The sequence below is a fragment of the Phoenix dactylifera genome, chromosome 1, assembly GCF_051530095.1.
Source record: "Phoenix dactylifera cultivar Ajwa chromosome 1, Ajwa_hap1_PhDact_Kaust_v1.1, whole genome shotgun sequence".
Taxonomy (NCBI): Eukaryota; Viridiplantae; Streptophyta; class Magnoliopsida; order Arecales; family Arecaceae; genus Phoenix; species Phoenix dactylifera.
In genome coordinates this window covers 6,780,137-6,832,166 of record NC_143190.1, presented here as the reverse complement: position 1 = coordinate 6,832,166, position 52,030 = coordinate 6,780,137, and the positions used below count along the sequence as shown (strand labels likewise).

General features: G+C 41.2%; 4 protein-coding genes across 6 annotated transcripts; all 4 read left to right on the top strand.

Annotated features, from left to right (window-relative positions):
- The first annotated feature begins 4,789 nt into the window (after positions 1-4,789).
- Positions 4,790-6,158, top strand: LOC113462856 (uncharacterized). The gene has a single exon (XM_026805429.3). The coding sequence runs from the start codon at positions 5,049-5,051 to the stop codon at positions 5,781-5,783; it is 735 nt and encodes a 244-aa protein (XP_026661230.1). The 5' UTR covers positions 4,790-5,048; the 3' UTR covers positions 5,784-6,158.
- Positions 6,159-8,995: 2,837 nt separating this feature from the next.
- LOC103709190 (uncharacterized) lies at positions 8,996-32,329 on the top strand. Its single transcript, XM_039114348.2, has 6 exons — positions 8,996-10,269; positions 10,827-10,941; positions 29,678-30,139; positions 30,580-31,075; positions 31,781-31,821; positions 31,913-32,329. The coding sequence occupies exons 1-6, from the start codon at positions 8,996-8,998 to the stop codon at positions 31,952-31,954; spliced, it is 2,430 nt and encodes an 809-aa protein (XP_038970276.2). The 3' UTR covers positions 31,955-32,329.
- Positions 32,330-35,566: 3,237 nt separating this feature from the next.
- Positions 35,567-40,140, top strand: LOC103709189 (thylakoidal processing peptidase 1, chloroplastic-like). Of its 3 annotated transcripts, XM_039114349.2 has the most exons (8): positions 35,567-35,671; positions 36,563-37,710; positions 38,172-38,240; positions 38,348-38,416; positions 38,531-38,617; positions 38,897-38,964; positions 39,276-39,432; positions 39,680-40,140. In XM_039114349.2, the coding sequence occupies exons 2-7, from the start codon at positions 36,898-36,900 to the stop codon at positions 39,394-39,396; spliced, it is 1,227 nt and encodes a 408-aa protein (XP_038970277.1). In that variant the 5' UTR covers positions 35,567-35,671; positions 36,563-36,897; the 3' UTR covers positions 39,397-39,432; positions 39,680-40,140. The 3 variants fall into 3 exon arrangements, 2 of the variants coding, with proteins under 2 accessions (XP_038970277.1, XP_038970278.1); XR_015976853.1 differs by lacking the exon at positions 35,567-35,671 and having other exon boundaries at positions 36,581-37,710; positions 38,848-38,964; XM_039114350.2 differs by lacking the exon at positions 35,567-35,671 and having other exon boundaries at positions 36,581-37,710; positions 39,276-39,437.
- A 3,606-nt stretch (positions 40,141-43,746) lies between these two features.
- LOC103709158 (protein LATERAL BRANCHING OXIDOREDUCTASE 1-like) lies at positions 43,747-46,042 on the top strand. The gene is made up of 3 exons (XM_008794384.5): positions 43,747-44,333; positions 45,147-45,474; positions 45,669-46,042. The coding sequence occupies exons 1-3, from the start codon at positions 43,837-43,839 to the stop codon at positions 45,936-45,938; spliced, it is 1,095 nt and encodes a 364-aa protein (XP_008792606.2). The 5' UTR covers positions 43,747-43,836; the 3' UTR covers positions 45,939-46,042.
- Positions 46,043-52,030: the final 5,988 nt, after the last annotated feature.

Here is a 52,030-nt window from a genome sequence, read left to right as displayed (position 1 = left end):
CTACTGAGGTCAATATAAAAATCCAAAACTAATAAAAGCATAAAGTACCTGACTTCGACTGTTGTCATTATTGTCTCTTTTTCTTGCTTGAGTTTAGGTCGTCATCCCAAGCTTCAACCTTCTTATAGCTCTTTTCGCTCAGCTTCTACTAAGGTCAATGGGCATACTAAGAGCCCAGGTCAATGTTTATACTAAAAGATAATAAAAAGTAAAGAATTTTCTAAAGTACCTGACTCCAGCCTTTACTTGTGTTGTTTATCTATTGGTTTGAGTTTGGGTCGTTGCGCCGAACTCTTCCCCTTATGTTTAATTTTGTCCAAGAAGAAGTAGCATGGAGTTTGGGTCGTTGCGTCGAGTGAGCTTAGCTGAAGGAGGTCCCGGGATGGCCCAAGACGTCTACTTAGTTGTTGATCTTCTCTGAAGTCCTACTATAATGAAATTCTGAATGAGCTCGGTTGAAGGAGGTCCTGGGTTGGCCCGGGGTGTCTCCTTAGTTGTTGATCTTCTTTAGAGTCTTGCTCGAGAGAAATTCTGAGTGAGCTTGACTGAAGGAGGTCTTGGGTTGGCCCGAGGCCTCTCCTTAGTTGTTGATCTTCACTGGAGTCCTGTTTTAGAGAAATTTTGAGTGAGTTCGATTGAAAGAGGTTTCGGGTTAGCCCGGGGCATCTTCTTAGTTGTTGATTATCTTTGGAATCCTGCTCTAAAGGAATTCTGAGCTCGACTGAAGGAGGTCTCTGGTTGGCCTGAGGCATCTCCTTAGTTGTTGATCTTCTTCGGAGTCCTGCTCCAGAGAAATTCTAAGTGAGCTCAGCTGAAAGAGGTCTCAAGTTGGCATGAGGCATCTTCTTAGTTGTTAATCTTCTTCGGAGAGAAGTTCTGAGTGAGCTTGACTAAAGGAGGCCCCATGCATCCTAAGGTGGCCCAAGTCGAATATATTCATCATAGTCATCCGATCTGAAAAAAAAAACACAATCAAGAGAATTCTTATTGAAAATAAGATCGGACTATAATATGCCTTATTGATAATTGATGCGGAGGTTAGCGGAGTTCCAAGTTTGTAGGATCGGAGCATCGTGGAGATGCTCTAGTCTATATATGCCTAGTCGCATTGTTTTAGTTATCCAGTATGGGCCTTCCCAATTCGAACTCAAGCTCTCCTAGTCGTGACACTTCGATATTTCTCAAGATGAGGTTACCAGGTTGGAAGAGCTTGCCTTTGACCCTAGAGTTATAGTATCGGGCCGCTTTCCTCTAGTATGTCGCTAGGCATACTTAAGATTGTGCCCTAATTTCTTCCAACATATCGAGGTTAGCTCGGAGCCAATCTGAGTTCATTGGTTGTTGAAGCTTTCTACATGGTATGATGGAAGTCCAATCTCCGGTGGGATCACCGCCTCTGCTCCTAGGTGAGGTTAAACGGCAACTCTCTGGTGGGAATCCGATGTGTTGTGCAGTATGCCTATAGGACATTGTATAGCTCTTCAGCCCATAACCTTTTTACTTGGTCAAGCCTTGCTTTCAACCTCTGTAGGATAGTCTGATTGGTCACCTTAGCCTCCTCATTGGTTTGTGGGTGTGCCACCAAGATGAATTGGTGGGCGTTCCCGATTTCGGAGCAAAACTCCTTGAATTAGGTATTGTCGAATTGACGTCTATTATTTGTAACGATCACTCGAGGGAGTCTGAACTAGCAAATTATGGCCTTCCAAACTAAGTCTCGAGCCTTTCCCTCGGTAATCCGGACCAGTAGCTCGGCTTCTGCCTACTTGGTGAAGTAGTTCACTATCACAAAGAGAAACTTGTACTGCCCTATTGCCAACGGAAAGGGTCTGAGGATGTCGATTTTCCACTGTGTAAATATTCAGGGGATGCTGATCGACCTCAACAGTACGGCCCGCCATCATTCGATGCTCGCATGTCATTGACATCAGTTGCACTTTTTAATGAGGTGGTTGCATCCTTTTGCAAGGTTAGCCAGTGGTATCCCTGGTGCAGGACCCTGCAGGTCAGAGATCTGCCCCCAGATGATTGCCACAAATGTCCTCATGCACCTCCCGAAGTGCATAATTTACTTTGGTTGTGTTGGCACAAGTATGGCGCATCCCAAGCAAGAAAATACAAGAAACTGCAGTGAAAACAACAGAGGGGTCGACTCATGCTGATCTGGGGTCAACCCCTGAAGAGTTGGGATCGACTCATCCAGAGCTGAAGTCAACCCCAGAATTGGGCAGCTAGGAGTTGTGGCCTTTTCTCTAGTACCAATCTATTGTCGTAGAAATCAGACCGAGGTTGGAGCGTAGCTCGAAGAACCCTGGGATCGGCTAGAGACAAGCTAAGCATGTTAGTTGAGGTGTCGAGCGCTAGTCTCCTTTGGAAACAATCTGTAATAAGTCTGCTTGTCGAAGACTTTTCGACGGGCAACCCTCTGATGCCTAAGTTAGAACAAATAGGCAACAATATGGAAGAGAGAGAATTTTAGTGAAGAGTAATTTTGATATTGCGTAGTGCGTATTATTGTGTACTTGAGGTCCCCTAGACTACTCCTTTATATAGAGGAGCCAATTTTGTTGTTACCTGGGTCGACACACACCAGTGGTCAAGTGGTGGTCAATAGTATGGCCTCAATGTGGGCAGCATACAATACTGTCCGCGCGCCGGATGCAGGACTGTTGTAATGGTTAGTTGCTATCACGACGGCCGATTGCCAGGACTATCAGTTCTTGTTGGCACGTGTCAATTGGTTCCTCAGTCAGAGACAAAATTGTTCACCTCAGTCGATCAGCTCCTCGGCTAGGCTGAAGTTTTTTTGCTTAGGTTTATATCGAGGTTGTCGATGTCAGTCTGGACTGAGGTCGAGGTGTCTAATATTTTCTCCATCAGTAGAAAATAAAATTATGGAAGCAAAGATTAGTATAGAATATTTCTTTCTTCTAGTTGGCCTTCATCTCGGCCTTCTCGACTTAGCCTTTGCAGGTCGGCCTTCTCACCTCAACCTTCTTAGGTTGGCCTTCTCAAGTTGGTATTCTCACCGTGGCCTTTTCAGATCAGCCTTTTCACATCAGCCTTCTCTGGTGGGCCTTTTTAGGTCGGCCTACTAGTTAGCTTTAGGAGCTCAACCTTTGAAAGCTCAGCCTTTAGGAGTGGGCCTTCTCACCTTGGCCTTCTCGGGTTAGGCTTCTAATCTCGACCTTCTTAGGTCGGTCTTCTCACCTCAACCTTATCAAGTTGGCCTTCTCACCTCGGCCTTGGACTTTATCTTGGCCTTGGACTTCACCTCAGCCTTGGATTTTACCTCGACCTTGGCTCACCTTGGTCTCGGAGTTCACCTCGGTCTTAGAATTCACCTCGATCTCCACCTCAGACTTCATCTCGATCTTAACCTTCACCTCAGCCTTAGCAGCTTATTGACATGCTAACCTGCTAAAAGAAGAAGAGCAGAATGATGGATAAGGGCTTGAGAACCTTTTACCATGAGAGCTTTGAGCTATGAGAGCTTCTAGCTATGGGAGCTTCTGGCTATGAGAGCTCCTCTTTTGGGGTCCCTTGACCCTCTTTTTATAGGCATGGGAGTCATGATCCATTACAATTTGAGGCGGATGGCAATTTAGGGATGAGCCATAACTTCTTTCTTATGAGTCTTAACCATTTTTCTATTTCTCCATTGTCTTAAGTGCAAAGCTATAACCGCCCAAAATTCAAATATTTTCAAAATTGTTTGTCACGTGTCCATCCATAGTAGGAGAGTCTGTTTTATGCCCTACTAGAGAGTATCCAAAATTTAATCAAAATATAAACAACATAGAACTAGCCTGCCTTAAACCTGGCTCAACCCAACTAATACCATTCTAAATGATAATTTCATCAACTCGTGATTGTTTCTCTTAATTAAGTGATCAGAGAAATATTGGACACTTCGACCTCAAGCCAGACCATCCTCCTTAACCTCGGACCTAAACTGAGGTGAACGACTTCAGTCCCAGTTGAGGAGCCATAACCAAGGAGCTAATTAGTCGAGGAGAACAATCAGAAGTGTCAATGACTGACGACCCTAACAACCTAAGCCCTGGCAGCCTGCAGCCTTGGCAGCACTACAGTCTACACCCGACCAACGTTGCACGCTGCCCACGTGGACTTACCTCACACCGTAGTCATACTACCGGCCGTTATCTGGCCATCAGTGCACGCTACATCAGCCTAGATAACGATAAAACATGTTCTTCTATATAAAAAGACAGTCCGGGGGGTCTTAGGTATGTTATTCATTTCTAACAGAAAACTACATTGTTGAAATATCTTCCGTCCATATTGTTAGCTCTTTGTTCTGACTTAGGCATCGAAAGGGCCTCTGCCGGAAACTTTTCGGCAAGTAGACTTCTTGCAGGCTATCTCTAAAAGAGGCCAGTGCCCGACCCCTTAATCATCTTGCTGAGCTCATCTCCAACCGATCTTAAGATCATCTGAGTGCACTTCGACCTCGGTCCAAATTTGATGGCAATATAAACAATGTAGAACTGGCATGTCTTGAACTTGGCTCAACCCAACTAATGCCATTCTAAATGATAACTTCATCAACTCATGATCGTTTCTCTTAACTAAAAAGAGTTCGCCAAGCCCGACCCACTTCTTTTAGGAAAATGAGCAACTGAATGCGGCAGATCACTCTCAGCTCTCGTGATAGGTCCTACTCATTCTGAAGTACAAAAAAAATTAAAAAAGAGAGAATAAGAATGGAAGCCCGTTGATAAGGGCCAAAAGTTTGAAGCCAAACGAAACGCTTCACCACCTGATCACCCTGGAAGAATTCCCTGCAAAGCTCCTCTCCTCATCACCTCAGCCTTTTCCGACCCTCCGTACAACCCACGACAACGACGTCGAATCTCTCCCCCCCCCTTCTCTCTGTCCATTCACCGTTCCTATCTCCTTCATCCCAAGCTGAGACCACTCCCTATATAAATCCAAACCACCCAAAACCTCTTAAACCCTAAACCCAAACCTCTCCTCCTCATACCACTTCCAGAGAACAACTTAAAAGGAAGCAAACAAAGAAAATGCCGTCAGAAACTGGAGAAGGACGTCGGCGGCCGGCGGAGGGGCTGGCGGAGGAGGAGGCGGCGGTGGAGCGGGGGAGGGAGCGGTGCCCCCGGTGCAACTCCCGGGACACCAAGTTCTGCTACTACAACAACTACAACACCTCCCAGCCCCGCCACTTCTGCCGCTCCTGCCGCCGCTACTGGACCCTCGGCGGTTCACTTCGCAACGTCCCCATCGGCGGCTCCTCCCGCAAGCGTCTCCGACCCTCCCCTGCCGCCGCCGTCGCCGTCGCCGTCACCTCAGCCGCCGCCGCCGCCGCAGTCCGTTCCCTCCGCCCTCTCTCGTCTCTCGCCTCGCCAGCGCCTTCCTTGGACCTCCCTGCCACCACCTCGGCCCCCTCTGCCTTCGGCTCGTTCCTTCCCGGCCCGGTCTCGGCCGGGTTCTTGGCGCTCGGTGAGCCGTTCCTGGGGCGCCGGACCGGGTTCGAGCTCGGGCTCGGGCTGGGGCTCCGATCTGGACCTGCGGCGTCGCCGTCCATCGAGGAGCTGGGCTTCGGGCTGGGGACCACGCTGCTGTGGCCCACCGCGCTGCTGGACGAGGAGGGGGTCATCGGCGGCGGGGACGCGTGGAGGGTGGGGAGTGGTGGAACGGACTGCTTCGCTGCTCCGGCACCGGCTGCCGTTTGGCCGGATCTCGCCATTGCCGCGGCGCCCGCCGAGGGGAGCGGCAGAGCTGGAGGCGACTTGCGTTAGAGTGGCATCGTCGTGAATATTTCGGATTTGGGGGGCCTTTCCGGTTTTTGTGCCCCCTTGGGGTGGCCCACGTTTGCTTCTGATTGGTGCCTCAGGTGTACCGAAACGTTAGAAGCCCAGTTCCTCTGTTATTTTTGTAATCAAACGTTAGAAGCCTTTTCTTCGAAAAAAAGAAAAAAAAATGTTTTTGCCGTAGAAAGTGAATGATTTGGTTCATGGCAATAGAGAACAGCTAGAAAATCCTGACATGTGAAGCCAGAACGAGGGACTAAATCTATAATAGGGCGTTCGGAAATATTTCTTTTCGACCTTTTTCTTTATTAGAATATGCACATGAGCTGCACGTGGTGAGGAAAATAATATGTAGAACCTCAATAATGCAACATCTAGAGTTTGAAGCATATGTTTTTCTATCATGCATGGCGAATCCTATTTAGGTGGAGTTTTCTCCCATTTTCGTTATATCATGCTTGATATATCCAGGACGGCCCAATATATTTGGAGGCCTAAGGCGGATTCAGCGAATGAGGTCAAGGTAATGGAAAGAATTTGTCCAGGAAGAGGCTTCTCTATAAGAGAAAGTAGGGGTATTATGGAAATTTCACTCCATCTAATTAATAAAAGTCCCATCCCACCATCTTTCCTTCAAGGGAGTACCCAAGCAGCAACTGCAACATCAGCGGCCATTCAATCCCCAACCTCCCTCCTTTTCTCTCTCTACCAACCAAGAGGGGAGAGGGGAGAGGGGACCGAGAGGAGAAAATTAAAAGAATCTCCACCCTCCAAGATGTCCATCTCTAATCCCCCTATCTTTCTTCCTGATGGCCCAGCTGGATTAGGAGTAATGTGAGGGAAGGAAAACTAAGACCAAAACCAAAAAAGAGAAGGGATGAAAGATACGAGCAGCTTCAGACGTGTATCAAGCCAACCAATTCCCTCCTCTCTCTTTCTCTCTACCTAAAACAAAACTACTATCCCCAACTTCCCAAATTGCCCCTCTGCAGCCAGGAAACTCTCTCCACGTCCCTTCCATCAAGGGGGAAGACTCGCAGCCAGCTCCTGTTCCCGTTTTATATGGAGCCTTTGCTTCCTTGGTCATTAGCCCGAGGCCTTAAGCGACCGCCTCGGTCGAGCGGTCGCTTAACGCTCTGGCCGGTCTTGGATATATCTTGATCATAGCCGACATGGCAAATCCACCAATGAGAGCTCGCTATGAGATCTTCGACCAACTAGTCAAAGTCCGTCATATGGTTGACTCCAAAAATGTGTGGAGAGTCCTTCGAATTTCAAACTCTTTTTTTAATTGGCGATGACTCGGTCAGGATCGTGAATGATTTGCATAACTGCGTGGGAGGAATGCCTATTTTATAGTCTTCGAGATGCAGCATCGGGGTACGAAAAACGACCCATCCTATGCCTGATTTTCTCGGCGACGGGTACCGATCCTCACTTACACAAACAATTTCCGAGAATCCACCAGCTAAATGCTCTTGTGCTTTTTTTTATTTTCTTACGCCGCCACTCTGCTGCTCTTATAATATCTTCACTGTTTCTTGAAAGTCTGTCTGACTTAGACAACGGAGGGTTATCCATCGAACACTCTCTAGCAAGAGGATTTTTTTTATTCTTATTGTTTTAGGTTGGATCTCATGTCGGAGTGAAGGTCCAAGCATGATCTCTATCATTTAACATCACCTCTAAAGTGATCGACGTCGAAACCATCACCATCCGAGCGTAGCAGCCATCGAATCACTTTGGTAAAATTAGATTGTGATCTTCAGCCAGCCTTTATGGTCTCAACAGACAATTGTCTGAATACTCTAGCAATTCAGTTAGCTTGGCATTTATTTTTCACTAAGACCGAAAAAGTCATTCAGTCCCTCACGGGTTAAAGACTCCGCTCCTCCCTCCGATGCCGGTAGATAAATTCCAAGACCAAACCCAAAGTTTCTTAAAGGAAACTTTCAACTATTCACTTTGAATTCGAGCCGCAACCATGTTCAATAAATGCTTATTAAAATGTACATATGGATTATACCATGCAATTGGTTTGGACCTTAATTAAGGCACAGCAATCCTTGATTAATTTTTTTCTTATTTAATCTTATTTTAAAATAAAATATATTTGTTGGGGATTATAATGACTTATCCCCGGAACTGAATATCTCGTTATGAAACCATACCCAAAGACTTGGAAGTCAACACGGGTGAAGGCCATATTGTCCCACGTGTCATGCCTAATTGTGCTGCACAGCATCTTTCACTCATTGCACCTTTGCACCTTCATCAATGAATACTATTCTTGCCTATATCTTATCTAGGATCTAATCATATCTTTGAAGCCTTATACTTAGCTCTCTAGGATGCAAGCTCTAGTTCTTCTCATAATCCAATCCAATCCAATCAGAAGTTGTTTCTCATTATGACTCGAAATTATGCATCCAATATTATTAGGATATGTTTTCCAAAAATAATTAAAAAGGGTGGGGGATAATTCGATTTTTTCCCCCGCATTCTTAGCTAAAATATTTTTTTTTCACTATCTATGTAATTTTCTTTGGAAGGAAAGTTTTATACTTTTCTAAAATAATTAAAAAGACTTGTGCATGCCTAATTTTCCCAAAAGAAAAACTTTTATACTACCATATTTTTTTCTACATTTTTTTTTTTGCATGTGTAATTTTTCTTGAAAAGAAAAATAATTCTTTCTCGAATAAATAATAAGAGTCCAATCAGCATGGGAATATTTCGATTTTTCTATTTTTCTCTGTGTGTAATACAATATTTTTTTGTAAAATAATTAAGAAGAGTCTACTTGGCATGAGGATATTTAAATTTTTTTAATATTTATTCCTTTTTCCAAAATGATTAAGAAGCGTGGGTTCAGTAATGGCATGGATCATGGCTCACCCATCAGACCCCTCCAAGAACGGACCAGTGGGCTCGTATTTTTCACCAACACGGTTGGGTTCGACCACCTTTTTGAACCGCTTTTTTTAAAAAATGAAATAAAGGCGCTTCCGAGGCACTCGATCCCCTCCACAACCGTAGATCCGAGACCCGCACCTAAAAAGACGAAAGAACCCAAGAGTTTTCCAAGAATCAAGAACCAAGAATCCGATCAACTCGGGGAATTCTTCCCCTGATATAGGGGTATATCCGTCCATCCGTCGTGCCGCGCACCGAAGATTTCGAAATCTTTGGGTTTAGCAATGAAGGAGGTGTTCATCTACCAAAAGGGCCGATTCCGAGTGACCGAAGAGGTTGATCCCGACTACTACGCCCCCCCGCCGGCGCCGGCGCCGCCGGAGTCCTCTTCCCGGACGGATTTTACACCCCGGCCTCCGACGACGTCGGGCCTCCCCCCTCGCCTGCCGGATAGTCGGCAGCGCTCCTCAGCCCGCCCCCCTCGCCTACCCGATTGGCAGCAGCCCTCGTCGTCCCGCCAGCCGGATCACCCCCAGAATGCCGATCAAAACCTTCCGGACGCCGACGCCCCGAGGTTATCCCAGAAGAGGAAGCAGTCGCCTGGGCAGTTGGCCGGAGAGGGAGAGCATAACCTAGCGCCGCCGGTCACACAAACCCCGCCGGCCGAGGACAGCCTGGGGTTAACCGAGAAGAGGAAGAAGTCAACGGAGTTGTCTAGAAAAGAAGTCCAAGAACAACGACCCTCCTTTGTCCAAACCCCCCAACCCGAACAGCAGCAGCAGCCGGCGATCTTGCACCACCCGGAACCCCAACAGCAGCAGCAATCTTCGCCGTTCCCTTCGTTTGTTCAGCAGCCGGCGATCTTCCAAACCCTCCAACCCGAACAGCAGCAGCAGCCGGCGATCTTGGACCTCCTCCAACCCCAACAGCAGCAGCAATTTTCGCCGTTCTCTTCGTTTGCTCAGCAGCCGGCGATCTTCCAAACCCTCCAACCCGAACAGCAGCAGCAGCAGCCGGCGATCTTGGACCGCCCCCAACCCCAGCAGCAGCAACAATTCTCGTCGCTCCCGTCATTTATTCAGCAATGTTCGCCGTTCTCTCCGTTGATCTTCCAATCCCACCCACAAATGGCGTTCGCCTTCTCCACTCCTCAACTCCAACAACAGCTGCCCTCCCTCTTTCAAACCCTTCAACCCCAACAGCAGAAGCAGCCGTCGATCTTCCAGACCGCCCAACCCCAACGGCAACAGCAGCCGTCGATCTTCCAGACCCCCCAACCCCAACAGCAGCCGTCGATATTCCAGCCCCCCCACCCCCAACAGCAACAACAGCAGCCGTCGATCTTCCAAATCCCTCAACCGCAGCAGCAGCAGCAATTCTCGCAGTTGCCTTCGTTCGGTCAGCAGCCGCAGCAGCAGCAGGCGCCGCAGTCGCAGCAGCAGGCGCCGCCGCCGCAGCAGCAGTTGATGCTGTTCACGGCGGATGGTTCGCCAACGAGTAATAATACTAAATTTGTGGATTTACATCCGGATTCGCAGAAGCTTCTGCTGCAGATCGAGTAGGGGTTTCTTGGCTTCTTGTTTATGCTTTCTTGCTGAAATTTGGCTTTCTTTTGCGTTAGGTTTTATGAATTTTGGTTACAGGAGTCTTCTTTTTCTCAATGGCTGTTGCTTTCTTGCCCTCTTTCAAGATATTGTGGGTCATATGCCTTCTAGATTTCTTTTCCTTTTTTTTCTTCCTCACTTTGTTGGTTTATAGGGAAGAAGGAAGAATGTTTCTGATATGTTTGCATAATTTGCACTGGGGTTTCGATATTTGTTTCAGAAACAGGCTTTCTGCTCCTTTCCTGTCATGCAGGTTCTTTATCTTTTTTATTGTCTGCATTGTATTTAGTGTCTTCTGTTGTGTTTTCCTTTCAGTTTTCTTATTTGAGAGGAGGGAAAAAAGGAGTGCTTTTAAATTCTTTGCATCGTTTCAGTTTGGGTTTTTATACTTTGTTTTGGAAAGTGAATTTTGTTCATCTTCTTTCATGCAAGATTCTTCTGCAATATGATTTCCTTCATTTCTCTTGTCTTTATTGACTAAGGGTAACCATAGATGTGGTTCATGATGCAGGGAGCGAATTCAGGAGTACAGGGCCGAGAGCGAGAGGCTGGATCAATGCTTCCGACTTTATGATTCATCAGTATCAAGTGACCATTTCGAGCTTGATGCTAGTCGTATTCTTCAGGTTTTGCCATTATCCTTTCACCTTGTTTTGTCCATTGCAGTTTTGTGAATATTTGAGCTTTTATATATATCTGTATCATTAATCTTCCCCTTTTTACATGTCATGCTGGATATATCATTTCATTGTTTGCTTAGTCTGAGGATGACATTATTAGTGAATTTCATATAGAAAAGAATGCGCATTTTTATTGGGTTTACTCTACTTTCCAAATAGTTGTATAAGTCGAGGTACACTGTTGGGCTATTTTAAATTGAATAGCTCAAATATTTTTTTCAATGTTCATTACAATAATTACTTTGTATATTTGTATAGACTTGGAAGCATGGAGCTGGAAGCACATCTAATTGAGAATTGAAATTTGGACGGAACATTTTGATTTTACATGTTTCATATTTGTAAATGGGAATAAGAATGGGAGAGGCTTTTGGAAACTGGCCCACCACCATAAGTAAGACATAGATACCCTACCTAAATCAAATTATTTGAAGAAAATGTGGATGTTCACTTAAAATTTGTTGCTTTATTAAATGAAATAATCCTATGTATATTTGAGCGCATTCTTGTGAAAACCCATGCTTTTGCGTGTGACAAATGAGTTCTTCAAATGAAGAGAATGTACAAACATCTTACTGCAATTTAAATTCTTCTGTTGATGTCCTAAATAGGGAGGTAGACTGTACTATGTTCGTATTCAAGAACATTAGAAATCAAGAAGACAACAATGTGCACCGTTTTCCATTTTCATATTGTAGACAAATATAGATCTTTAAACAACGAGTCTAAGTCATGTAGTTTAGTGTTCCATGGTTACTGGGGTAATGTTGTCATGAATAATATAAAAAGTCTGGTTCACTCGTCCACTATGGAGGGTACCATTTGTTAGCACTATAAAAAGAAGTACCTTCTTTTCTTAAATAGTTTAGCAAGGCTGTTCGACCATTTACTTTTGGTGTGTTGACCATATAAAGAAACACTTCTTATTCATGAAGGGTTGATGGATGGAGTTTAATGTTTTAAAACAAAGTTGCCTAGGCACCCATGTCCATGTTCTTCATCATATTTGAATATGGAGGAAGAGATTGATTTATGTGTTGGCCCTTTTTGGATGTCAAATGGCTAATCGGGGGTAAATACTTTTAACTCTAGGTAATCATCCTTTATTCGGTTACCCATGGGATATTGATATCCCTTGTTTGGTTGACGATTGAGGATTAGTGGATCAGTTATGGAAAAAAGTGAAAGAGTAAGAAGGGAGAAGAGAGAGTTCTGGTGATTAGACATATTCCGCCTTCCACCATGAAATATACTTAACCAAGGTATGTGATTTTTTAGGGTGTTGACTAGATAAACTTTAAATACCACCTTTTTGCTTGTGCATGGCTAGTTAAGTGGATAACCACCACTTAACCACCCTGATGACCCAAAGATTGATTCATAAATTGATTTTGATGATCACAAAACCTTGAAGTATAGATACTAATGCTTATGTTGCAAGGAGAAAGATATTTATTTTGCAAGGAACATAGCAAGTTGGGAGAACACAAGAAGGCCTCCAAAGCTCTCAAGTTGGAAGAAAGCTACAATTTATTGGCCCAAAGTTTAAAGTTCAAAGGATTCAAATTGGAGGAGTAAAATCAAAAGAAAAATTCAAAAGAACAGTCTTCGAGTCGACTCCAGTGGAATTCGAGTCGACTCCGGAGAAGTATGAGTCGACTCCGGAGAAGTATGAGTCGACTCCTAGGAGTCACAGGCAGAAAAGTCAGAGAGCAGTTTTCGGGTCTGAGATTCGAGTCGACTCCAGTGGAACGCGAGTCGACTCCGATGGTTGGTAGGTCGACTCCAAAGAAAGCAAGAGTCGACTCTCAGCGGAACACAAGGAAAAAGTCAGAGAGCATTTTTGGGACTCTGAGATTCGAGTCGACTCCCGCATTGCACGAGTCGACTCCGAGACTCCGCGACCATCAACAGACAGAAAACCAAGTTACTGCCTCTGAGATTCGAGTCGACTCCCAGACAGTTCGAGTCGACTCCAAGGCAGCGCGACCCCAAAAATGCAGAGGATCAGTTTTCGGGCTCTGAGAGCCGAGTCGACTCCAAGAGAATCCGAGTCGACTCGAGGAAGAAAATCAGAAAGTATGTCCTCTGGATTCATGGGATGAGCCGACTCCGAAGATGCCAAGTCAGCTCCAGATGTTGGCGAGTCGACTCCGGGTTAAGTCGAGTCGACTCCCAGTCAAGGCATGCACTTTAATTCAAATTTGGAACAGTAGCCGAGTCGTCTCCAGTAAAGCACGAGCCGACTCCTGCAACAGGCGAGTCGACTCCTGATCGCGCGAGTCGACTCCGATCCCAACGGTAACATTGTCAGGAAATGCAGACTGTGTCCAACGGCTCTTTTTCTTGTCTCTAACGGCTATATTCTTGTTTCCACGCCATCTAAAGCTATAAAAACAAGAAGAGAGCTAGGGGAGAAGGCATGGAAGTGGGAGAGAACTTTTAGGGAAGAGATTCCAAACAGATTACAAGGGAAATCTCCCAAAAGCACAAAAGGGCCATTCAAAGTGAAATAGAGGGAAGAAGAGCATCCAAGTGAATCCCAAAGCTTCCTCTCCATCCGTGTGCTGCCTCAGTGATCCTCCACTTCGTGCCAAATCAGAAGAGGGTCAAGTAAAGAAGAAGCCGAGCTCCTCCATCTTCAAAACTCGTTTGAGGGCTTCTCTTTACTCTATTTGTTTATATTGTCATATCTGCTTGTTTAAGAAGCTTTGATTTGTTTTTATTCTTTGTTTTAATATCTTGTAACTTGATTCAATCAAGGGATTGAATCAAGGGGTTAAAGGTTTGTTGGTGAGCCAAAGGGAAAACCAACGGTGTAAGGTTTGTTGGTGAGCCAAAGGGAAAACCAATGGGATTAAGGTTTGTTGGTGAGCCAAAGGGAAAACCAACGGGGTTTAGGTTTGTTGGTGAGCCGAGGGTAAAACCAACGTGTAAGGGTTTGATTGTGATCCCGGGAAAACAATCGGAGTGGTTCTAGTCGGTGAGCCTGGGAAAACCGACCGAGTTCGTTGTGCGCTCGTAAAACAACAAGTTGGGTTGTGAGCTTGTAAAACAACCGGCTGTAATCGGTAGGATTATAGTGAAATTCCCAAGAGGTCTTGGGGAGTGGATGTAGGTGCTGGAGTGCACCGAACCACTATATGTCCTTTGTGTTTGTAATGCCTCTAGTTATTGTCTAACTAACACACTTACTTACTTAGATAAATTGCTTGCTTAATTCTTATCCGCACATCCTTTAGTTGCAAGCATATTTAATCAAGTCGAAGTCTATACATCAAACCCTTGCTAAGTTTAACTTTCACTGTGCATCTATACAACTTAGCATAGTTAATCAAAAAGTTTTAGAAGTAGCATAAAAGTTTTGAAAGACCCAATTCACCCCCCCTCTTGGGTTGTATCTACTGGGCAACAAGTGGTATCAGAGCAGGTGCTCAAATATTATTTGTAGTCTTAACCGACTAGAGCCAAAGATCATGACAACTCAAATAGATAGTTTTCTAGGAGAAGGACAATCAATTGATACACCTCCACTGTTTAATGGTATAAACTACCCACATTGGAAAATACGCATGCGCATTTTCATTCAATCACAAAACTATTATCTATGGAAAATCATAATAAATGACCTTCACACACTCTCTCATATTAATGAGAAGGACTTAGCACAATTAAATGCTAATGCTATGAACATATTATATTGTGCTATTCAAGAAACAAAGTTTAATGAAATTTCTGCATGCTTATCTGCTAAGGAGATCTGGGATACTTTAGAAAATATTTATGATAAATCTCAGATTAGCTCTCATATGCTTCAATTATTAATTTTTGATATCATGTCTATATGTGTATTGACTGACTTATACTTTTAGAAATTGTTTCATGGTTTGCTCAATCTAAAATATTTCTATGGCTGTATCATAACCATGAAATACACAAGTATATGATTAAAACTCTGATTTAGAATGACTTGTGAGAAGCTACGAATTCTTGGGCATAATGAAAATAGTGTTTGCATGATATACCTCTATACGATACATTTCATTATTTCTTTATTCTGCTCTTTCATGTAGATTACTTGAGAATAACAAAAAGAGAGAGAGATAAAGAAAAGAAAATGGATATTATTCAAGAGAAGTAAAATCCAAGTAGAGGCAAACACTTCAACCTTAAGGAAAAGCAAAACAAACTTAATATATTCGACACATTTGTGAGACTTGTGTGAGCTTTCTTTTGGAAGGAATAAAATCCATAATTAATTACACTTAAACAGGGAGTTTTTGAAGTAAACATTTTAACCTTTCTATATTGCTTATCATAGGGATGGTGCCAATGGGGAGGCTAGTGGTAGTACCCGGCACTATTTGACCCAACTATTCGGTGTAGGGCATATTAGGGACGGCACAAGAGGGAGGCTAGTGGTAGTACCTCGTGCCCCTTCCCAACTCCACCGGATAGGGAGCAAATAGAGTATAGAGCATAAGAAAGTTATAAATGAAAAACAAAGTAAATGAAAGTAGAATTAAGTCAAATTTTTAATCACTTGAAAACACACTTTAAGGATGAAATCATTGCAAGATTATATTTAAATAGGGGGAGTTTATTTGAAAAGAATTGATTTTGATCCTTGACATTCTTGTACTTAGTATTTTAATGCATGACTTAACACATGGTATATTTTGCATATGGTATGATGTCTTGATTTATGGATTCTCAATATTTTGTAATGTTTCATACTTGGACAATTTGATTGAATGTTTGAATTGCTACATAACATCTTTTGTTTAGTTTTATTGAAAAGAAATTTCAGATTTGTCATTCACAATCATTGTTAAAATCTGAAAGCTAAATAAAATTGCAGAAAGGAGAAGAGAAGAACATCTCTATTTAGGAAAAATAAACTGATATTGATCTATCTTTCTACTTGCCTAACTTTGATACATAATGTCCTAATACTTGTTAAAATATCCTTTATTTTGTATCGAAACTCAAAATTAAACACAAAGATTCTGAAAGTGCCTTAATGTTATTGAAATATGTATTTTTCAATCGTAACAATTTAAGATGAGCTACATTGTGAAAGATACATATCTCATATTATGACTTAGAAAGCTTCTATTGAAAATCCTATGTAATTCAGAATCCGATTTTGTATAAAAGTTTAAACTCCATATGATTACTAAATAAAATGTTAATGTAAGAAAAACAGAATTTATTTTGATTGCTCCGATACGCATCCGAAACATATCATTTCTTATCTTCAAAGTATACTAATTTTGATTCAAATGATGTGTCTTACGATGATCTTGATTGCAAGTAAATATTTTTAAAATATATGACTTTATTTTAATATTTAAAAAATTTTTTGAGCTTCATGTATACATTGCTGAAGAACTGTGATTAAGAAATTGAGTTCTATAAATACACATACCTCAATGATCATCTATATGTTTTTCTCTCCTACATTCTTAGAAACTATCATCAGAATATATATATATAGAGTGAATACTATAAATTTTGAATAATTCTAGATCACTCTACATTCTCGATAACATAGAATTTCAGTTTTATTCACGTTTATTATTAAATTCTGAAATTCAACCAAAGAAAAGAATGATTAAAGAAGAATGCATCTTTTGAGGGGGAGCTTTAGATATTCAGTATCTTATCCTAAAGAAACTTTAATTTGATGCATACCTTGAATTTTATGGATTGATTTTGATGAACCTCCTTATATTGCAAGACATGCTTTAATTACCTTGAGATGAGTTCTATAAAGGCTGTCTTATCTCAAACCTTGAGTCTTATGAAAATGAGCTGAAACTTATAGAAAATATATTTTTGAGATTGACAATTTTATGAACATTATCTTCAAATTCTAAACTCTTAAATGGAATGATCAATAGAGGGGGAGAAAGAAAATTTCAGAAGGAGAGGTCTCACGGAACTTAATTACATAAATCTATAGAAGAGGGAAAGAATACTAAATGAAAAGTGATCCTAATACTCTCCAATATGTATCATCTGAAATTTAAATCTGAAAATCTTTATGATACACCTTGAGGCATGTTATTTGGTTAATATATCTTCTGCACAAATCATGAACCAAATTGCAATTCAAATAGTTGATCTTAAGAGCCTCTAATTTAATGAAAAAAAGGGGAGAATAACGTGTTAAATTTTCTTGAGTATCTCGTAGAAAATCTATTTTGGAATTCACTAATGAGTCCTAATTGGCTTGCTCTTTAGAACTTCAATATTGTGCCAATTCATATTTTTATATATGTATCAAATCGTGCTTATTTTCTAAAGGAATAAAAGAAAGTCCTTAAAAGAGCTCTAAGATATATCATAAATTGCATGAATTCATATTTTGGTATTTGTGCCCCAATGCTCTTATTATCATAAAAAGAACTTTGAAGTCATGATCCAACATGATGATATGTTTTTCAAGTATATAAGTTTTGATCTTTTACTCTGAAAATCAATTAAATTGCTCTCATGTTGATAAAATACTTAATAGATTGGGCAAACGTTCTTCAATGAACAAGCTTTCATACTTATTATTAAAGAGAGGTTAGATTTACACTCATGTTTTTCCTTGAATATCATTTGTGGTACTTCTTGAATTAACCTAAGGAAGATTCCACCTACACTTGATTAGAAAACTATCTGTGGTATCAAATTAGAAAATCTCTTGAATTCACACTCGATGTGTTCTGATCTGATCTTTGTACTTAATGTTTCACTATCTTTTTGATGTTGTCAAAAAGGGGGAGAAATATCTAAGTATATGCTATATACTCAGAATGCTTTATTACTTTGAATTGAATACAAATCAGCTTAAAATTTAAATATGTTGATTGTGTTAAGCTGATTAAATCTAAAGCATTATCATGAAGTATGTTTTTAAATATATATGTTTTCTACTTCATGCAACTTAGCTATGTATTACTTCTAGAAATCAATATCTTTTATATTGCATATACTCCAAGTTTTGTCATCATCAAAAAGGGGGAGATTGATGACCCAAAGATTGATTCATAAATTGATTTTGATGATCACAAAACCTTGAAGTATAGATACTAATGCTTATGTTGCAAGGAGAAAGATATTTATTTTGCAAGGAACATAGCAAGTTGGGAGAACACAAGAAGGCCTCCAAAGCTCTCAAGTTGGAAGAAAGCTACAATTTATTGGCCCAAAGTTTAAAGTTCAAAGGATTCAAATTGGAGGAGTAAAATCAAAAGAAAAATTCAAAAGAACAGTCTTCGAGTCGACTCCAGTGGAATTCGAGTCGACTCCGGAGAAGTATGAGTCGACTCCGGAGAAGTATGAGTCGACTCCTAGGAGTCACAGGCAGAAAAGTCAGAGAGCAGTTTTCGGGTCTGAGATTCGAGTCGACTCCAGTGGAACGCGAGTCGACTCCGATGGTTGGTAGGTCGACTCCAAAGAAAGCAAGAGTCGACTCTCAGCGGAACACAAGGAAAAAGTCAGAGAGCATTTTTGGGACTCTGAGATTCGAGTCGACTCCCGCATTGCACGAGTCGACTCCGAGACTCCGCGACCATCAACAGACAGAAAACCAAGTTACTGCCTCTGAGATTCGAGTCGACTCCCAGACAGTTCGAGTCGACTCCAAGGCAGCGCGACCCCAAAAATGCAGAGGATCAGTTTTCGGGCTCTGAGAGCCGAGTCGACTCCAAGAGAATCCGAGTCGACTCGAGGAAGAAAATCAGAAAGTATGTCCTCTGGATTCATGGGATGAGCCGACTCCGAAGATGCCAAGTCAGCTCCAGATGTTGGCGAGTCGACTCCGGGTTAAGTCGAGTCGACTCCCAGTCAAGGCATGCACTTTAATTCAAATTTGGAACAGTAGCCGAGTCGTCTCCAGTAAAGCACGAGCCGACTCCTGCAACAGGCGAGTCGACTCCTGATCGCGCGAGTCGACTCCGATCCCAACGGTAACATTGTCAGGAAATGCAGACTGTGTCCAACGGCTCTTTTTCTTGTCTCTAACGGCTATATTCTTGTTTCCACGCCATCTAAAGCTATAAAAACAAGAAGAGAGCTAGGGGAGAAGGCATGGAAGTGGGAGAGAACTTTTAGGGAAGAGATTCCAAACAGATTACAAGGGAAATCTCCCAAAAGCACAAAAGGGCCATTCAAAGTGAAATAGAGGGAAGAAGAGCATCCAAGTGAATCCCAAAGCTTCCTCTCCATCCGTGTGCTGCCTCAGTGATCCTCCACTTCGTGCCAAATCAGAAGAGGGTCAAGTAAAGAAGAAGCCGAGCTCCTCCATCTTCAAAACTCGTTTGAGGGCTTCTCTTTACTCTATTTGTTTATATTGTCATATCTGCTTGTTTAAGAAGCTTTGATTTGTTTTTATTCTTTGTTTTAATATCTTGTAACTTGATTCAATCAAGGGATTGAATCAAGGGGTTAAAGGTTTGTTGGTGAGCCAAAGGGAAAACCAACGGTGTAAGGTTTGTTGGTGAGCCAAAGGGAAAACCAACGGGATTAAGGTTTGTTGGTGAGCCAAAGGGAAAACCAACGGGGTTTAGGTTTGTTGGTGAGCCGAGGGTAAAACCAACGTGTAAGGGTTTGATTGTGATCCCGGGAAAACAATCGGAGTGGTTCTAGTCGGTGAGCCTGGGAAAACCGACCGAGTTCGTTGTGCGCTCGTAAAACAACAAGTTGGGTTGTGAGCTTGTAAAACAACCGGCTGTAATCGGTAGGATTATAGTGAAATTCCCAAGAGGTCTTGGGGAGTGGATGTAGGTGCTGGAGTGCACCGAACCACTATATGTCCTTTGTGTTTGTAATGCCTCTAGTTATTGTCTAACTAACACACTTACTTACTTAGATAAATTGCTTGCTTAATTCTTATCCGCACATCCTTTAGTTGCAAGCATATTTAATCAAGTCGAAGTCTATACATCAAACCCTTGCTAAGTTTAACTTTCACTGTGCATCTATACAACTTAGCATAGTTAATCAAAAAGTTTTAGAAGTAGCATAAAAGTTTTGAAAGACCCAATTCACCCCCCCTCTTGGGTTGTATCTACTGGGCAACACACCCCATTACCAGCACCCAAACATGGCCTAATTGTTGCAATTACCCAGTTGACTTATATCTTACGTGATATTTATGTTTCATTTTTTGGACTCAACCATTTTCTAGATTTCTACATATGTTTGTTTGTTTTTTGAATTTGTTATTTTATGGATGCCTTGATCTCCATGTTTTTGCATAGAGCCTAGATGCTAGACAATCACCTAGCTACCTTCCTACCATCTACAATCTTTCAAAACACTTGAGTGAAAAAGGATTTTGCTAGTTACATTCACTTGTGATGATGACCATGGCTCTCATAACTCTTATAATACAATCAACCAGCCATGTGTGATTCCAATCATCTTTTTAGCGTGAAGTTTAACTATTAGGCATTGAAAAATATCCCTTATTTATGCAAACTTTTTTTATAAAAACAGTTATCCCTTGTCATGTCCAAATCCCAACCCTTAGCTAAGAAACAAGATCCTTAAATGCTTCATAATGATGTGGGAGAAGGTGAATAATGTGTAAGAGTTCTTTCAGCCTATCAATCAGGCCTAGTCCTTGTTCTTAATTGTAATGTCCGGGCCCACAACCTACTAGGCCCAATAAGAAATAGGCCCAGTTAGGGGTTTGGGCCCAAATTTTTACTGTGGGCAGTACTATCAGAGTGGCAATCGGAAAGAGGTTGCCACCTCATGCCGGGAAGAGAAAGGATAAGGCCACAACTGGCCGACAGGGGAAGGCCACCTCATGCCCCACGTGGCAAGGCCAGGCCCAAAGGCAGAGCAAGGGGGGGCAGCTGTTAGTCCCGGAACCAGAGGGCAGGAGAGATGGGACTTCACAGAAGAAAATCCCCAGCCATGCAAACCCTGGGACGGCCACCTCACCCCCTGCTGGCAGCCGATTCCGGCGGGCCTGAGACAAGGGGGGCGGCTGTTAGTCCCGGAGCCAGAGGGTAGGGGGGATGGGACCTCACTGAGGGACCCCCAGCCATGCAGAACCTGGAGCCGCCACCTCAACCCCCCTGCTGGCAGCCGATTCCGGTGCGCCTGAGACCGGGGGGGCGGCTGACAGTCCCGGAGCAAGGAGAAAAGGAGAGGATGGGACCTCTCAGAGGAGGTCTCATCCCTTAAACAAATTATTTAAGCCTCTGCCGGCAACCCCAAGTCACAGACCCCCTAGAACACTGAACGAGAGAGAGAGCCGAAGCCCTGGAGCCGAAGGCAAAGAAACCCTGAAGCTCTGAGAAAGGAGGGACTACTAGGGAGGAAGCACTGCCCGACTGCAACTGGCCAAGGTAAGGAGTTTTTAGGGTTAGAGTTTAACAGAAGTAAAGAAACCCCTCAGTGGGGTGCTCTCCCCCTCTGTGTCAACAGTGAAACAGAGGGGAGGAGGCCGGCACAGGAGAGGGAGAAAAACCCACAAGCCCCGGGTCGGGCCGGACTCACAGGCCGCGTACTCAACGGCCACCCGGGCCGAACCCAACCGGGCTCGGCCTGCGGACGAACCGGACACCGCGGCCTCGGCCACGGGTACCCTAGGGCTCGAGGGGCAGCCCCGGGCCGCCGGTCAGGTTGAGCCGGCAACCGGCGTGGCCACAGGGCTGCCAACCCCGGCCGGACCACCGCCTCTTCTCCGGCAAGGGGTGGTGGTGCCGGAAGGAAGGACCAAGGAAAAATTAGAATGAACTCACCGGACTGTAGAGGCTTCATCCTCGGACTGCGGCCTTACCTCACCGCGGTCGGAGCAGGTGGAGACCTCCCGGAGGAGATCCAGCCGTGACCCCACCTCCCGGCGCTTCTCCTCTTCTCCGGCATCGCTTTGGAGAAGAGGAAGGGCCGGCCTTCCTTCCGCCGGCCCTCCAGGGGGGGAAGCTCCGCCTCGGTCGGTGGATCGGGGGGAGCCTCGCCTCCCCGGCCGCCTGCAAAAGAAGAAAGGGAGAAGATGGAGGGCTACGGAAGGGATGAAGGACCAGGATCTAGGGTTTCGGTGGGAACAACAAAAGAAAGAAAGGAAAAGAGAAGGAGAAGGAGAGAGGGAAAGAAGGGAAGAAAGACCGGAGCCGGAGAAAGCCGAGGGCTCGGCCGGAGGCTAGGGTCTCGGCGAAAACAAAGAAGAAAGAAAGAGAAAGAGAGAGAGAAGGAGAGGGAGTGACCGAGAGGGAGAAGGCCACAGATCTGGCCGGAGGAGAAGAAGGGGGCCGGAGGACCGGCCGGAGGCGTGGGTTCCGGTGGAGACGAAGGAGAGAAGAGGGAGAGAGAGCGGCCGGAAGAGAGAGAGGGGAGCCGGGAGACGAAGAGGCGAAGCCTCTGGAAGGGAGGAAAAACCCGGATAGCGGGTTCGCGGGTCGGATCCAAATCCGAACCCGCAACCCGTTAGGCCTAAAAGTCAAATTGGGTTAAGTAAACCCAAATAAACCAAGTCCAATCTGTTTGGGCGAACCCAAATGACGAATTAGGTGAAATCTGAACCCAATTGAGACCAATTTAAGCCCAGTCCGAACCCAATTAAGTATGTGGGTCTTAACAGACCCGATTGAATGTAAATCAGGCCCAATTCGAGCCCAAACCAACTAATTTGAGGCCAAATTGACTTTGGGCTGACCCTGACTCAGGCCCAAATAGGCCACATTGACCCTTAAACCCAAAATTTGGCCCAATTAAACTTGGGATTAAGCCTATTGACCAATTAGAAGGCCAATTAACCCATATGAACCCAATCAAGGCTCCAATATGGACACATTAGACTTGGGCTATAATTCGGGTAGGATCCAAACAAGTAAAAAGGAAATAATATGCTTATTATGATGTGATTTTAGGTGACTCAGGATCCGTCACCAGAACGTAAGAAACTTGGGAGAAAGCGAATCACTGTAAGTAACCTGTCCTAATCTTTTATGGATCATGCATGAAATTTAACGTTATACTTGTATTGTAGGTCATGTACCCTAAATTATAAGCTGTGCATGGTGAATGTATATGGCATGCTTTAGTTATACAAGTTATGATTGTATGTGCTTTATGATTTCCATTATGCCTACGAAATAAGTAGATTACATTATATCCTAAGATATGGATTATGAATCATGTGTATGAGTGGCATGTGTGAGCCATATAATTGGTGATTGTGCATATATCATGCTTATGTAGATTTCATGATGCATGTAAGGTGAATGGAATTACATGTCATAATTTTCATTAGCATGAGCATAAAGAATGATGATGAATTGCCTCCAGTTATTTGCACATCTTGCAAGGGGTACCTAAGGGTTCTCGATGCTACGGGCCGAATGCAACTGAGCCGGCCTTGCCAGTGGCCGATAATGACTGAGCCAGCCCCGCCAGTGGCCGACTAATAACTGAGCAGGCCCCGCCAGTGACCGATAATGAATTCGCCGTAGCATCCATGAGGTACCACCTATAAGAAGTATTGTCTACGAACTCTTAAGAGCTACTGATCGAATGCAACTGAGCCGGCCTTGCCAGTGGCAGAATGACTGAGCCAGCCTCGCCAGTGGCCGTCTAATAACTGAGCTGGCCCCGCCAGTGGCCAAGAATGACTTCGCAGTAGCATCTGAGAGTATGACCACGGCATGCCGGTGGCACGATTTTCTTTATATATGCATGTTACAAGATTTCTTGATAATGTAGGATACTGATTTATTTACTCAGCATGAATATTTTATTATAATGATTTATTCAGTAGTATACATGTCAGCTTCTCAAACCCTGATTAAATATGATCAGTATGGTAGTTGATCCGATAAGATTATGCAGGACCACTTACTGAGCTGTGTAGCTCATACCCGTGCATTTATGTTTTTTTTTAGATCCCCACCAGTGACCGCTGCTAGGAGCATTTTTCTTTTGTAACAGGGCTTCCTTATTTTGGGTGATATGAACATATTTATGTACATAAACTGTGTAGAAGCTCTGTACCTTATATGAACCAGTATGTTGTAATACCTACATTTTGATATATGTAAGTTTGACTGCTTTTGACTACATGTTGACCATGTACGAGGCTGCGTGCTATTGTGGGCAGTAGTCGGCAATGGCACGGCCGTGTCACGGATCCGGATCCAGGGCGTGACATTAATGGTTGTATAACTTAGGGATGATTGGCAAGTGCTGATAGTTGTGATAAAGATTTTTAAATTGTGGCATAAAATTTTATGGAGGAAGATGATGTTCAACTAGTTCTGGCTCTGAATTTTAATTTTATATTAAGATATTTTTAACCTTGTAGTTTTGAACAGTACCAAAGGGCATAAAAATGGGTGATGATTGTGGAGAAGCAAGGATTTAGAGCCGTTCAAGGAATTGCTTACCTAAATGAATAGAAAGGCCATGTGTTTTGAGGCACAATTTTGAGATACATATATATTGTTGCTGAAGGAATGCTACTATTTCTCCTTGTCTTCCTCCTCCTTGCTCCTTTTAATAGTGATGGCTGAAATGTCAACGGTTGTGGCCTTTGTTGCTAGTGTGCAGCGACGTTGGTCGAAGTCTTTTAACAATTGCTGCCTTGAAAGGTATTTATACTAAAAATTTCCAGCTACCTCATTCCTGAAGTCTCTTGGTGGTTGTGCCAGAGACATAGGGTTAGATCTTCGCATTGTAAGTGTTGTGGGAGATTAGGGGGATTGGAGGAGGCCGACAGCTCATTATGTAGCCTGAAATTACGAACAAATCTTACCAACCAAGAAAGGCATTTGAACATAGTCAAGCAAGTAAAGACAGAGGTAGGTGAACCAAGTGAAGTAGCTATCTTGCATAAAACCGTACTAACAATGATACATATGAGCTAGTTTGTGATAATCTGTTTCTTGTTGACGATGTTATATCCTTTGTCATGTTGAAGCTTGTCATTATGATTGGAAAAATGTTCAATTGAACATGGAACTGAAAATGACTGTGTTTCTCCTTCCTATCAAGAAGGTTATTGTCCATCTATTCCTCCAATTCCTCCTTTTGTTCTTGTCACTAGTTGTTAAGTGCTGAAGGGTCTTTTAGCACCAAAATATGATTTAATTGATACCAGTCTATGTGCTATAGTATGGGCAAAAATCGTGGATTTTAAGTTAGTTACAATGTTTTCTTATATAAGATGGTGATAGAACTCAAGCTCGACTACAAGTGACATAGATGTCAAGTGTCCTAAAGAATCCTACATAGAAATCTTCTAACAGCTTTATATGTGTGTGTGTATGTATCGGTTTATGCTGTTATGCATATCATAAGTAATAAGCTAGATTATTCTCCTTGAGTGCTTGAAGTTTAATAAAATGGTAGCTGACTGTTATGTTGGTATTGATAGCTTTCATATAAGTGTCAAAAGTAGACACATAGTGATGCTGACATGATGGTTTGATGGTATGAAGTGTCAAGAAGTGTTATAAAGTGTCCCAAGTATCCAAGTGCTCGACATGTTGAAAAGACCCAAGATTTTGAGTGCCTAGGTAACCATACTTGACAAGGAAAAACATCATGATGTGCAAGTTCAATTTGTTCATGAAAGTGTATGGTAATAATGTCTTGTTCTTTGGGGGCAAGATATGGCAACTTCCAATATGTGCTTTAGGGCCCCTCTTCTGTATTTTATTGTTTTTGACTCTTCCACACGTGTGGGGGTTGGAATTGAAACGTGTTGGTTATACCCCATCCTTTTTAGAAAAAATGCAATGAAGTTAACATTATTATTGTGTGGTGTACGATAGATTGGGTGGTTTTGCTACTCTACTACATATTATTATTTAAGGTTTTTGTAGGGAGTTGTTTAGAAGCTTTTTTTTTAAAAAAAAAAAATTATAGTTTGTTTCACATTTTATTTGTAAGGAACAAGGTTTTTCGTACCGGTACCGGACCCCATACCGGTGTCACACTATCATAGTGTCGGTATGGTACGGTACGCGGTACGCCTAGCGTACTAAGTGTTGGTACACCACTGATATCGGTACGGTACGTCCGATACCGTCTGTTACAGTACAACATACCATGGTAAGGAAGAGGCCAAAAGTGGTAGATGGACATAAATCATTGTCCACAAAAAAGGATAAGAGGGAAGGAGATGAAAAGAAACACGAAGCAAAAGTCAAGTAGGTTTAGCCATTCTTCTTCAATGTCGTCTTCTTTCCCTTCGCAATTTCTACTGAGTGACTCCTAGCTTTTCTCTATTTAATTGTCGTTTAGTGCTATGCGAGTCCCCTGTTTCCATATTGCACTCTATGGCCACTATGCCTTGTTCTAGGTTTTGCTAATCTTGTAACTTAGGTCTGCTTTTTGGGGCTTTTTCCTTCTATTTGTAGTTTGGGTTTATTTTGCATGGGCACTTTTTATATATATATATATATAAAATATGTATGTATATATGTATGTATGTATGTATGTATGTAAGTAAGTATGTACGTATGTATGTATCTATATATATATATATGTGTGTGGGGGGGGGGGGTGTGGGTGTGTGTGTAGATATATGTATTTGTGTGTGTATATATGTATATGTATATGTATATATTTATACATGTATACACACACACAGATATACATACATACATACATACATATATATGTGTATGTATATTATGTTCATATGTATATGTATGTATGTATGCATATATATGCATATATATATGTATGTATGTATATGGATATTTTTATGTATATATATGTGTGTGTGTCTCTCTCTCTCTCTATATATATTTATAAAAGTGCAGCTTAGCTTTTGTTTTGATAACTTCACTAAAAATTTTCTCAGGCTAGTTAAATAATTGATTGGATGATTGAGTTCCAGACTCACTTGGGACATAAAGGGGCTAAAAACTATATATTCATTATTAGAGGCGAAAGCCAAAGCTTGGTTTAATTGGTTGGCCTAAACTCCAAAAATATGTACATATTTTGTTAAAATTAACTTGAAAGGCTATGATATTGTAATATAAACAACTTGTGCTATGTATTTTGTTGTTTCTTCATTTGATTGCATTTTTGGAAGCATTTTGTCATAATCAAACTTGAATCTTGCAAGTTTATAGGAGATTTGGGAGTGCGTATTGATGTCAAAGTTTAAAAAAAGTTGAAAGGAACACTAATTTTTTTGACCTTACTAACATTATCATCAAGCAATAAAATGATATATACCAAAATGAAATATTGCAGATCATATTTTCTTATTGTTATTGCTTAAACTGTGTTTTTGATTATTTAAATGTGAAATCAACGAAATTGATGTGCCCTTCTCGATCAAAAGCAATATAAGATACTCAAATGGTGTCTAATATTTTCCTTTATTAGGTTCACCTTTTGTATTGTTTTTAATTAGTCTTTGAAGACCCGGTCGACTCACTTAAGTCGACTGAATAGACTTGTCAACTGGCACACTTTACATGCTTGTTTGGTGAACAGCCTAATTGTTGGACAAACCCATTCACCATTCGACTTAGGTGCTTCAACCATCCGAACTGCCCAGATTAGATGGTAATGGCCTGTGGGTTATGTAGGAGGATAAGAATCCATCCTGTCACCCTTTGTCTTGCTTGCGCTGCTAGATCTAGTGGTCGTTGATGCCACAAGAGATTAAGTGTTGATCTCCTCTCTGCCTTTTTCTCGTTGAGTTGCTGTAATACTTGGAGAATAACACTGTTGCTGGAAATTGGACCCGGGGGTGGCCACTTGGCTGAGAAGGAGGAGCTCCGGTGCGAGCGGTACGTCGGCGGGCTGCATCCTCCGGTAGACCTACAAGAAGCCGATGGCCGGGGTTTCCGGCGCCGGCCCTCCGATGGTTAAGTCAGAGGGGGCTTTTGTGGAAAAAGAGAGAGAGATTGCAGGCAGAGTTTCAGAGTCAGAAGTTTCCGATCCAGGGGAAGAGGTTTCCCTTTTATAGGAGGGATACAGGCTTACCTGTAAAGTGACTGGGCGAATTAATGAGTCGCCGTCATGATTGGGCGTGGTCGTGTGAATTAATAAATTGCCATAGGTGAATGGACGATGTTGAGTGAGTCAGCTAGTTGCCATGAATGGCCTGAGGTTTTGAGTAAGCAGGAGATCTGTGGAGACCATACGCATTAATTGTTGAGTAAGCCGGAAATCTGTGGAGACCATGCGCATTAATTGCTGATGGTTGTAACAGAGCATGGTCCCTAGTTGAGCTGGTGCGGTGAGGCTGCTGCAGGGTATGGCCGTAGCAGGTGGACGACAAGGTCGGCCTTCTGAGGTCGGCTTGGCCTGCTGAGCTGGGTTCGGCCTTCTGAAGTCGGGGATGCCGAGATCAGGCGCCTGGAGGTTGGGCGCTTCGGGGTCGGACGTTTGGAGGTCAGGTGCCTGAAGGTCGGGCGCCTCGAGGTCGGGCGCCTCAGGGGTTGTTGCCGGGGCGCCTGTCATCACGTGCCGGCGATGCGCCCACGTGTTTCGGGGCGATCTGTTTTTCTCCCCAACAAACACAATGGTGGAAGACGTGATTGGAGATGGCGATCATCATTAGAGGCGTAGGAGATGGGGAATGGAAGGTGGTTGCTGATCCAACTTGCCATTGAACTGCAGTTGAATCGTTAACCCTTGACCCATTCACAAAAATGGGTTGGTCTTGGTTGATGGGTTCAGAACATTGTTTCTAACTTCTTGACCTTTTTAATGTTTTTCAATATTTTTTTTGTTACCAAACCAATTGAAAATTTGAAACTTACCGAAACTGGAACTCGTTTGCATGGTCAAATTCAAATTAAATCTGAGATTTCAACCTTACCCAACACTATAATTTCTACTTCACTATGTAAGATTTTGGAAGGCCTGTTATGCGTTGTTGGTTTATTGTTTCCAAGAGTTTAAATTTTGCAGAAACCGATCTGCTCGCTGAAACATATTGGTTTAGACCAATTTGATCCAGATTCTGTCGCTGATTTTAGGTTTTGGCTGGTTTCACTTTCTTTGCTGAAACTGCTTGGTTTCTAGTCAATTTCTCTTTCTCTGGCCAGATTCTTTTTTTCCTGGGGGGATGTTCGTTTATTTATTTCTCTATCTATATTTAACTAATTAGTGTAAATTTCAGGCGGTTGTTCTTTTTCTCTTGAGCTAGATGAACAACATTCAATCTCCATGGTGGCATTGTGTTTATGTGAATGACTTGTTTGTTTAAGCTTCCGGATCTTGTCAATTATTGATGAGCTAATTTAAGTATAAATATAATAACTAAATGGATATATATCCTCCAATGTTCTAGAAAGATAGGAACTGATACTGGCAAAGTTTATAAAGATACTGATGTGATTTGGTAATGTTTATAAAGTCTCGTGTTAATTGATGTTCTGTAATAGGTGCCTATTATAGACTGCAGCAAAAGAATATAAAGATTCTGTCCTTTTGAGGTAAAAAAGCTTCTCTTCCCATTTGATGTTTGAGCATTGCTTCACCTTTTTTTTTTGTATAACTGTACTTCCTATTATCTTTATAATAAATCTGATTTGTATTTTTCAAAACGAGTAAAACTACCCATGCATGCAGTTTTTATCACCTCATCATCATTTTCCTTTATATGCTTTTAAAATTTGACCACCTATTTGTGCATCATTTCAGTGGTTTTAGGTTTTATTTTGTAATGATGATCATGGGATCTTTTGTTGCTTTATAGGAACTAGGAGGGATCACTACGTCAATAGAAAGAGAGAAGTTCTCGGTGCAAGATCTGATGAAGAAAGTGAACGATATGATGTGGCATACAGAATTTGCTGTCCGTTCATATATGATGCTTAGGCCAAGGTTTCTTCGTCCAAATGTACCAGCTGCTTCAGGTATTGGTTCAGCAAGTCAGACTGTGGGTGCAGCAGGAACTTCTGGCCAAACCAATCAACTGATGACAAGCTCCATATCACCAAGTTTTGAATTCTATAGTGGGATTCCAAAAAGACCTTCTCAATTCATGCACCACACTGCTGCTAGATTCAAGGAGTATCTTACTGAGTGTTGCCGGTGGATTGAAGAACTAGAGCAGCTGGTCCTGATGGATACTGACAAAACCTCATCAAAGTCTTTAGAAGCTCTTCCAAGAGTAATGACAAATGTATATGATTACTTCATCCATGTCGCTACCAAGGTAGAATTCTGTATGCTTTTCCTGTTATGCTTACTGACACTCCAATAAAGGAGTCAAACTTAATATCCTAGATGCACATCAACTTCCATAAAAATCTCCAGATCATGCATATTTCTGACCAATCATGTGTATATTCGCTACAATTTTGTGGTATTGATTGGAATCTCTTATTTTGGTTTTAACTCTCTCTCCGTCTCTCTCTCTTCTGGGAAATCCTATGTAACTCCAAAATTGCATAAGAGACTACCATAAGGTGAAGGCACTTGTATTATGGTTCCTGACAGTCTTATGATTGGCTTTCGTAAATATTTCCATCAAAGTTTTGTTTCTAGTACCGGGGGACTAATTTGAGTATGAAGTTATCATGCTACAAATGCTTGCCTTATTTTGAATGCTTTAGAAAGAAAATATCTTGCTATTTATTATTTTTGTTGTTACAGGTTGAGAACCTCCATCAGTATGTTGAGTCTATGAAGATGGCCTATCTTGCTGATCACCAGCGTCGGGGTGATGGTAATGATCCATTTCTTGAGGCCAATAGAAGAGAAGCAGCTAAACAAGAATCTGCTGCCAGAAGAGTTCATCCAACATCGCATTTACTGGCTAATTATTCACGACCAGTCACCCAAGCTGCTGGTATCTTTGCCAGCTCAACAGCTTCCATATCAAGTGCACCACAGCTGTCTTCAGGGACTACTGCTGCATCCTCTGCTTCATCTTCTTTTCTCTTTTTGACTCCAACCGCATCTGCTCAATCATCCAGCCTGTTTGGCTCTGCTGGGTTTACACCTCAGTCAACTCCATTTGGGACTGCATCTACATCTCTATTTGGGTCCACTCGAGCTCCCTCAGGATTTGGAATTAATACTGCCTCCTTCTCATCCACCCCTGCTGTGGGTAGCTCTCCACTGTTCACCACACCCTCATTTGGCACAGGTATGCCAAAGTACTCATGATGTTTATTTTATTCTGACATCACTAGTTTAAACGTGAAGATAGTACATGCATCAGTGGTGTTAGTGCTCAGGTGAGGCCAGGCTAAGATCTGTTCTACCCTGATTATGGCAAAGGCTGGTGGCCCTACAGTTTTGAGGGAGAGCCCCGTATACTCACAGCCAAAGTTGTAATTATCTTAAAGTGAACATAGATGAAAAGTAGGCTTATACTGAATAATCTGACCTGTTTAAAGTTAAGAATGCATGCACACTGATTTGATTATTATTTTGTTCTTTTTTCTCCACCTAAGTGGTAATTTCTATTGCAAAAAATAAAAACAGAAAGAAGGTGGCAAACACAACGGGCACTTCTTATTGGTGTTGTTATAGTTTCTTCTCTCATGATATTGTAATATTTAGCTTTATGTGTATTCCCATTTATTTATTTCTAGAACTGTTTCCATATCCTGGTTTGTGCCAACATACAAAAAATTCCCAGCCAAATCATTGACAGTGGACTTATGAATACTATGTTATCTTTCTGCCTTGATTAACTTGTATAGTATTAGGTATTCTCAAATGATGCAAGCTGCCCTCCATGTGTAAAGACTTTTTTTTTTGCCATGCACATGTTAAGATTAGTTCTTATGGTTCTTCCCTGGCTTAACTTGATTATGCTTAACTTTAGTATGCTATCTACTATTAGGTGCTGCAACTGGTTCAGGTGCCAGCTTTGGTGCTGCATCTGTGAGTATAACTCTGTCAATTAATTTATCGAGAAATTTAATTTAATTTTTTGACATACTTGTCTTACATATTACTTTTTCTTGCTTAATAGTATAAATCGTCCAGGCCAGAGTCTCATTCAACCCGGCACTGATCACTTCCAACAGAAAATGTGTCCAATCCCAAAACCTTGCTGCAGAATTTTGTGGACCTTAGCATTTTGTGCACCATATTGAGATGATTATTCTCCCAAGTAGATGCGCAGCAATGATTCTTGATAGGCTCCAGGATTTTTCTTCTCTCTTTTTTTTTTAAATTTCTGCAGTGTCAGCATCAAACGTGTAAATAACTTCATGGTAGTGCCATCTCACTTTCTTTTTGCCTTCCCCTGGAATAAGGTTGCGTGGTGAGTGTATGTAGTAGTTGCGGGTGTCATATAACAATATTTTAACATTTTGAAACTTGTAGTGAGCAGATGTGAGAACTGAAAAAATCTGTAGATTTTCTATTGAGGCCATTTAGTCAACCAAAATTGGGGTTAATCTATTTCCTACGAGCAATACTGTACCCTGCAATCCTCAAGCCCATAATGCATGTAATTTTGAAATGGGTTTACTTGCGTTTACAGGACTATTTTTTGCCCCTTCAGCAGTCTAGCAGTTGTTGCTGGCAACCTGGAAATAGGTTTTTTGATCAAAAGAAAATTTGGAGATTGATTTAGATGCATACGTATTATTTTCCTCCATCAGTAATTGCCATGACAGTTCTTCTTGAAAAGTAAAGTTTGTGCTTGTCTTGCAAAAAAGAAAAGTAAGTGCCATATGTTTGGAAACAGAATATTGACATTACTTGCAAAGGTGGTTGCATCTGAGTCTAACAGGTGGTACATATTGTTATGTAATATTGGCATGAAGCCATTAAAGTCTTAGTTTAAGCCATTTATATTCTAAGTTTATGCACCTTTCATTTAATGCAAATTATATAGTTGTGGACCAAGTTGGTATCACCTATAATAACTATTTTTTGAATGTTTATAATAAATAGTGATCTTTAACATGTGCTAAGTATTGATTTTGTCCTGTATCCTCGTTAGATATCAAGTACTCGAATGTTCTTCATTCAGATTAGGCTAATCAATGTTTTATATTGTCACTCCATATGTACAGTATATTCAGATTAGGCTAATCAATATTCTAATTCTTTATAAACACTCTGCTCTCGTGGATTTATTGTTCAAGTATCAACAACTTCGGTCTTTAACAGGTTTGAGAAACATGTGTGGAGATTGTCAAGTTGGCAGAGCAACGATACGGTGTCACCTACTTGAAAAAGTTCTCTCAAAGTTTCGTGGAACGTTTCCAACCTAAGAGAACTCATGCATTCTCTCCTGCAAAATTTATTAAGCAAGTAAGCGATATCGGGAGCTATAGGTAGGTGCTCACCAAATTGAAAAGGCATTTGGTAAAAGGTGGTCATTCTAAGATTAAGAATGATATAGTTGGTGGCATCACGGTAATTCTACATGACAATGATCTCAGATCATCCTCACTTCTCAAATCATCATTCAATTAAGTGATGGAATATCCATTCTTGAGATTGAAAATCCAAAATCACCCCAAAGCAGTGATCTTGAGCTAAAATTTCAGGATAAAAATATCCGTTAGTCCAACAAAAAAAATTGGTACATCAATACAGTTAATATTTTATATTGATATTATTTTATATTATATTAATATTATATATATTGTATTTATGAGATATATTATGTTATAATATATTATTAATCATATTATTGTCGTATTATTATTCAATAATAATTTTAAATTATTGTAAAAATATATTGCTGTACTTTATATTTATATGATAAACTTATTTAACATATTATTTCTATTTGCCCTATTTTTCTAATCAAAATAATATTAGTATTAAAAAAATAATATATTTATAAATATAAATAAAAATATTAATTCTATAATAGCAATTAATATATCTTTTAGAATGAATAATTTATAGGATTAATAAATATATTTTTATAAAATATATTAATAGATATATCAATATTTTATTATAATATATTTATATTATTAATAAATATATTTTGATAGAATATATTAAGGATAATTTTGGTATTATATAATCAGTGATCTTGATTTCTATAGAATACTAAATAGATTTTTTTTTTGTAGATATCTAGAAATTTTAATTATTAAAATATAGGATAATAAATTATCTTAGATCATCATAGATTATACTATTCTGAGATAAAGATCATAAAAAAAAGCTGAAAAGAGACGACCAACTCTGATGGTCAAAGCCCTGACAATCGGGAAAATGTCCTCTCTGCCTAGATGGATGGATGGTCGTGATACATTTGACGCTGGATCTTCCTTCTGCTCAAGGATTTGAATTTGATCCACGAGGGGTTGAAAGCCTCATCCTGACCATGTCATCATATGTCCGACTCGACCGATCAAAGAAATCTTTGGATTTTATGGTGACATGCTCTTTTTTTGTTTTTTGCTAGACGTTGACATGCTCTTTTATTGGTCAAAATCTCCCTCGCTATTGTTTTTATTGCTGTTTGACAAAGCATGCAAGCTTTGGTTACGCATGTGCTTACATCAGTCTTTCGGTAGTTCCACGCTCTTCTCCCGTCTTTTAGTTAAAATGGGTTTCGACGGGTTTCCTCGTTCTCGGGGAGTTGAACATCATGTGGTGGATATCTTGGGCTAACTGCTAAGCTTTCCAGGATGCCAAGAAGTGTGTATCTGGGTAACTTCTAGGCACTCACGAGAGAAATTGAAACTTTCCCAGCGTTGCACTTTTGATGCTACTGTTGTTATGAACAGTGCTAAAATATGAATTGCGTCGCTTTCTTATTGACAATAAGCATTCTCTTTGATGGCCAATTGTGAGGTTCTAGTAAGCTTTTTAAAATCCATGCTATTGAAGAAGTTTTCATCGAGTATCTAATTTAAATTATAAGTGTTATATTTTTTTTTTATAGAACCTTACTAACCTCGAAAAATTAGATTTCCACTTGATTAATTGTATGTAGAGTTCAAGAAAGTATGTAACCATAAACCCTTAGAAGTAAAATGTTTTTTTTTTTCTTTTTTTTTCTGTGAGAGTTGTTTGCTATGTTAGCATTCTTTCGGTATTATTCTAAATATGTAATATAACCTAAAAATTGAAAGAGAAAAAAAAAGAAGCTTATGTTAGTATTTTATTATGAATTATTTTATTCATTCAGAATATATATATATATATATATATATATATATATATATATATATATAATTCTTAGCATTACTAGTACTCAAGATCTATACAGTGAATAACCAATTCAGTCTTCATAGATCCGTGTTGTAGTGTCTTCTAAAATATATAGATTATGGGTTGGGTTCACTCTGATACTATTTGTAATAACTCAGGACCTCACCTAAAATAGTTAGCCAAAAAATATTATTTGGATATCTAAATCTTGTATAAGTATCGAAAATCTAACCAACGAATTTCCAATGTGGGATTAAACACACGTCCACACGAAATCTCACCAGACTAATATACCAATTCAACCCCACAACGTGGTATTGGAAAAAATTTTGCAACATGTGATTTTACTCTTTATAGCATCATTATATTATTTAAATAATATTATAGAATAATAAAGTGATGATGGAACGGAATATTAACTTCTTTTTTTTTTGGCTAGGAGGAATATTAACTTTTAGAAGCAAAGATGATGCCGCATCGGAATCTAATTACTGGGCCGCGGCAGTCATTTAGATCTTGAACACAAAAATGTAAATATCTTCAGAATTAGTGGCATTTACAGATCTCCTTCCCTCCTCCCCAAGATAAAACCCGGGTGGTTCTATATACACCCCCCCTATTGCTAAGGACACCCCCCAAAAACCAAAAAAAAAATACCCAAACTAACCTTTAGTGTAATTACCATATTGCCCTTGAAATTTTCTCATACACCCCCCTTCCTCCTCCGTTTCGTTTTGAAAAGAAAAAAAAAAAACACCCCTCAAACCTCCCTTAAACCCCTCGATCCATTTACATCGTTTAGGCGATCTTTGAAGGAGATTTAAGCCCCATTCGAAGCATGGACAAGCAACTAGTGATTTGGGACGAAGAATCGGCCGCAAAGGTACGTGTTCCACCTTGTTTCGAAATTTTTTTTTTTTCACGGTTCGTGCTCCGTTCGGCATTGGATCGCCGAACAAAAGGCTTCTGTTCGGCTGAACAGTGCCGAACAGAAGCCTTCTGTTCGGCAACCCTCAACCGAACAGATCTGTTCGGCTGCACAGTGCCGAACAGAAGGCTTCTGTCCGGCACTGTTCAGCCGAACAGAAGCCTTTTGTTCGGCGATCCAGTGCCGAACGGAGCACGAACCGTAAAAAAAAAAAATTTCGGGAGAAGCCGGCGAGGTGGTTCCGGGAGAAGCCGGCGAGGTGGTCGGAGATCGGGAGAATGCCGGCGACGAGAGGGAGAAGGGAGAACGGGGGGGTTTTGGGCGTTGGCGAGGTGTTTTGGAGGGGAAGAGCGGGGTGGGGGGGGGGGGGGTTTGGGGGGTGTAGAGAGCAATTTAGGTGAGGGGGTGGGGAGAGTGGGGGGTAATTTAGAAATTTTTAATTTTTTAGGGGTGTCCTTAGCAAATGGGGGGTGTAGAGAGTATTTAATTTTTTTTTAATTTTTGGGGGGTGTCCTGAGCAATAGGGGGGGTGTATATAGAACCACCCATAAAACCCAGGAGGCCAAAACCCCCCGTGTTCTCCTCCTTGTTTGCTCCTTTCACCTTTGACCCCCATCGCCTCGCTCTTTGCCTCTCCTGAGCCCCCCTCTCTCTTCTTCCCTCCGAGGGAAGAAGAGCTCGGGAAACCAACCAAACCCTAACTTTAATCCCCTCCTCCATCAAACCCTTGTCTTCTCGCAACCCCTTTGATTGCCCTTTTCCGATCTCGATCCGGTGGTCTTTTCCGCAGAAAGGGCTTATTCTCTGTGATCTCGAGCCTCCCCTCGATCCCTCCGCGCTCTCCTCCAGACCCCGTGCATCCGACCTTGCTCCGTTTCTCCAAGATCGCAGCCATGGCGATTCGCGCCACCGTCTCCTACTCCAGCTACCTGGCCCAGTCCATCGCTGCCTCCGCCGCCCTCCGCTGTGGCCACTGCCGCCTCTTCTGCGACGTCGCCGGACGCAGCCCCCTTGCCCTCTTCGCCGGCCACCGCCGCTCCGACAATGATGATCCCCCCGCCCCGGGCCGCGGTCCCAGTCGATCTAGGGTTTCCGATTGGTCCAAGACCCCGGCTTCCCGGTTCTCCTCCTCGTCATCCTTCTCAAAGGACTCCTCGGTGAATGATCGCTGCGTGCCGAATCTGACTGTTGGCTTGCTCTCTGTCATGGTTTCCGGCTCTGGCTCGTCGACTGCCGGCGTCGGATTTTTCGGGATCTCATCTTCCATGGGGATGGGGTTCAAGCCTTCGTCGCTGCTTCCGTTCTTGCAGGCAACGAAGTGGTTTCCTTGCAGTGAATTCCTCCCGGGGTCGGCGAGAAGTGCCTCGGTGGATGAGGGAGGGACCGTTCCCAGTGATAAGAGAGACATGATTCCTCTCAACAGTAATGGTGGGATGGTTTCTTCTGAGGGAAGTGGGGCTAAGGAGAGTTCGAGCTCCATGATGACTGCGAAGGGGTTGGATAGCAAGCTCGGGGAAATGAATTCGGGTGAGAGGCATGGGTGGCTTTCGCGGTGGATGAATTCCTGCTCAGATGATTGTAAGACTGTTCTTGCAGCGCTGACTGTTCCGCTGCTGTACGGGTCGCTCATGGCAGAGCCGAGATCGATCCCTTCTAGGTCTATGTATCCGACTTTTGATGTTGGAGACAGGATTCTAGCAGAGAAGGTAATGAACTTTTTAAATATGCCGATTCAGCTGGTAGATTGTCATTGCTTGTTTACATAATTTTGGTTTAAGTTTGATCCGTTTCTCGGTTTTGGTTGCACAGTGTGATGTTGATTGTTACAATTAGGAATTAACAACTCAATTCTATGGAAATTATGTGTTCCTCTCGAGGGATAAAGTCAATCAAACGCTCCATGAGGGGAAATTTGCTTTATTAGGAATATATAACTTTGTACTTATTGAATAACAACTTTGAAAAATGATTGAGGAATCACTTAGATCAATTAATTATAAATTAGATGAGTCACTAAAGTGTACAAAAGGTTTACATATTTTACTTGCTGTATGTGGATGCTATGTACGCAACTCTTGTATTTGTGTTGATGCTGTTTCTTGGTGATTAATTTTGTATTCTGAAATCTTTATGTTGATTTATTTTGTTCTTGTTGTTGAAATTGCAGGTCTCTTATCTATTCCGAGAGCCAGAAGTCACAGACATTGTTATCTTCAAAGCTCCTCCAATTCTTCTGGTATATTATAATTTTTCAATTGATGCAGTTATTTACGCATCCTATACCTATAAGCATTAATTGTGCTATCTGCCCTGTTAGGTTCACTAGAAATTTGCTTTTTATAGGAAATTGGATACAATTCAAGCGATGTCTTCATCAAAAGGGTTGTGGCTAAAGCTGGGGACTATGTCGAAGTAAGTTTCCACTATTGATGCGGGCCCTTCCTTTCATTTGCATATGTTTCTTCTAAATTGACATTCCACGATCGAATGATAAGCTGATGATGTATGCATTTTCATTCATGATAGGTGCACGATGGTAAATTGTTGGTGAATGGTATTGTCCAAGATGAAGAGTTCATATTAGAGCCTCTTGACTATGAAATGGATCCAGTGGTATGACATCTTTATTGTAATCGTTTTTTTTGTATGTATTTAGAACCAATGGATGTATGTCTTACATTGGATATATCCTAGAGATATTGTTATGTAAATCTCCTAGTTTAAAAGTTTAGTCATGGGTGAGTTGAATTTCACTTGCAATACCTCAAAATGTAAGATCTTTGTTCCAAAATATGCTGGGGGTTTTCTTTTTCTTCATCTTTTCTCTCTGTTTTTTTTTTCAGAGAATCGATGTTGATTTGTATTCCTAACTGGCTGCCGTTGCTTATGTAGCTTGTACCTGAAGGTTATGTCTTTGTGCTGGGAGATAATCGCAATAACAGCTTTGACTCTCATAATTGGTAAGTCCTGAAACCCAAAATAAAAGCTGTTCATTTCTCCATGCTGGAATTGTTTAGAAGTGTTGATCCTAAAATTGGAACAACCAAGATCTGCAACATACCGGCCATATATCCTGTACGCACAACTGTACCACCCTAATGCTCCACTCGGTTCAGATTGGTATGGACCAGTTTGGCTTCGATACTGAACCGAACCTCGTTATCGTATTGATACTTTATCGGTATGGCGGTATGGCAGATCTTTGGAACAATTAATGTCTGCAATGCTTGCTAATATCTTCTATCGGATCATTATTTCATTGTTATTTCAGGGGTCCACTTCCTGTCAAAAATATTCTTGGAAGGTCAGTGATTCGATATTGGCCGCCATCAAAAATATCAGACACTATTTATGAACCAAATGCAGTGCAAAATGTGCTGGTAGTTTCTTGACACATGCCCTTCCGCTTGAAGAACAAGATCTGACTGGTAAGGTGGATTTTTCAAGAGCCCTCCCCAGAGCTTTCTTGGACTTTTTTTTTTTTTTGTTGTTGTTGTTTATCCCTGGAAAATTCCTAATTATATTAAGTCATCCTTGATTTTTTGCCTGCCTGCCTCATTGGCAGATGTTTGCTTAAGCATCTCTCATCATTGTCATTTGGAGCACACCTTGTGTTAATTGTGGCCAATGAAGGAGCAGTGCATTTTTTATTAATCCTGAAATTTGACGTTGCAGGATGATTCTGATGGTTGCCTGAGATGTTAATAAGGCGGACGTTCTACTTCCAGCACGAGTTGTTGTCTCTCTCAATGATTTGTGCACCATTGGGCTTTCTTTTTTCTTGAGACGGCTTAAAAGATGATGAAATAGACCAATGGACGAGCCACGTGTGATATGTCTCTTGGGATTATGGGGATTTGAACAGGTTCCTTCTGTGCTCTCGAGCCCAAGTCGAGGAGCAGAACAATGGGCGGACATCCTGAGGGGGCGTTTGGTAACCCAACATGATCACCACAGTGATCTAAGATCTCCGGTGATCCGAATGCTGGGGTGATTTGAATTTCAATGATTTAAGATCAACGTGTTTAGTAAGCCATAGTTCAGTGGTTAAAAATTTCTGGATATCCCTGAATAACTTATTTGGTATGATGCGGAATTCAAGATCACCGACCACATAGTACCACAAATACTTCTGATATATCTTAGATGAATTTTTTATATGTTTTTAATTCTCATGACTCAAAAATATAAGTCAATATGCTAATTTCTATGGTAACTCCATAATTTTGTCATATATTCTACTTTTAGTAGCCCTTATTAATATATTCTATAAAAATATATTTATTATTCCTATAAATTATTAATTTTATAAAAATATGTTATTTTTCATTATAGAATTAATATTTTTATTTATACTTATAATATATTTTTTAATACTAATAATTATTTTGATTAGAAAAATAAGATAAATAGGAGTAATATATTAAATATTTTCATTATATAAATAATATATAATAATATATTTCTACTATAATTTAAAATTTTCCTTTAATAATAATATGATAATAATATTATTAGTAATATATTATAATATAATTTTATATCATTCATATAATATATAATATCAACATAATATTATATATATATATATATATAAATTTTTCTGCTAAATTGAGGAATATTTTTATCTTTAACTTTAAATTCAGGATCACTGTTCTGGGGTGATCTTAGATTTCCGACCTCAAGAACGGATATTTCATCACCGAGTTGAATGGTGATTTGAGGAGTGGAGATAATTTAGGATTACTGCCACGTAGGATTGCCGTGGTGCAATCAAACGCTGTGATATCATCACCTTCACCCATATTATTCTTGATTCTGGGACGATCATTCTATACCAAACATTCTTTGAGTGTCATGGCTTTGTTCTACAGATGAAGAAAGTGTTCCAAGTTCTAAGGATGAAGGCATTTGGGGTATTTCATGGATACGTGCTCTTGTAGGGGCTATGATGCCACCTTAATGTGTCTGCCATTGCCATCTGGTTGCTTCATGGGGATCGGTTTGGTGGTAAAATGGTTTTGCAGCATTGTTACTAAAAAAAATTATGCAAGATTGGAAGATTTGCAATGCTTCTTGGTTCCGTTCTCTATTTTAGCCGGAGGAAGTGAAGCTTTTCTTTTCTGGGTTGAAAAAATTGAAGCCCTTCAAACTAACCGAAAAATCCTAGAAGGATATCCTCCTCTCTCTTTCTCGTGAAATCTCAATCTCTCCCCTTTCTCTCTCGATATATTCTGGGTTTTAAAGGAAATCAATGCGGGAAGGAATTCAGCTGCGAATCCGAGCAGGTGAGCTTTATATGCTTTAGAATTCTTGGTTTATGAGGATGTGGAAGCATGACATAGGTAATGCCACTAATGTGATCGTAGATAATGATGGATTGAAGACATCAAGGTTGGTTTTGTGACTTAGGATTTTCTAGGCTTTTAGACATGGTTCTTTGAGTGGTCTCAGGTTGATGGGCATATCTTTGTTGGCTAAGGCCATGAAGAAAGGCATCCATGGATTTGAAGGGTCTTTTGATATCTCAGGTGTGCGGTCGCAGGCCAGACGACGGATGGGGATAAAACTTAAAAAAGTAAAAGCGGACAAAGAGGGGTTGACCGCTAAATGGCCATAGGCAAAAGATATAAAGCAGCAAAATTCGGTCCATTAGAGAGTCAACCTATGAAAATAACGAGTCAACTTCTAAACTAAAAAAGTTGAACCCATAATGGCTGCAAGAAAAAGATAGAACACAACAAAAGTAACAATTAGTCTGAGTCGATCTCTGAAGATCACAAGTCGACTTTTAGAGATAATGAGTCGAGACTTGAAAATTACGAATCAATCTATTTGCGCTTGACAACAGTAACAACTGATTTTTCTGTAAATCAAAATGGCTATTTTGTCTTACAATGGCTCTTCAATCTGCCTAATGGCTGAAAATGTCTTTAATTGTTTCTCAACGGTGCAAAATAAACACATGTTATAAGAGCAGCAGTCCAGATACAACAAGCCCAACACCTATGAAACAACCCAAGGCATCAAAGAGAAGTTACGCTTATGGGTTCGCCAGTGGATGGAGCCTTCGCCCAAGCCCCTAAGCACCGGCCCAAGCCCCCCATCTCACCCTCCATGCCCCTAAGCGTAGTTCTTCTACGTATTTGTATAATTTTCTGGTATTCTATTTCTTGGTATTGCTATAATAAATTTTTCTACACAAGCCAGCTTCATCTGCCTCAACCACTACCCTCCATGCGGGAACTTTATCTTCTATAGATTGCTAATTTTTCACATAACAGAACATGCATCTAATTTATCAGTATTTAATAAAAATAGAGTGTTGAGTTTGACAAGAAGCATTAGAGCACCAAAGGAATTCTAATCACGATCATTGAGTCCAATAGGTCCATTGATGAGAGTTGCCATCTAAAATCTCGTAGAGATATCAGATTTTCAAAAAAAAAATGTTGAAAATAGACATCATATGCAAAAAATTATGCCCTTCAAAGTTCTCAAATCTACCCAAAATGACTAAATTGATCCATAAGGGTCCATTGATTATCCTTGATCAAAATGCTCCACCATCCAGTTACTTGCTAACTAAATTACTTGGAGAAGTCACCATTTAGTGCAAGTCTAGTACAACCGATAAATCGGCCATTCATTTCTTTATTTCTCTAGGAAGATTACGAGATGATAGATGATGGACACCGAGGGCTATATCACACTTGTACCTTCAATGATTGTTATTATCTTTGAAAAGAATGCTAAACTAACATCAAGCCAGACAACTAACCTTGAAAATTTGGGTTGGTACCTAAATTGGATGGCCTCTTTTTAAGAAAAGAACTTTTTTGGATGCTAATATTAAATTTTTATAATTGTTCACCTGCCTAATCTAGTGCAGCATTATTGATGATCTAAATTCTGGCCGACAAACAAGTTGACTCAGGTTAATCACTCTGCTTGATCTGATTTCTAAGTTTTGATCAACTAAATATAAGATGGTTGTCTAAGCATGTAGGAAATAATCTGCTTGTCATGATACTTTGGAATGCTCTTGCACTATGACCATATATGCATAGGGTTGTAAAAGACCTAAGTTGCTTATATTTCGATATGCTAAGAGCTCGTTTAATCTCTACTCAACGAGCATAGATTCTTTGCAATGCAAGATTTATATCATAGGGTGTTTCGTGCACCTGAGAATGATGTGCAGTAGTACTTGGTGCTCTCCATTAAGAGATAGATGATTATTAAGTAAAAAAAAAAAAAAATAGATACCATATAAGGTCCATCATTATTAATAGCCATCTATTTTCTTATAGCTACTATCAAATATTTCACAATATTTTTAGGTGCAAATCCTATTTCCTACACCTAACTACCATATATGCCCAAGAAGAAGAAAAAAAAAAAGAAGCAGATTTATGATCCACTGTCTGTATTTATTTTATTTTATTTTATTTTATTTTGCGCTAAGGTGGACAAATTAAACTATATGAGTTCGGACACATGTAAATAAAACTAAAAATAACACACCGCAAAATACTCTAGGCAACCCTTCTTTTCGGGTCTACGATCCCTATTTGCTCCAAGAGATGCGTATAAGCTTGAGACTTGTTTGATTGGTAGAAAATAAATTATAAAATAGTTATTTTGAAAGGAAAATATAAAGAACATAAATTAGTAGATTTATTTATTTTTTACGTTAGATGTCCAGATTCATTCCTGAATGGGGCCAACACGAGGGTCTAGATTCGTGGTGGACGTTCTTTTTGTCTGTTTTAAGAGGTGGATGCTGCAGCCACTACACACACCGGCGGCGGGTAAGGGAAAGAGGTGAGATGGGACTGGAGGTGGATCCAGCCTTCGTCCAATCCCCCGAGCACCGATCGGACCCCACCGTCGTCGAGGCCAGCGGTATCCCGCTGATCGACCTCTTCCCCCTCCTCCACTCCCCCATCCCGGACGCCGGCGACGCCGCCCCGCCGGCCCTGTCGGGTTTACTGGCGGAGGTGGAGGCCGCGTGCCGAGATTGGGGCTTCTTCCAGGTGATCAACCACGGGGTTCCATCGGAGCTGGTGGAACGAGTGGAGGCCGCGGCGAGGGGCTTCTTCGCCATGCCGGCCGAGGAGAAGCGGGCGGTCAGGCGGGACGAGGTGAACCCCTTAGGGTACTACGAGTCGGAGCACACCAAGAACGTCCGCGACTGGAAGGAGGTCTTCGACTTTGTTGTCGAAGAGCCGGCGGTGATCCCCTCGCCGGCAGAGCGCGCCGGCGTTGGGGGTGGTGGGTTGATCGAGCTGTGGAATCAGTGGCCCAAGTATCCTCCGGAATTCAGGTGAGACTTGATCCTTTTTTTCTTTTTTAAGATCAGAAATAGCCGTTGATCCAAGGGAGACAAATCTAGCAGTTTGGGCTCAAATCTGGATCAAATCTATTACTTTTTGCTCGTAACTCAGGGGTCTGAACTTTTGGTACAACCAGAAGTGAGCGAGCACTTCCTTCTGTTCGTTTTTCTATAATCGAGCAGTTAAATCCCTTTTTTTTGGGTACAAATTTTGTGCAAATTAAGAAGAGCTTTGTTTTATATTTCCTTGTATCTTTTGGAACTTTTCATCTGCAATGATTTCTAATATACTGCACTTTCTCTCCACACCGCCCCCCCTCCCCCCCCAAAAAAAAGATTTTAATTTTGGTTATTAGCTTTGAGCTACTTTTGATCATAATCACAATGTAATACTTTTCTGGTCCTGTGCTATGCATAAATAAATCTAAGAGTCTAAGTCGACAAGTGATAATCCAGGGGGATTAATCTCACCATCAATTCCCAAGGTTGACAGGACTCGGACACTTCCAGGAAAACCAACATTGGAAATTGGCAAAACTGCATCCTCTGAATTGACCCTCCAAAACAAACAATGGCAGTAGCCAAAATTTCAGTGCAGTAACATGAAACAAACACATGATCAGAACTCTTGTTCTTGGAATTCGAGTTCTGGGAATCCAAATTCAGAAACTTGCAACATTCACGAGCACAAATGCATGCACTAAATAATTTCATTTCAGAAAGCTCTCTATATGGATTTAAAGCTACGTCAAAACTTAAACCAAATGCTGACGTTCATCAATTTTTCCAAATGCTTGTGTGTAGAGAAGCCTGCGAGGAATATGCCGGAGCTGTTACAGGCCTGGCTTTCAAGCTGCTCGAGCTCATTGCGCTGACCTTAAAGCTGCCAGCGAAGCGATTGAACAGCTACTTCAAAGATCCAACCAGCTTCATCCGCCTCAACTACTACCCTCCATGCCCCTCCCCGGATCTTGCTCTCGGTGTCGGCCGCCACAAGGACTCTGGAGCCCTGACCGTCTTGTATCAGGATGATGTCGGCGGTCTCGATGTCAGGAGGCGGTCCGATGGCAAGTGGATCAGAGTCAAGCCCATCCCCAACTCTTTTATCATCAATATTGGTGACATTGTTCAGGTGCCCATGCATCAATTGAATGCTTGAACTTATATATATATATATATATATATATATATATATATATATATATATATATATATATATATATATATATATATATATATATATATATATATATATTTGATGATGCTATACATTGATTTCTACCATATAGTTTTCATGAGTAATTTACTCTGTTGTAATGGTGACAGGTTTGGAGCAATGACAAGTATGAGAGCGCAGAGCACAGGGTATCGGTGAACAGAAAGAAGGAGAGGTTCTCCACTCCATTCTTCTTCAACCCTGCTCATTACGTGATGGTGAAGCCATTGGAGGAGCTGGTGGATGATGAGAAGAGCCCGGCCAAGTACAAGGAGTATAACTGGGGAGAGTTCTTTAAGACGAGGAAACTTAGTGACTTCAAGAAGCTTGAGGTGGAAAACATCCAGGTCTCTCATTTCGCTGCTACACTTTGTCATTAATAGTGGGTAGGCTGTCAAATAATCAGTACAAAAGAGTTGGTTAATGGTTATTAGCTGAGGTGATATGGTAGCAATAAATTTTATAAATTTCATAATCTTACAAACCAGCTGTTTGTTTGTTTTTTTTTTTTTAAAAAAAAAGATCTTGGATTATAAAAAAGTAATACAGGAAAATGAGACTGCACCGAAATTCTTCATAACCAAGTAAGCATATTTGATGATGAAACTCCATTATGAAACATAAACAGACCTTATAATCCCCTTGTCTAAGCAGTCATTTAGACATCAATGATTGTGTGGGTATCTTTGCTCTTAAGAGTATGACGGATGGTTTTATGATATGAAAGAAGTAGAACTTGGGAGAGTTTGATTGCCCGTGGTTCCATTGGAAGTACTGCAATCCAAATTGCTGCTATCTTGTATGGTTTGCCGGCATTTGTTGTTGTGAAAGAGTGTTGTTAGATATCTCCAACTTAGGCTTATATGGTTTCGCTATTTGGTTGTCTAATACTGAAAGGGATGTAGATCCTGCAATTAAAGTAGGTAAAGTTAGCTCTTAAAAGTAGTGAACTTTTTACAATTTTAATATTCATGAAAAAGGAAAACGGACAAGGTAAACATAAATAATAATAAATAATATATGTTTAATCATTACAAGCACTCTAATTTATTCTTTGGTGAGGGTTTAAATTGAGTCAAGAATTTATACAAGGTTAGTTTCTATATTGAGTCAAGAATTTCCTATATAAAACTTATAAATATACTAACACCTAATGTCTTTCTTGTTTTTTTTTTAAAAAAAAAATTGTTTCTATGCAGACTAAAGATAAATGTCTGCTATTGTACCCTTGAGGTCTAAACACATCTAATTTCAAAACTTGTTTTAGAAGATCTATTAGAACGCTACTTTGTGTATGTAGCGAGATACACACTAGCTACGCTTTAAAAAAAAAAAACAAATTTATTTGCTTTTTTATTCTTATTTGAAAGCTGCTCTTTTCAATGTTATTCTAAAAATTAAGCTCTATTTTCATTATTTTCTCCTTTTTTAAAAAAAAAATTATACTTATAGGATATGTACAATGCACATACTAGATACTAAAAAGATATAATCTAAAAAATTATTATAACGGAAAGAGTGCTTCACAAGCTAAAGCCACGACAAAACACGTTGCTTCACCGCAAACTATATCAACGCTATCGGATCACTTTTAAAAACCACTCCATGGATATTCGTTATGTATGAAATGCCCGTTTTAGCAAAAAAAAAAAAAAAAACCACTCCATGGCCCCAAAGCATCGGCCCAAGCCCAAGACCAAGCCCGGGCCCACACATTTCCGACTCTGGTGAAGCCCCATCGATCGGCCCCTCCCCTCTCCTCCACTTCCACTTCCCCATACCCAACATGGATGGCTCCACCTCACCGGCAAGTGGCGGAGGTGGAGGTACCACGCCAGCAGTGGGGATTCTTCCATGGGATCAACCATGGCATTCCGCCAGAGCTCCTTAAGAGCTTCATGACAAGATCAAGGACGTTCTTCGCATTGTCTGCAGAGAAGTAGCATTTTTAAGAGAAACGACGTGAACCCACCAAGTTACTGCAACGCAGAGCACGCCAAGAAAATATAAAATATATAAATAATTAAATCTACCTTATGTTATTAATTTAAGCTTTTGGGACAAATAGTGATTTTAATATGGTATCAGAGTAGAGGTCCTGAGTTTGAATCCTGTCTCTGCACTCTTTAATCCCATTATTAAAAATTTCACATATTAGGCTCACCCATTAAAGAAAAGTCAGGCCCACATGTGAGGAAGAGTATAAAAATATATAAAATATATAAATAAATCTACCTCATTCTATAAAGAGTTTCTTAACTTCGTTGTTGTTTCCACCCAATATTTATTTTTGAGTGTAAAGTGTTTACACCCAAAAAATGATCAGTCATCGTCCAATTATAGTAAATAGTTCAAAAATATAAAACTGATCAGGATGTGATTAATCATTTATGCATAATATAAACTTGAAGGTACTATACTAGGCTATTTATCAGTTATACAAGGGACCATAACTTGGATACTTATTTGCTAGAATTAACTTATCAAAACAAGTTGCCGGTAGAGGGAGTAATTCATGCAATAACTATTGACAACCATCAACAAAGTAGTTACCACGGCAAGCAACCACCAAAAAAGAGTGGCTGTCGCAGAAATAACTACTATCAACTTTATTCGCTCTCTCTCCCATCTACATACATGAATACTTAACTATTTAGCTATTGGACAAGGTTTTTATGCCTACCCAATGTAACACAATGAGCATCGAAAAGATTCTACATCGATGACCTAATCTAAAATTCTGTAGCATGACATCTTATTCTATCTTGGGGGGAAATCAACCGAGCATCTGGATCCTTGTTGGTTTATCCAGTTCTCTAGCACGACGGCAATTCTATTGTAGAAAATATTTGTCAATATACTTAAGTATATTTCTTCTTTATGATCATTCTTTTTATTATTTTATCTCATGAGATATTACTTTCTTAGCAACTTTTTTACAATATTTATGTCCTATTTGAAAGCTTCATTCCTTTCTTAAGATGCTTTTCTTGATCCACTATATCTATCTAATCGGCCTGATTGGTATGATATGCTTGCAATTGTCAATCCACAAATTTATACTCTTTAAGGAAAAAAAAAATTGCTAAAGTAGATTTTTCATACAACACAGGTACAGACACACTCAATAAAAATCATAATATAAAATGCCACAGAATGGCTGGCCACATAAGCAGTCATCCAACCGCAGCCCCATTTGCTTCCTTAAATACATGCTTAGCCTGAAAAGCCACGCTATCTTTACTTATCTTTCAGATGTTTGGAAAAAATTATTGGGAGCCGGTGGTGCTCCTCTCTCCGGCGTCTTCTCTTCCTTAGCGTTAAGCGTTTGGTGAGAGAGTTGCTTTAACGCGTTAATAAGGGTTTATTGCACCCGCCTCATTCCCTTGACGCGATCAGGTAATTTCATTAATGTGCTTGGATTTTTATTCATCAGAGGTGCGGGCAGACGGATAAGCCGCGAGTGCACGAAGGGCGGGAGAGGGGAAGAGCGGATCTCCCGTGTATGTATAGCCACTTCAGTCGTGCTTGTCCTTTCTCGAATGGAAAAAAAGTATCTTTTTTCTGGGAACATGGTAAACCAGAAATTCTTATGTTCGTGATTCTTCATCCACCGATGCAGAAAATGCTCCAGTTTTCCATTACCGAGGGGGTGGATCGAAGCGATTGCAGCGAAAAATTGACCTGAAACGAAGCACTTCGTCTATTGGCATTGTAGAAAGGATCGAATATGACCCTAATCGTTCTTCTCGGATCGCTCTAGTACGATGGATCGAGGGGGTGCTGCTACGCCGCACATGAAGAAGATCCCTGCTCTGATGAGCATTAAGGATTAGCTGCGATTCTCGTCTGGGGCTCGTCTCGGCTTGCGTTAAGCTTTCTTTCTGCCGCTTTCAGTTCCGCACCAAATCGTAGCAAAGCGCAGTACCCGATCTCGCCCTCGTACCATTTCCTTCTGCTGCTATAGCCTCCATTCCAGGTTGGCAGAAGACAATTCCTGCTGCTAGAAAGAAAGAAAATAGATGAAGTGAACCGATCTCCTATTTTAGTCCCCCGCCTCGCTTCTCTTTAGAAGGCCCTTTGTCTTACTTCGATTTCATTTCTTCGACCAAAACAACTACTTGTGAGGAAAAGTCCCAACATCTAGCTAGGGGGATATGGGTCTCTCCACTACCCAGATAAAAAAAAAAAAAAAAGAAGTTCCCCTTATCTTATTTATTCCTTACCGGATTCCATTCTTTCGGTTAGGAAGGATCTGTTTAAGAAGAAGCAGCTCTTTCATACAGTGTGCAGAGTGCTTGCTTCAGCTCCAGCTACTAAAGCCAATCGGGATACGTTGGACTGGAAAAAGGCAATGGCCTCCTGTACTTGGCCCGAGATTCGTTGCCAAAGCTAAAGCAAAAGCATCCTTTGGTGATTAATTGGAGTTACACGTGTAAGCTTGCGGCTTCAAAGTCAGGCCGTAGCGTGTCAGGTTTTTGGTAAGGTTACTTAGTCTTATCCGAAAGCGGCGGAAGGCAAGGCATGTTTTAATCACTTTAGTCTAAAAGCCGAAGCCGGAAGTCGAAGGGCGAAGACAAAAGCTACAGAGGCACGTGGTTATGAATTCCAACGTGGCGGATAAAATCATATATCTGCATGGCCCAATTAATAGTTCAAGTCACACACTCCCATAATCCATCCTCTCTTCGAAAAATCCACTTCAACTATTCAGATTTGTGCAGGAGCTGGCCTCTGATGGACTCAAACTCTAGGCGAAGGTGCATGAGGAACTGAAATAGACGTTGCTGATCTCGGGCCTTCTGCTGCTTCTTGGCATATAAGGCTTTCTTCAATCGGAAAAAAGGGATGGATCGGAAGTCTGATAGGGCTTTAAGAGATAGGGACTCCAGCGGTAAGAAAGACTCACTCAGTGAATCGGTGGATCACACACTTGGAGACAGGGACAGGGACACGCCTGACTATTTCGAAAGTAGACAAGTGTTGAAAGAGTGAAGTCTGGGGACAACGGTAAACGTGAGGAATGGGATCTCCAAAGCTACCCGCCCTACTAAAGAAGTTCGCGAGCAAGGGACATGCCGTGATTCCTACTACACTGCCTATGGCTTACGGTAGTTTCTATTCCCTTGTTGCCTTCGCCCTCGGAAATGGCTCGAGGGGAATCCGGGGAGAAGATTTCAAAAACTGTGCTTTAAAGGGCAGTCTCACTACTGACTAGATCTGGCGATATACCTACTTGACTAACTAGGCACAGGAAAGGGCGAGAGGGTTTTCCATTCAGTCCTTTCTGAACTCACAGTACTGAGAAGGTTGGGGTCCGTACACATGTCATTACCAGACGAATCCAATGGGAATAAAATCCCTTTTTATATAGTATAGTCTCAAGGAAGTCCAAATTCAGACTGTCGTATGCCTTTTCGATGTCCAACTTGATACACATACAACCCTTCTTTGCCTTCGACCGTCGTAAATGGGAAAAAGGCAGATCCAAAGCCAGTGGCTTACCTAAGAGCATGACCGCTAAGCATTGCTGCTTTCTATTCTCGCGCGGATCTTGAATCTAAAACACTCTTCAATACTGTTTGGAAAGTCGTCTTGTATTGATCTTCTTTTTTCCTGGACAGACTGGTAGCTCTTACTCCTCATCTTCATTCTACTAATTCTTCTCGGTGTAATAGACAAAGGTGTAGGCTTGACATCTCAGCTAATGGATTGGATACCCGCCAGAACATAAGACTCAAAACGATCCTCCACCCCTCGGTCTGTAGAAAGCTGAGCCTTACAAAAATAAAAGGTCGATAGATCTTCACTAAATGAGTAAGTTGCAAGGTTGGGAATCCGCTGTGCGCCTAAGTGCGAAAAGACAGTGCAAGCTTTGTTATGCCGAAACCTAAATGTAAAGTCAGCAACACTTCTAAATGCAACAACCTTTCATTGCCACTGAATCCCCCTTTTTGATCAGCCGAACTTTCCTTCTGCTTGACTTAGAGTAGATTTCATTCGACATATGCGACCAACTGCCCCAGTCTCGGGGGCATGCCCAGAATCGGATTGATGGCAGAGAATGCGCAAAGTGACAAATGTGAGAATCAGCAGCAGGAGCAGTAGGAGGAAAGCGAATAGTGCCTCACTTGCCTGAAAGCAGGAAGCATCCCTATTTCTTCGATAATAGAGTTGGCTATCTCTGTGGCATTGATTGTACAAGTTCGTGAAGAGGGCTGGACGAGTAGAATGAGGGAAAGCGGCTCGATCGACAAAAAAAAGGTAAAGCAGCGGAGGTAGGGAGAAAGAGATTGAGTGGTAGCGATCCCTCATTCCATTCTTCTTTCATTCTCGGGTAGCAAGGAGCTCAGCGAACGGATAAACCCCAGAAGTAAGGGACCGCAAGGCGCGAAAGAACAAGCAACGGCTTTCGCCGTTGCGCGTTAGCGCAGCCGTTTTCTTTTTCGCCATTTCGACACCGGGTCATTTT

What these genes read in the sequence shown, in the direction of transcription:
- LOC113462856 (XM_026805429.3), top strand. Translation starts at nt 5,049, where the DNA reads ATGCCGTCAGAAACTGGAGAAGGACGTCGGCGGCCGGCGGAGGGGCTG.
- LOC103709190 (XM_039114348.2), top strand. Translation starts at nt 8,996, where the DNA reads ATGAAGGAGGTGTTCATCTACCAAAAGGGCCGATTCCGAGTGACCGAA. An exon ending in ATGCTAGTCGTATTCTTCAG is followed by an intron (nt 10,942 to 29,677) that starts GTTTTGCCATTA and finishes GTTGCTTTATAG; the next exon opens with GAACTAGGAGGGATCACTAC. An exon ending in CACACCCTCATTTGGCACAG is followed by an intron (nt 31,076 to 31,780) that starts GTATGCCAAAGT and finishes ATCTACTATTAG; the next exon opens with GTGCTGCAACTGGTTCAGGT.
- LOC103709189 (XM_039114349.2), top strand. Translation starts at nt 36,898, where the DNA reads ATGGCGATTCGCGCCACCGTCTCCTACTCCAGCTACCTGGCCCAGTCC. An exon ending in AAGCTCCTCCAATTCTTCTG is followed by an intron (nt 38,241 to 38,347) that starts GTATATTATAAT and finishes TGCTTTTTATAG; the next exon opens with GAAATTGGATACAATTCAAG. An exon ending in AGCTTTGACTCTCATAATTG is followed by an intron (nt 38,965 to 39,275) that starts GTAAGTCCTGAA and finishes TTGTTATTTCAG; the next exon opens with GGGTCCACTTCCTGTCAAAA.
- LOC103709158 (XM_008794384.5), top strand. Translation starts at nt 43,837, where the DNA reads ATGGGACTGGAGGTGGATCCAGCCTTCGTCCAATCCCCCGAGCACCGA. An exon ending in AAGTATCCTCCGGAATTCAG is followed by an intron (nt 44,334 to 45,146) that starts GTGAGACTTGAT and finishes GCTTGTGTGTAG; the next exon opens with AGAAGCCTGCGAGGAATATG. An exon ending in ATATTGGTGACATTGTTCAG is followed by an intron (nt 45,475 to 45,668) that starts GTGCCCATGCAT and finishes TAATGGTGACAG; the next exon opens with GTTTGGAGCAATGACAAGTA.